Source organism: Erythrolamprus reginae, unplaced genomic scaffold, assembly GCF_031021105.1.
Source record: "Erythrolamprus reginae isolate rEryReg1 unplaced genomic scaffold, rEryReg1.hap1 scaffold_145, whole genome shotgun sequence".
Lineage (NCBI taxonomy): Eukaryota > Metazoa > Chordata > Lepidosauria > Squamata > Dipsadidae > Erythrolamprus > Erythrolamprus reginae.
The window spans coordinates 25-72,113 of NW_027248550.1; the positions used below are offsets into that span (position 1 = coordinate 25).

General features: G+C 43.2%; 2 protein-coding genes and 2 pseudogenes across 3 annotated transcripts in view; 2 read left to right on the forward strand and 2 right to left on the reverse strand.

Annotated features, from left to right (window-relative positions):
- The first annotated feature begins 1,114 nt into the window (after positions 1 to 1,114).
- Positions 1,115 to 12,238, forward strand: LOC139155931 (zinc finger protein 397 pseudogene; annotated as a pseudogene).
- An 8,550-nt stretch (positions 12,239 to 20,788) lies between these two features.
- Positions 20,789 to 38,678, reverse strand: LOC139155937 (zinc finger protein 585A-like; annotated as a pseudogene).
- A 4,292-nt stretch (positions 38,679 to 42,970) lies between these two features.
- Positions 42,971 to 61,085, reverse strand: LOC139155936 (zinc finger and SCAN domain-containing protein 16-like). The gene is made up of 4 exons (XM_070731316.1): positions 60,992 to 61,085; positions 53,691 to 54,595; positions 50,244 to 50,358; positions 42,971 to 45,405 (listed from the first exon to the last, which is right to left on the reverse strand). The coding sequence occupies exons 2-4, from the start codon at positions 54,453 to 54,455 to the stop codon at positions 44,870 to 44,872; spliced, it is 1,416 nt and encodes a 471-aa protein (XP_070587417.1). The 5' UTR covers positions 54,456 to 54,595; positions 60,992 to 61,085; the 3' UTR covers positions 42,971 to 44,869.
- Positions 61,086 to 67,257: 6,172 nt separating this feature from the next.
- Positions 67,258 to 72,089, forward strand: part of LOC139155935 (zinc finger and SCAN domain-containing protein 31-like) — a 10,293-nt gene continuing 5,461 nt past the window's right edge. For both annotated transcript variants that reach the window (XM_070731315.1, XM_070731314.1), the window contains exons 1-3: positions 67,258 to 67,395; positions 68,509 to 69,341; positions 70,069 to 70,147. In XM_070731315.1, coding sequence (XP_070587416.1) covers positions 68,637 to 69,341; positions 70,069 to 70,147 — 784 coding nt within the window. In that variant the 5' untranslated portion in view covers positions 67,258 to 67,395; positions 68,509 to 68,636. The remainder of the gene's footprint in view (positions 67,396 to 68,508; positions 69,342 to 70,068; positions 70,148 to 72,089) is intronic.

Below are 72,089 nucleotides of genomic sequence, written 5' to 3' on the forward strand. Positions count from 1 at the left end.
ATTATATATATATATATATATATATATATATATTATATATATATATATATAGTATATATATATATATATATATATATATAGTATATATATATATATACTATATATATATATTATATATATTATATATATATATATATATATATATACTATATATATATATATATATATATACTATATTATATATATATATATATATGTGTGTTGTGTGTTGTCTTGTGTGTGTTTGTATCACATGTTTTGCTGAATATTTAATATTAATGGATACTAGGATATTGCTATATCGCTTGTTTTTATCCAACATATAAAACATACATATATATATATATACTATATATGACTATATTAATATATATATATTATATATTATATATCTATTTTATATACTCATAGCACTATCCTAGTCTCCCTTAATTTAAATATTCAGCAAAAACATGTATACCCACACACACACACACAGACACTCACACACTCACACACATATATATATATATATATATATATATATTATAAAGAAATTCGACACTAAATAGAAAGAAATATATATATAATATATATACTATATATATATAATATATATATAATACAGGTATATCTTTCTTTATATATGTGTGTGTATCACATGTTTTTTTGCTGAATTTGAAAATTAAGTGAGACTAGGATAGATCTATTTCAGCCTTATTTTGGCCTCATCAGCTAGCCATACCCTCACTGGTACTTGAACCTGCAACCTTTGCCTTGTAAGGCAGAGAATTAACCTCTAGGCTACAGTATCCAATCCCTTCAAGCTCTGCACCAGGGAAGGGTTACATATTTTTGTGTCGAATCACCCTGGTGTATTGAAGGAACATCACAGCTCCTTTTTTGCCTCTCATACATAACATAAATACATACATACATACATACATACATACATACATACACCCAAAACAAATTCCTTCTGTGTCTAATCACCCTTAGCCAATAAAATTCTATCCTATTCCGTCATTTCCTTCTCTTTCTAACTTCTATTTCTCCCTCCCTCTTCCCTCTTTTCAGAAAGGAGGCTCTTGGCATCGGGGCCGTGCCCTTTCCTCTCATTGCTTGTCACCTTGCAAATTTCCTGTAACCCCGAAAGGCAAACTGTGAAGGTAAGGCTGATGGTTGGCCATTGACTTTGTGCAGGCCATGGCGATGGAAGAGGGGAGTCCTATTGGATTTGGGCCCCGCAATCCAGGCCAGGCCAAAGCCAGAGGTGACTTTGGATGAAGAAGTGGAGGAGCAAGAAGAAGTGCCAGCTGTGGAGGAGATGGCGGGATGGGAGGAGGAGGAGGTGGAGACTACAGTTGCCATTGCAGAAACGAAGGGGAGGGAACGTTCTGGAAGGACCCGGGCTTTTCTAACAAGCTCCCCAAGAGACTTATGTAAAGACCTGGCGTTCCCATCTCTGAGGAGAGCCGGTGGAAATACCTCCTTAAGGCAGTGGAGGCTCCCGGACTCGGCTGCTCAAGCTTACAAGAACTGAGCTCCTCTCTCCACAAGGCTCCCGTGATACTTCCAGGCTCTGCCAAGGTGAAGGCCGAAGGCGCCCAGTGCACGGAGGAAAGGGAGACACAAACCCAGCCCGATTTCGGTGGGGAATCCCAAGCGGCCCACCCGGAACCCGAAACCCTCCGAGCGCGCCGAAAGAAGAGCTTCCGGAGGCGGACACTGTCGTTTTCGGAGATTCAGCGCCAGCACTTCCGCCAATTCGGCTACCGGGAGGCCGCAGGTCCCCGCGAGGCCTGCAGCCGCCTCTGGTTCCTCTGCTGCCGTTGCCTGAAGCCGGAGCGGCACACCAAGGAGCAGATCCTGGAGCTGCTGATCTTGGAGCAGTTCCTGGCCATCCTGCCCCCCGAACTCCAGAGGTGGGTGGTGGAGGGTTGCCCCCAAACCTGTGCCCAGGCAGTGGCTCTGGCCGAGAGCTTCCGGCAGAAGGAACGGGGACCGGAGACGTTGGATGAGCAGGTGAGAAGGGCTACATGCAGCCCGAAGCCGAGTCCTGGTCCCACAGTGAATTCCTCTCCAGCAAAGTCTTCCCTCTCCCCAAAGTAGTTCACAATTACTGACCTTGATCAGGCTTGGAGAGCGGCCAGGACGCTATCTTTCAGATACCGCAGATACTTGGCAAGAATGCAGGAATTAACTAATGGTCTCCTGCAAACAATTCGCTCCTCCAAGTAGGATGCTTAGCTGCATAGCTAGAGGTATAACAAGCAGGAAGAGGGAGATTGTGATCCCGCTATATAGAGCGCTGGTGAGACCACATTTGGAATAATACTGTGTTCAGTTCTGGAGGACCTCACCTACAAAAAGATATTGATAAAATTGAACGGGTCCAAAGACGGGCTACAAGAATGGTGGAAGGTCTTAAGCATAAAACGTATCAGGAAAGACTTAATGAACTCAATCTGTATAGTCTGGAGGACAGAAGGAAAAGGGGGGGACATGATCGAAACATTTAAATATGTCAAAGGGTTAAATAAGGTTCAGGACGGAAGTGTTTTTAATAGGAAAGTGAATACAAGAACAAGGGGACACAATCTGAAGCTAGTTGGGGGAAAGATCAAAAGCAACATGAGAAAATATTATTTTACTGAAAGAGTAGTAGATCCATGGAACAAACTTCCAGCAGACGTGATTGATAAATCCACAGTACAGTAACTGAATTTAAACATGCCTGGGATAAACATATATCCATCCTAAGATAAAATACAGAAAATATGTTTGTGAGTGACATAGGGGAAGGTTTGGTAGGGAAGGTTTTGCCTATTTGCCGATGACTCTAAAGTGTGCAATAGGGTTGATATTCCTGGAGGGGTCTGTAATATGGTAAATGATTTAGCTTTACTAGATAAATGGTCAAAGCAATGGAAACTGCAGTTTAATGTTTCCAAATGTGAAATAATGCACTTGGGGGAAAAGGAATCCTCAATCTGAGTATTGCATTCAGGGCCGCCGATAGACGGGTACTACTGGGAGCGCCGTACCGGGCCCGGGCAAATTGGGGGCCCCGCAGTCAGAGGCTCCTTGCACATGCCCAGTCTGCACCCCTCCCTCTTTTGCCGGCTGCCTGCCTTTACCAGCAGCAGAGAGAGAAAGAGAGAGGTAGAGATCGGGGCGCGTTACTGGGGTGGTGGAGGCGGTGTGGGGGCCAGATGCTGGGTGCTGGGGACGCGGGGGCGAGGGCGAAGGGGTGGACGTGGCTGCTGCTTCTCAGCTGCAGAGCCGAACGGGGGCGGAGATCAATGGCGGAGTCCGGCGCTGGGGCCATGCGGGACCGCTTATCCAGGGCGGGCGTGGACCGGCAAGCCGCCTTCCGCTCTCTCTCTTTCTCTCTCTGTTGCTGGCGTGGTGTATGAGAGAGAAAGAGGAGAGAGCGACGGGCGACGAAGAGCTCGCTGAACACTTCGCCCCTCCGCCCGCACCGCCCGCCCGCCCACGAAGACGGGCTGCCAGCGGACTTCAGCAAACTTTTCCGCCGTCTGACGTTGGGCTGCGCCAACCTTCTTCGCGCCCCTCTGCGAAGGAGGCGGAACTGCTTTGCTTGTCATCCGGCTTCACCTTGGCCTCCACCCATTTGTCTCGCTCGCTTGCAGCGCGTTTCTCTCGCTCCCTCTTTGGGGCGAGGGGTTTCCATCTTTTCCTCAAAACTCCCCCCCCTTCCCCATCTTCACACACACACACATGGCCCCACACCGCCTCCACCACCTGGTAACGCGCCCGATCTCTACTCTCTCTTTCTCTGCTGCTGGTGTGGTGCATGAGAGAGAAAGAGAGAGAGAAAAAAAAATAAGGGAGAGAGAAAGAGAGAGAAAGGAAGAGGAGAGATAGAAAGGGGGAGAGAGAAAGAGGGAGAGATAGAGAAGGAGAGAGAGAAAGAGAGAGATACAAAGAGAGTGAGTGAGAGAAGGAGAGATAAGAGAGAGAGAGAAAGAGAGGGGCAGAGAGAAAGAAAGAGGGACAGAGAAAGAAAGAGGGACAGAGAGAAAGAAAGAGAAGAACAGAGAGAAAGAAAGAGAGGGACAGAGAAAGGGAGAGAGAGAGAAAGAAAGAAAGGTAGAGAGAAAGAGGGAGAGATAGAAAGAGTGAGTGAGAGAAAGAGAAGACAGAGAGAGAAAGAGAGAGGGGGAGAGAAAGAGGGAAAGATAGAGAGGGAGAGAGAAAGGAAGAAGAGAGATAGAAAGGGAGAGAGAGAGAGAAAGGAGGAGACAGAGAGGGAGAGAGAAAGAGGGAGAGATAGAAAGAGAGTGAGTGAGAGAAAGAGAGAAGAGAGAGAAAGAAAGAAAGAGAAAGAGGACAGAGAGAAAGAGAGAGAGAATTAGAAAGACAGAAGGACAGAGAGAAAGGGAGAGAGAGAGAAAGAGGAAGAATAAATATTAAATATTGTATTTGTTCCCATTTTGTTTTTACTTTAAATAAGGTATGTGCAGTGTGCATAGGGATTTGTTCACACGTTTTTTTTAATAGTCCGGCCCTCAACAGTCTGAGGGACAGGTGAACTGGCCCCCTGTGTAAAAAGTTTGGGGACCCCCTGATCTACACTGTTCAAAAAAATAAAGGAAACAAACAACACAGTATAGCTCCAAGTAAATCAAACTTCTGTGAAATCAAACTGTCCACTTAGGAAGCAACGCTGATTGACAACTTGGGAGTTTATATTGTGTTGTTTAAGTGTTCCCTTCACTTTTTTTTGAGCAGTGTACTTTGAAATTAACTTGGATACCACGGGCTTGTTCAGACCTGCGTTCACCGATGGGCGTAAAAACTAGATCGAAAAGGATATTGAGATGTGAAGCAATATGAAATTGTATTTGGTTTTTTTTTTAACAGCTCCTATTTTAATACCACTGATAACTACACAACCCCCTGGATAATTAGAATAGAATAACAGTGGGAAGGCACCCTTGGAGGTCTTCTAGTCCAACCCCCTGCTTAGACAGGAATCCTACACTACTTCAGACAGATGATTTTTTTAAAAAAAGTAGTTATTATGTAAACATTAAAAAAATAAGATAGTACATAATCTATCATTTTACAATATACTTATTTGTTTGTTTAAATTTTGTATTTGCATTTTATAAGGACAAGCAACAAAACAACACACCATAACAAACACCACCCCCGTCCCTTTTGAACTGTTATCCTCACAGTTCCTTCTTTATATAGTTATACGGCCTGTAACATCAGCGTTATTATATGATTATTCTATAGTTCCAGTAAAACTAAGGTCAAGTTGTTGCTATCATAATCTTATGAATAAAGTTAATTCTGGGAACATCGGGTTTTATTTACAGCTATTTTCAGATGATTATCTAACATCTTCTTAAAAACTTTAAAAAGTAGTTTTTAAAATGGCGGGGGGGGGGGGGCAGACACTTAGGCTGTATGGGGCCCCAAAATTCCTGATGGCGGCCCTGATTGCATTGGCAGTTCTGTATTAGCAAAAACCTCAGAAGAGAAGGATTTAGGGGTAGTGATTTCTGACAGTCTCAAAATGGGTGAGCAGTGTGGCCGGGGCAGTAGGAAAAGCAAGTAGAATGCTTGGCTGCATAGCTAGAGGTATAACAAACAAACTTTTTTACTGAAAGAGTAGTAGATCCTTGGAACAAACTTCCAGCAGACGTGGTTGGTCAATCTACAGTAATTGTATTTAAACATGCTGGGATAAACATAGATCCATCCTAAAATAAAAATACAGGAAATAGTATAAGTGCAGACTAGATGGACCATGAGGTCTTTTTCTGCCGTCAATCTTCTATATTTCTATGTTTCTTTTTATTCTCTCTGGGAAGCCTCCTGAAGCCCCGGAGTGCAAAAAAGAACACAACAGGCAAACCGGAAGTCCGTTTTTCCAAACTTCCGGTTTATCCATTGTGCTGTTTTTTCGCACTCCGGGGCTGTAGGGCAAAATGGCCTTCCCCATGGCTGAAAATCAGTTGGCTGACACAGGGCAACGCCTTGTGGCACACGTACCATAAGTTCACCAGCACTGAGATAGTGAAAGGTCTGCTCTTTGGATTTTGGAAAAAAGGGATGTGAATACACACGGTCCTCAACTTACAACAATTTGTTTGGGGACTGAAATTAACTCTCACCCTTAGGAAATTTCTCCCTAGTTCTAGGTTGCTTCTCAACTTGGTTAGTTTCCATCCATTTTTTTCTGTCTTGCCTTTTGATGCTTTGGAAAATAGTTGGATCAAATCTGCTTATTGCAGGCTCTGTGATGGTGGAGGAGGGGGCTCCCCACCCGACAAGGTCTCTCTGCTTCTATGGTCTTAGCACTTTCTGTTCTGTTTCAGGTGTCTGGGAAAGAGCCAGCCCTGGATTTTTCTGGGGTCTGAGCAGGAGTCCTCGGATTGTCAACAGAGAGATGACAACGGACTTTCCACCATCCATGGTAATTTATTTGATGGGAAGTTTCATCTTTTTCAATGGCAAACTGGGTGGATTTGATTTGATTGATTTGATTGATTTAATTTTATTTTATTTATTAGAGTTGGAAGGGACCTGGTAGGTTGATAGGGTGAACATATCTATTCTTTTTTTTTAAAAAGTAGTTTTTATTCGGTTTTAGGAACAAAAAAAGAAGCATAGTGCAACAAAGACATCAAACTTAAGGACATATTTACAATTACATTTCTGTTTCTTTAGTTTTCTCCAGGTTATTTTTTTTACAATTATCCCTATTCTCTTCTTTCCATCAATCCAATTATAGAATTTACCCCAAACGGTATAGTATTCTTTTTTCTGTTCGTTCTGTTACTCTAGTGTAAGTTTGCTCCATTTTTCACATGCTAATATTTTCCAAATTATCACGTTGTCAGTTGGTTTCTTTTTCCAATTTTAATAATAATAATAATAATTTTTTAAAAAATAATTTATTAGATTTGTATGCCGCCCCTCTCCGAAGACTTGGGGCGACTCACAACAATGATAAAAACAATATTATAGTGGCACAAATCTAATATTAAAAGAAATAACTAAAACCCTATCATATTAAAACCAGTCAACACATACATACCAAACATAAATTATAAGAGCCTGGGGGAAAGATGTTTCAACTCCCCCATGCCTGGCGGTATTGGTGGGTCTTGAGTATTTTACGGAAGACGAGGGTGGGAGCAGTTCTAATCTCCGGAGGGAGTTGATTCCAGAGGGGCCGGGGCTGCCACAGAGAAGGCTGTTCCCCCTGGGCTCGCCAGATGACATTGTTTAGTCAACGGGACCCCGGAGAAGGCCAACTCTGTGGGACCTTATCGGTTGCTGGGATTCGTCCGGTAGCAGGCGGTTCCAGAGGTGCTCTGGTCCAATGCCATGTAGGGCTTTAAAGGTCATAACCAACACTTTGAATTGTGACCGGAAACTGATCGGCAGCCAATGCAGGCAACGGAGTGTTGCAGATATGTGGGCGAATCTGGGAAGCCCACGATGGGCTCTCGCGGCCGCGTTCTGCACGATCTGGAGTTTCCGAACACTTTCAAAGGTAGCCCCATGTAGAGAGCGCTGCAGTAATCAAGCCTCGAGGTGAGCAATGACTCCCTGTCCAAATAGGGCCGCAACTGGTGCACCAGGCGAACCTGGGCAATTTTGAGGAAAAAACCAATCGTGCCACAGTTAATATGTGAGTTATTAAATAATAGTTGGCCTTCTCATGTTGTCCTGGGTGAACATATCTATTTCCATTGGGGGGAGAGGGGCGGAAAACATTGTTTCACCTCCTCTATAAAGGTGCTCAAATATGGGCTCAGATCCCTGTTTAGGCTTATTTACCAGTTTATTTCTTGGAAAAAGACTTTTTTTCTTTTTAGTCCTTGCAAGGTTCCATCATAAAATTGGCTGAAGCATTCCTCAGATGAAAAACCCACCATCTTGGGCCCAAAGAAAACATATCACACAGGCCAGGGCTCTCCAAACGCGGCAACTTTAAAGACTTGTGGAATTCAACGCCCAGAATTCAACTTGTGGCCTTCAAACTCCCACAGCTGACTGGGGAATTCTGGGAGTTGAAGTTCACAAGACTTAAAGTTGCCAAGTTTGGAGACTCTTGATATAAGTCAGGGGGTGTCAAACTCAAGGCTCACAGGCCGGATTCAGTCCGCGGTGCCTACCTGGAAACAGCAAATGACCGGCCCGTGGGGCCTCTGCCAGTGAAAACGAAATCCTGGCAGAGGGTTGCAAGAAGCTGTTGCAGCCAAAAATGGAGCTCAGGAGCCTCTTTTCGCTGGCAGAGCGTCCCGACCCGAGTGATGTCAAGCTGGCTATGCCCACCCTGACTATGCCCCAAACTATCCTGATGCAGCCCTCAATGAAATCTATTTGACACCCCTGATATTTATTTATTTTATTTTATTTATTTATTGGATTTGTATGCCGCCCCCTCCGCAGACTTGGGGCGGCTAACAACGATAAAAAACAACATGTAACAATCCAATTAATAAAACAACTGAAAACCCTTATTATAAAAACCAAACATATACACAAACATACCATACATAACTTGTAATGGCCTAGGGGAAGGAATATCCTAACTCCCCCATGCCTGGCGACAAAGGTGGGGTCTTGAGTAATTTGCGAAAGACAAGGAGGGGTGGGGGGCCATTCTAATCTCTGGGGGGAGTTGATTCCAGAGGGCCGGGGCCGCCACAGAGAAGACTCTTCCCCTGGGGCCCGCCAAACGGCATTGCTTGGTTGACGTGACCCAGAGAAGGCCAACTTTGTGGACCTTATTGGCCTCTGGGATTCGTGCGGTAGATATAGGTGAAGAAGCCTAGAATTCCCCAACATTGAAATATATAGCCAAAAGTGAACATCTGATTTCTGGAAAGTGTCTATCCTGGGATTTTCAGATTGAAACAAACCCCACGATTTAAGCTTTGAGTTGCAATCTTGATGTGAAAAAGTAACATTTACAAGTAGGATTCAGTCTTTGAAAATTCACGGAATAGATTTCACTGCTGCAAAGTTATCAGATAAACCTCCAGGAAAGGTGCCAGCGTCAGGGCTAATTGCATTCCAGCAAGATAAAACAAGCAGATGAGTCATAGGGTATACAGTTCAGCTCACCACATTCTGACAGGCAGGCAACTTTTAGCAGATGACTTTTGCAAAGCAGAAATCAGGTATTTTCGGGGAGCATTTTCTAGAACCCCAGATCTAACACAGCGTCCATGACAGCAATATGAAACTCCGTCCAGAATTACCCAGAATCCTTCCCCTTTTATACCTGCTGGGGGGAGTAGTCAGCAAACTCCTAGAGGTAAAAACTACAACCTACTTCTTTTTATCGTACAAGTGTTGTTGTCTGCTTTGTAATCTCCTGAATCGAGCATCTAAGAATGGCTCATCCACTGTAATGTCCCCTTTTGTCCTCTGATACTTGGACCAATCCCTCATTGACATATCTGCCACCTCTGGTGGTTCCTCGGGTTCATCCAGGTCTATTTCTCCCGTCACTCTCACTCTGTGATTCAGGTGGAAACACCACTGGCACAGGGTACCCAGATGGGCCTGGCTCATCCTCTAGATCAGTGTTTTTCAACCGGTGTGATGGAGTGTGTGGTGGTCAGGTGTGCCGTGAAGCTCAGCTTCCGAGACCGGAAGCTGAGCTTTATTCTTCGTGCCCAGCTGGAGCTTTCCTGGCGGGGGGCGGCAACAAATGTCCTTTGGGAGCCCGGCGGGAGGGCACTGGCAGCGGGGAATGGGAGGCTGCCGGCTGCAGCGGCCCCGGGCAGTCGCCGGGGGATGGCGGCAGCAAGCAAGAGCTCCAGGGTGGAGGCACCGACAGTGGTGGACGTGCTGCTTGACGCCGTACATGCTGGCGCTGCAGGGCTGGCACTGGCTCGCTGGCTGGGCTGGAGGTGCCAGCCCCACAGCGCCAGCAGGGTAGGGCGTCCAGCAGCACGTCCAACCGCCACCGTCGGTGCCTCCACCTTGGAAGCTCCCTCTCAACCGCTGCCATCCCCCGGCGAGCTGCCCAGGGCTGCTGCAGCTGGCAGCCTCCCGTTCCCACTGCCATTGCCCTCCCACCGGGCCCCAAAGGACAAGCAGCACGTCCAGCTGCCGCTGTCAGGGCTCCTGCTCGCAGTCAACCGGCTCCTGCTGCCACCCCTCGGCTACTGCCCGATGCCACTGTTGCCGACGTGGTGTAACGAGAGAGAAAGAGAGAGAGAGAAAGAAAAAGAGATAGCAAGAGAGAGAGAGAGAAGGAGAAAGAGAGAGAGAAAGGAGGAAAGAGAGAGAGAGAAAGAGAGATAGCAAGCGAGAGAGAGAGAGAAAGAGAGAGAAAGAGAGAAAGAAAGAGAGGGGGAAGGAGGGAAGAGAGAAAGACATAGAGGGAGGGAAGGAGGGAGAAAGAGAGGAAGGAAGGAAGAGAGAAAGAAAGAGAGATAGAGAAACAAAGGAAGGAAGAAAGAAAGAGGGAGGGGAGCGAAAGGGAGGAAGAGAGATTTTTTTTGTCCAAACTTTTTTTAGCCCCCACCCGCCGCTCAAGGTTTTCCAGGATTTTGAAAATATGAAAAAATGTGCCGCGGCTCAAAAAAGGTTGGGAACACTGCTCTAGATATCTTATAGGTGGACGAGGAACACTCACAACAAAAAGGGAGTTTAAAGTTCTGGTGAATAGTTTGGAAGCGTGAAGCCAAATGTAAATGCCAGATTTCCCCCTTTCGTCTCTTATTCCTTCTCCAGGTGAATCTTTGAGGAGTGCTGATAAAGCCACCGATCTGCCAGAAGTCTCGGGAGAAAGCACCAACGAGGTAGTGACGGGGAACTCAGAGCTGAAGGATTCCCAAAACGGCGAGCTGCAAGAGGTTCCCAGAATTTGGCAGGGATCTGAAGGGGAACGTCCTCCAGAGAAGAACACCGGGAAGGCCGTTCTTTGCGAAGGCATTGAGCCCATCGGAGAAAGCCCAGATCCGAAGAGGGTCCGTCGGGGGGTGAACAGCGAGGCTGCCGGAGAAGCCGACGATAACGTAGATATCATCGAATTCCAGGTGACCCACACAGGGAACAAGCCTTATAAATGTCCGGATTGTGGGAAGAGTTTTAATTACAGCACCAGTCTGGTGAGACACCAGAGGATCCATACCGGAGAAAAACCGTACAAATGTTTGGATTGCGGCAAATGTTTCTGCCAGAGCTCGGGCCTCACCATCCACCAGAGGATCCACGCCGGGGAGAAGGCCTACCATTGCTTGGATTGCGGGAAGAACTTCCGCGTGAAGTCGCACTGATCCGGCATTCCATCATCCACAAAGGGGAGAAACCACACAAGTGTCCGGAGTGCGCCGTCAGCTTCTGCGAACGATCGGAGCTTCGGATCCACCAGCGGATCCACACGGGAGAAAAACCATACCATTGTGCTGACTGCGGGAAAAACTTTTGCCGGAAGGCGGATCTGACCCTCCACCAGAGGATCCACACCGGGGAAATGCCTTACATGTGCTTGGAATGCGGGAAAGGTTTTCGCTGGAGCTCCAACCTCATCACGCACCAGAAAACCCACAGCCGGCGTGAAGCCCTTCGAATGCGCCGAGTGTGGGAAGAGTTACTACTCCAACATGAGCCTCGTCCGACACCAGCGGGTCCATACGGAGGCACCCCATATATCTGTTCGGACTGCGGGGAAAAGTTTTCTGCGACAGCACCAGCCTCACCCGGCACCAGAAGATCCACACGGGGGGAAAAACCGTACGCCTGCCTCGAGTGCGGAAAAGCTTCAACCGTAACTCGAACCTCATTTCCCACCAGAGGACTCACACGGGGGCCAAGCCGTTCCTGTGTACTGACTGCGGGAAGAACTTCCGGTCGAAATCGGAACTTCGCCGGCATTACACCATTCACGCAGGAGGGGGAAATGTAAAGATTTTGGCAGGGGAGGGTCCGGAGGGTCCTGCTCAGGAGGAAACAACCAACGAACTGGGAATTACGAATGGATAGAGGCAGGAGGGCAGGAGAGTGTGGCAAAGGAAAAATGGGCCATCCAGAACAAGCTTGAGATTTTCAATAACTCTTGGGAATCATCCAGTTTGGGCGATAAAGCATTTGGTGGTGCCATCCAGCCCTTTTTGTAAAACTGTCAATCTTCCCTACAACTGATTTTCTTCCTTGTTTTTTTCCCTCTAAAACAGGGGTCTCCACCTGAGCGACTTTAAGACTTGTGGACTTCAACTCATAGAAACATAGAAGTCTGACAGCAGAAAAAGACCTCATGGTCCATCTAGTCTGCCCTTTATACTATTTTCTGTATTTTATCTTAGGATGGATATATGTTTTATCCCAGGCATGTTTAAATTCAGTTACTGTGGATTTACCAACCACGTCTGCTGGAAGTTTGTTCCAAGGATCTACTACTCTTTCAGTTTCCTGGACCTTATTTAACCCTTTGACATATTTAAATGTTTCAATCATGTCCCCCCTCTTCCCTTCTGTCCTCCACACTATACAGATTGAGTTCATTAAGTCTTTCCTGATACGTTTTATGCTTAAGACCTTCCACCATTCTTTGCTGGCTGAGGAACTCTGGGAGTTGTCCACAAGTCTTAAAAGTCGCCCAGGTTGGAGACCCCCTACTCTAAAACAGGGGCCTTCGAACTTGGCAACTTTACAACTTTATAGATGTTCAATTCCCAGAATTCCCCCAGCCAGCTGCGGGCACTGAAGCCCACTAGTTGAATTCTAGGTGTTGAAGTCCCACAAGTTGATTTGTGGGAATTGGAAGTCCTGAAGCCGCCTTTGCTGGCTGGAGGAATGCTGGGGTTTTAAATCACAAGTCTTAAAGTTGGCAAGTTTGGAGATTCCCTGCTCTACAATTTCTTTTATGGACTATGTTTAAAAAAAAACATGCACATTTGTTTGGGAAAACAATCTAATGTTGTACATTAATATTTGCTCCTTCTATATGGAATTATGAATATGATTGTGCTTATTTTTATATGGTATTTTCATGGAAAGAGTTATTTTTGTCTAAGCACTTGTGTCGTTGCATAGAGACTCACATAGAGGCTGACCCTTGTTAGATTTCTTCTCTATCAAGGAGACCTTGAAGAGATTTCAGATTTTTCTTACAAAGGAAGTGGGGAATATCGCTCTTAAATCGTTGGACTAAATATTCTTTTTGTTCTGTCGGGCTCTCTGGTAGACTTCTCCCAAAAATTCACAGCTACAAATTTCAGACACATACACACGTTTGAACATTCAAAACAATGTTCTTTATAATGAAAATTCACTTAACCTAAGCCCTCTTTTGGATATAGCAAAGAGCACTGGTCTCCAAACAAACTGGTAATTGGTACAAGTCCCTTATCAGTTCTGTGTATACTTAGCTTGCAGCTGTGAGGCAATTCACAGTCCTTCTTTCACAAAGTGAAACACACTTTGCTCTGGTTTAGTTTCAAAGCGGGGAAAAATCAGCACACGAAAGGTCAAAGTCAGCAAGGCAGGCATGAAACACAATGATCAGATAATCCTCCACAATGGCCAAACCCACAGCTGCTCTTTATAGCAGCCTCACTAATTACCACAGACCCCACCCAACCACAGGTGCCTCATTTTCTTTCATAATAATCTCTCAGTTGTTGTTGCCTATGTATCGCTCTCCGCATGCGTGGCTGTATCATTAACTCTTGTTCCGAATCCAAGGAGGAGCTAGATAATTGATTTCCTTCTGAGCTGTCTGCCACACTCTCCTCCTCCCTGTCACTCATGTCTTCTTGGTCAGAGGAGCCTTTGTCATCAGATTCCAGAGGGGGGGGCAAAACAGGTCTGCAGCATGTGGATGTCTCCCCCACATCCACAGTCCTTGGGGCAGGAGCTGGGCCAGAGCTAACCACAACACTTTTAATTGTCCTACATTGGCTAGGGGCTTATGTGGGATACAGTACCAGGTAATCTTTCCAGGATCTGTAAATCTGGTTAATAATCCTTCTTGAAGGTCAAGCAGGAAATACTGCATTTTCTTGCTTGGCTCTTCCTAGAGCAATATTTTTCAACTTTGATAGTTTTAAAGTGTGTGGACTTCAACTCCCAAAATTCAACTGGCCAACTGTGCTATCTGGGGAATTCTAGGAATTGAAGTCCACACACAAACTGTTTGAGAAATATTGCTCTAGGACCATTTATGTGATAAATCTTAAAGAGATTTGTTCTGTACATCCACAGTTTATGGGACTGATAGCCCTGGCTTCTACTTTATCCACATGTGACTTTTTTTCCCCTGGAAGTACTTAATTAAGTTATTTAGGAAAACCCAAAGAAGGCATTTAAAACATATGTTTCATTTAAAACAAAGCATTTGTGGGTTTCTGTTCTGTTCTGGTGGTTTCCCAACCATCTTCTGTAGCTTTCTTCTGAATACCTTTTAGAAAAAGATGTTCCTTTAGTTCATTATGCTTTGCATGGTATTTTCTCTGTTGTCACTTGCTTTTTTTCTCCCTTTTATAATTACATGTTTCTAATAATTGAGTAAAACTGATTAAAGAGCTGTTTCTGACACTGGTACTGTTATTTAAATCACATTTTCCCCATCTGAACAAGAGCAGCAACAGAAGATAGCAATAGCACTCAGATTTACGAGGGTCGCCCAGAAAGTAATGCACAACGTTTTTTTTCTCAGCATACAGTAATGATACAAATGTGAAACTTTAGAGATATATTATTTGAATTGTCAGGAGTGTGTGTGTAAATTTTGTGTTTATTCAGAAAGATAGCGTAGTTGCAGCACTGTTTCGAAATGGCGTCTGTATGTGATGTACGTTACAAGCAGCGTGTCATCATTGAATTTCTCACTGCAGAGAAAGAAACTGTTGGGAACGTTCACAAACATTTGTGTACAGTTTATGGAGAATCTGCAGTCGACAGAAGTATGGTTAGTCGCTGGGCACAGGCGGCGAGTCCATTAGAAGATGGTTCTACGGAGGGGCGGCATACAAATAAAATAAATAAAATAAAATATATCTGAGTCAGAGGATGAGGGGGGACATTGAGAATCCAATGTTAGAGTTAGAAGAATGAGAGATAGGTACGAATATCTCTATGGATGTAAATTCAGGACATAGAATACATCTCTCTACAGTTTGTCATCACAGGCAGTATAAAAAAGGAGGCTTATGAGAAAAATATGTGGAAAAGTTCGACATTCCAATATGGATGGGAAAGACTAACAGCAGAAAAAGCTGGGATTCTGAAATCCTGGGTTTGAATGTAGCTTGTTGAGTGTTCTGCCTGGCTTCTAGCCACCCAAGAGCAAAGTAATAAATCAAACACACAACATGGGAGCAATAAAACAAAAAGGTTTCCTTTATATACAGAGGAATATGTATATGTATGCCTCTGGGAATCCACGAACAATGCTAAGTTAGTCCAGAAGGTCAGAGTTACTTACTCAAGTCCACACAATACTTTCAGGCTGTGTGCCAGAGTAATGCTGAGTTATTAGTCCAGAAGGTCAGGTCACAATTCAAAGTGTTGGTTATGACCTATAAAGCCCTACATGGCATCGGACCGGAATACCTCTGGGACTGTCTTCTGCCGCACGAATCCAGTGGCTGATTAAGTCCCACAGAGGTTGGCCTTCTCCGGGTGTCGTCGACTAAGCAATGTCGTCTGGCAGGACCCAGGGGAAGAGCCTTCTTTGTGGCAGCCCCAGCCCCTCTGGAATCAACTCCGCCCCCCCCCCCCCCCCCCGGGTTTGTAAGTAGGACAATGGGTTCTCGAGAAGAGGCAAAAAAATCTTGAACACCTGGTTCTTATCTAGAAAAGTTCATAAGTAGAGGTGTTCTTAGGTAGAGGTACCATTGTATATGTTAGTCTTTTTAAAAAACACTATTTTTCAGAGTTTAAAGGACACATTCCCTCCCCCAATAAAAGAGGCTGAAAATGTAGGGGCATCTTTTACTCCGAATGTAGCTTTTTTGAAGCTTCCCCCTCCCACTCTAACAAGGTGATAACGATCTTCCCGGCTTCCAGACTTGTTTTCATTGCTACTTCAAAGGTTTTTTTTTCCAGCCCTAAGTCTTTGCAGGCTTGTTTTCTTTGCTACTCCCTCTGAAGATTATTTTTTCAACTCTAACCAGGGGATAAAATAATGTGCTGAAGCTGACCAGACTAAGTATGCTAGCCAGATGAATACCTGGTAAGGTAGATTCCCCCCCCCCCTTATTTTCCTCCCCCAAAATTAAGGTGCGTCTTATACTGTACTCTGAAAAATACAGTACGTTTTTAATGCCATTTTTGTTGCATTTTTCTTTTGTCCACCTTTTTTAAAAAAAAATCTGTTTTAAAACTGTTCCTGTTTTAAATGTTCTGAATAAACTAAAATTTGAGAAAACCTGTCATGAAAAAAAGTCACAAAGTCAGATACAGTGCGATGCCTCAATGTATGACAATAGTGATGTACGATGTGAATTCCAGGCTCAATTCCCATAATACAGTGTTCCCTCGATTTTCGCGGGTTCGAACCTTCGCGGAAAGTCTATACCACGTTTTTTCAAAAAATATTAATTAAAAAATACTTTGCGGGTTTTTTCCCTATACCATGGTGTTTTCCCCATCCAATGACGTCATATGTCATCGCCAAATTTTCATCTGCCTTTAATATTTTTTTTAATAAACTTTAATAAATAAACATGGTGAGTAATAATCTGAATGGTTGCTAAGGGAATGGGGAAATTGCAATTTAGGGGTTTAAAGTGGTTAAGGGAAGGCTTGTGATACTGTTTCATAGCCAAAAATAGTGTATTTACTTCCGCATCTCTACTTCGCGGAAATTCGACTTTCGCGGGCGGTCTCGAACGCATCCCCTGCGAAAAGTGAGGAACACTGTACATTGAGAGCTACCAGTATAAATGTTTTTAAAAAAATGAATCAGCCTAAAATGAAAATGGACATGCTTACTAAGCAAATTTATGCCTGAATTTAGATTTCAATCCTGATTCAGTTCTCTAAAAATATTAAAACCATGGCAACAATCTTAGCAGGGGTCTGAATGGCATTTGAAAAGATCTATTTTGGGCTTCCCTGAAATAAATTTAGATTAGATTTTTTCCCCCAACCGGCTTTGTCTAGACAGGTTGCAAACATTTAACACCTGAAAAACTTTTTGTATAGATATATATTTTATTATCATTTTTCATTACTTACAAGAAATGTACGAAGAAGTTACACTTCTTTCATTTTGGCAAAGAATGAAGAGATTTTTCTTCCCTTTTCACAGGACGGGCATGGCAACGGGGAGTCTCATTTTAGTTGCACATCGTTCTTTCTTTGCTAAAAGACAAGGTGTTATAACTTGCATGGAAGTTTTTGTCCTTTTCTTGAGTACCTGTAAAAAAAACCCTGTTTCTGGGTCTCCAGAAACAGCTGCCCCCGTTTCTGTTCCATATAGCATTTTAGAAATACTTTATTCAAAGTAACGGACGCAAAACGGCCCTTCTTTTAAAGGGCGGGGTCTAACTTAAGTTCAGGAAAGGTAAAACGATTCTAAAGGAGAATCTATTAGACTCCAGTCTGAACTGCATTTCCTACATTTCCTACACTTTTATGATATTTTTTAGTATTTCTTTGAATTTTTCTTCATGGTCGCTTCCTTCCAGCGGCCATTTTGTTATTAAACAGTCACTTCCTTCCAGTGGCCATTTTGTTTTTAAACAGTCACTTCCTTCCAGTGGCCATTTTGTTTTTAAACAGTCACTTCCTTCCAGTGGCCATTTTGTTCTTAAACAGTCACTTCCTTCCAGCGTCCATGTTGTTCTTAAACAAACCTAACATTTCCATTTCAAGCATCTACTCCAAAGGCATGTCAATGTCGTGAGCACTGCCACAATTCCTACTCTTAATGTTCCCTTCCTGTTTGACCAATTCCCTCCCAATTCCCAAAATATATTCATATTTTACTGCCTATGATGACCATATTGATACATTTTTTCTCTCTTTGGTTGTTGCCTGGTGGACAGTTGAAGAGTTTTGCATTTACCAAGACATGGTCTATCTTTCCATCTCAAAATGTTTTTTTAATACCTTGGAAATACAACCCCCGCCCCCTCCAAAAAGGGTTTAGTAATGGTGCTAGTTATGTGTCCCAAATGGAAGACCTTTTTACCCATTGGTAAAGGAGGAAGGACATTTCCCTGATAAATGTCGTGTCTCAAAGTCTTCTATGTCGACTCTAATACATCGGGACTGAAACCATTAGATCTCATGGCACCTGAAAATCCACCGAGAGTCGTCAACCATGTATATTTGTGGTGCTTCTCCTGGCCTGATCCTACCACCTCTATGTTTCCCTAGTCCTTGGAGAGGGGCGGCATGTAAATCTAATAAATTATTATTATTAATATTATTATTATTATTATTATTATTATTATTATTAATAGAAACGGAGGGAAGTCCCATGTTTAGACAATCTTTCCATTTTTAAAGTTTGTGAAAAACTAATCCCCTCATAGCTTGGGACAAGAATGTCTCCGTGAAGATGACCCAAACGGAATCCCTATTTTTAAAAATAACAAAAGAAAGCAGGTAAAGTGACCAGAAAGACTTGGTCAACCTAACATCTAGACCAGGGGTGTCAAACTGAAGGCTCATGGGCTGATTTGGCCAGTGGGGCCACCCTGGAAACAGCAAAAGACCATCCCGTGGTGCCTCTGCCGGCTAAAACGCTATTTGGGAGGGCTGTACTCCCAAGCTCCATTTTCATTGGTGGAGGGCTATTGTAAGGCCACTAGGGGGCTGCTCCAAGAGAAAGCCCATGATTGGCTGATCCAGGTGGCTGTCAAACGGTGACAGCTTGAGTTTAGTCAGACCATGTAGTTCGCAATTGTTCAGAGCCGTATTGAGTTGCTACTGGTAGTGAAAGTTGCCCTGTGCGCGCAGTTTCTGTTCCTGTGGGCGCATGCGCACATCCCAGTGTGTTTTTGCTTCTGTGCATGCACAGGAAGCAAAATCTTGTGAGGGTAGGTACACACATGCAAGTTTTTGTCAATGCGCATGCACAGAAGCAAAAAATATTGCAGAAATCTCTCTCACGCCGCGCATCCCCTCACCAGATTTTTCTTTCTGTTCATGTGCAAAAGCAAAAACATACTGGGACGTTCATGCCGCACACAGGACAACAGAAGCTGCGCGCGCAGCACGCGGGTAGCGGCGGTAATGAGAATCCGCCCCTGCTTCAGAGTTACTGAGTTATTAAAGTTGTGTTGGAACAGCCTTGGAGTCTCCTCAGTAATTACACCCATCGACCACCCTGTATCACAGCTGTCAAAAGAGACTAAAAACAAAACAAAAGGAGAAATGTTTGGATTTTAACATGAAAGAAATTCAAAGTATTGGTTATGACCTATAAAGCCCTTCATGGCACTGGACCACATTACCTCAGGGACCGCCTTCTGCTGCACGAATCCCAGCGACCAGTTAGGTCCCACAGAGTGGGTCTTCTCCGGGTCCCGTCAACCAAACAATGTCGCTTGGCGAGACCCAGGGGAAGATCCTTCTCTGTGGCGGCCCCAGCCCTCTGGAGCCAACTCCCCCCAGAGATTAGAATTGCCCCCACCCTCCTTGCCTTTCGTAAGCTGCTTAAAACCCACCTCTGCCGCCAGGAATGGGGGGGACTGAGATACACTTTCCCCCTAGGCCTTTAAAATTTTATGCATGGTATGTCTGTATGTAGGATTGGTTTTTATATAATGGGTTTTAACTGTTTTTAGTATTGGATTATACTATTTTGTTACTGTTGTTAGCCGCCCTGAGTCTGCGGAGAGGGGCGGCATACAAATCCAATTTAAAAAAAAACAATAATAAAAAGAAGGGGCAGGAAAGGAGACAGAGAAAGAGGGAAAACAATAAGAAAAATGGGAAACGAGCAAGGAAGAAAAAAATAAGGAAAGGGGGGAATGAAGAAGAAAGGATGAAGAGGGAAAGAAAAAAAGTGAAGTGAGGGAGGGAAGGAGGAAGGGAGGAAAAAATTAGAGGGAGGGAGGGTCTGAAGAAAATGAGTGATTCAAACTGGCCCCCTGCCCACTCAGAGGTCAAACACAACTCTGATGTGGCCCTCAATGAAATCGAGCTTGACACCCCTGGTCTAGAGCAGTGTTTCCCAACCTTGGCAACTTGAAGATATCTGGACTTCAACTCCCAGAATTCCCCAGGCTGGGGAATTCTGGGAGTTGAAGTCCAAATATCTTCAAGTTGCCAAGGTTGGGAAACACTGATTTAGAGAGCGATGCTGGTCAGAAGGAATCAAGGCTAGGCGCCAACCCCCACCCCATCTTTGACATGCTTTCAACTACCACCCACAATCTTTGTACATATGGAGACAGCAATCCATATGGAGAGAACACTGGGTTGCCTTTCCAAACACACATTAATTAACATTTCTAGCTAGCAGAAGAGGTTCCGAGATTAGTCTGGCGTGGTGCTCATGGAGCAGAGCAGGATGATCGAGATCCAGCTTCAGGACGATAGAGACCCCTATATAGACTTGGAAGGCCCTTCAGGGCCTGGACGGTCTCCTGGCAGAGTCCTCATTTGTGCAGCTCTAACATAAAAAGAGATCCCTTTGTAGGCCTGAAGAAAAAATGGGAGAATTAGTCCTAATTAAAAGAAACTCGTCTGCAAGTGAGTACTTAACGGATATGAACTGGAAGCCTTTGCCAAGAACCGCTTGGCTGGTGGTCCTTAAGAATCCCTCTGAAGCTGGCTGATGGATGCAGAATTACGTCCTCTAAACCTTCTTAGCTCCTCAGTTTAGAAATAGTTCAAATTTCTGAGTAAAGGCTTCCAAATACACGGATAAACCCCCTCCCCTACCCCAGGAAGCTTTCTCCTTTTCTCTACATGATACATCTCGATGCTTCCCGTGAGCAGCAAAGTGTCCTCTTGTGACATCAAAACAGTATTTTTTTGTCGTAGCATCTTCCTGGTAGACCTTGGGCTCATGATCCATGATACTGTTTCTCCAATTTGATGACTTTAAAGATGCATGGACATCAACTCCCAGAATTCTTAAAGCTGCACTGGGGAATTCTGGGAATTGAAGCCCACGTATCTTGAAGTCCCTAAGGTTGAGAAACACCGATAACCTCTTTTATCAACAACTCATTCAGGATTTTAGGTGTGGATCCTCTGATGTTTAATTAGGTTCTCGTGCGAACAGAAGCTTTTCCCACAGTCCAAACATTTGTAGGGGGTTCTCTCCTGAGTGAATCCGCTGATGCCGGATAAGGTTGGAGCTCTGGCTGAACCCTTTCCCCGCAGTCCAAGCACTTGTACGGCCTCTCGCCCGTGTGGCTTCTCTGGTGGATGATGAGTTGTGATTTGGTGACAAACGATTTCCCGCAATCCAGGCACTGGAAGGGGTTCCCTTTCATGTGGATCCTCTGGTGCTTCAACAGCTTCATGTGGGAGTTGAAGCTCTCCTCGCACTCGGAGCAGGGGAACATCTTCATCCCGGCGGTGGGTCTTCTGATGGACCGTCAGGTGTGAGCTCTGGCTGAAGCATTTCCCGCACGACCAGGCATTTGTAGGGCCTCTCGCCGGTGTGGATCCTCTGGTGGATGATCAGGTAGGACTTGGAGATAAAGGTCTTCCCGCAATCCAGGCATTGATTTGCTGTTGCCGTTGTTGTTACTGCTATTGGTGTTGCTGTTGGTCGTCGGGTCAGCGAACACCTTCTTGGCCATGTGAATGGTTTTGTGGGCCAGGAGCTGGGAACTCACGCGGAAGGCTTTTCCCGCACTCGGAGCACTGGTAGGGCTTCTTCCCCAAGTGGGTCCTCTTGTGGACGTTGAGGTGGGAGCTCTGGCTAAAGCTTTTCCCCGCAGGCCAGGCACTTGAACGGCCGCTCGCCCGTGTGCATCCGCTCGTGGATGATCAGGTAGGACTTGAAGACGAAGGACTTGTTGCAGAAGGAGCACTTGTGCGGCTTCTTCGTCTCGTGGATCTTCTTGTGGGCGAGCAGGTGCGAGCTCACCTTGAAGCTCTTCCCGCAGTCCGAGCACTGGAACGGATTCTTGCCCGTGTGGGTCCCGCTCGTGCACCGTCAGGTTGGAGCTTCTGCGCGAAGCTCTTGCCACAAGCCAAGCACTTGTAGGGTCTCTCCCCCGTGTGGATCCTCTGGTGGAATGATGAGGTAGGACTTGGCGAAGAACGACTTCCCGCAATCGGAGCACTTGTGGGGCTTCTGGGCCGCGTGCATCCGCTTGTGGGCAATCAGGTGGGAATGCACCTTGAAGCTTTTCCCGCAGTCCCGAGCAGATGTAGAGGTTTTCTCCCGTGTGGATTCTCTGGTGCTTCAGCAGGTTGGTGCTGGAGCTGAAACTCTGCCCGCACTGGGAACACGGGAAGGGCTTCACCCCGGTGTGGGTGCGCTTGTGGACGTTCAGGTGGGAGCTTTGGCTGAAACACTTCCCCGCACGTCAAGCACTTGAACGGCCTCTCCCCGGTGTGGATCCTCTGGTGGATGATGAAGTAGGATTTCGTGAAGAAAGCTTTTCCCCGCAGTAGGTGCACTTGTGCGGCTTCTTGGCGGCGTGGTTCCGCTTGTGCGCCATCAGGTGGGAGTTGAGGCGGAAGGACTTCTCGCATTCGGTGCACTTGTAAGGGTTCTGGCGGAGTGGAGGGTTTGGTGCTGGCTGAGGTTGAGCCTGGAGTGGAAGCTTTCGCCGCAGTCGGCGCACTTAAACTGCTTGCCCTTTTTGTGGATCTTCTGGTGCACTTTGAGGTGAGCGTTCTGGTTAAAGGTTTTCCCCGCACTCTAAAGCATTTGTAGGGTTTCTCCCCCGGTGTGAATTCGCTGGTGGATGACCAGATGCAAGGCGGCGAGGAAAGATTTCCCGCAGTCCGGACAGGAGTGAAGCTTCCGCCTGGTGTGGATCCTTTTGTGGGCAATGAAGTGGGCGTGGACCGTGAAGCTTTTCCCCGCAGGTCAAGCATTTGTACGGGGCCCCTTTCACGTGGACACTCTGGTGCTTGCTGAGGTTGGTGCTGGAGCAGAAGCTTTTCCCGCAGTCCGCGCCACTGGAAGGGCTTCACGCCCGTGTGGATGCGCTGATGGACGGTGAGGTTCGAGCGCTGGGTGAAGGTCTTCCCGCAGGACAGGCATTGAAAGGGCCTCTCTCCGGTGTGGATGCGCTGGTGGATGATCAGGTGGGCCTTGGCAATAAAGGACTTGCCACACTCGGGGCACTGATGGGGCTTCTTCTCGTCGTCGTTCTCGTTGCCGGAAAGGGACGGGGAAATAGCTTTGAAGCTCCTCCCGTCGTCGGAGTATTTGTAAAAATTGTTCTTCTCCTGTTTGATCAGGTCGGCTCTCGGCCTGAAGTTCCACCCGCCCGCCAGGTAGGCGTCTTTCCCTTCGTGGAATTGCTCGCCATCCCTGGGGCCGTCCAGCAATTCCTCGCTCTCCCACGGGAGGGAGCCAGATTCCTCCTGCCTTGCAGGCCACTTGCTTTCTTCCTCTCGGCTCGGTACCACTCCTGCAGAACGTCCTCCTCCTCCTCCCCAAAGAGGGGGATTCTGTTCTCCGGGTCTCCCCCGCTTCTGGGTCCTGTTGAAAAACTTGGTCAAAACTTTCGGCATGGGCCATCTTCTCATTCATGCATGGCCATCCTGCACCCACAAAAACCAAGGGGAAATATTAAATAAGGCAATCACATAAAATAAAAATAGGAACAGCATTAGGCGAAACCAGGCCATCTAGCATGGCTCCCCTCTCTGTCTGTTTCTCTATCTATCTGTCCATCCCTCTTCATCTATCTGCCTGCCTGCTTGCCTGTCTGTCCGTCCTTCCTTCTCTATCTATCTATCTATCTATCTATCTATCTATCTATCTATCTATCTATCTATCTATCTACCTACCTACCTACCTACCTACCTACCTACCTACCTACTACCTATCATCTCTCTATCTCTCTGTCTATCCATAATTTCTGAAGCACAGCCCAAGCTGCATTGGTTGCCCATTGGTCTCCTGATTGCAATTCAAAGTATTGATTATGACCTATAAGGCCCTACGTGGCATGGGACCAGATTACCTACGGGACCATCTTGTGCCTTATCCCGGTGATTAGGTCCCACAGAGTCGGCCTTCTCCAGGTCCTGTCAGTCACTCAGTGCTGCCTGGCAGGGCCTAGGGAAAGAGCCTTCTCTGTGGCGACCCTGGCCCTCTGGAATCAGCCCCCCCCAGAGAGTCATATTGCCCCCGCCCCTCCCAGTCTTTTGCAAAGCTTTGAACACACACCTCTGTTGACAGGTTGGCGGCACTAAGAACTCTTGATATCTCTGGCCCATGAATGAAGAATAATGAAGATCAAAGTGGATTTCTGTTTGTAAATGTGTAGGGGTTTTTAGAATTAATGTAAATTAGATGTTTATGTTTTTAGTAGGGTGTTGTGGTTGGCTCTGGGCAAGCTCCTGCAGCAGGGAATTTGGATGTTGATTTAAGGGAATTCTCGGGTGACCAGAGACCTGTTTTATTGCCAGCAGAATCAGGCAGTGAAGTTGACTCAACACCAGGGACAGATGGTGGGGGAGAGGAATCAAACGGGGAGATGGGTGCAGCCAGCCCACCAGTCAGTGCTCCAATTAGTGAATCATCAGAATCAGAGGAGGTCCCACTTGTGGATGCCCGTGTGCGCAGGCTTATGGCAAGAAGGGAGCAGTTGCGCAGGCGTTTCAGAAGATAAGTGAGCACACCTGTTCAAGGGGTAATTATGTTAATGTGTTTTGTGATAAATTACAGACATTGGGAAATGTAGGCTGTGGGTGTTTATCCTTTTCAGAAAGAGACTCCTGAAAGAACATTGCTACAGCTTGTATTATTCAAGGAATTTTACTGAACTTTGGACACTCCATAGTTAAAGAACTCTTGAGGATTTTTTGGCGTGGGTGGCTGTGGAGATTTACAGCCTTCTTATCTGCTCTTTTGTTTTGGCACCCTGCTGCATTCAAGGACTTTTTTTCCCAGGTGAGAGTAATTTGACTCCTTTCCGAATTTGTGTTTTCAAGATTGTTTGAAAAACTTGCTTTAATTTCTTTGGGACTCTGTGTGTTTGAAATTCATTCCAAACTCACTGGGGGCTAATTGCCAAGGGCACGGTATAACAATAGTGAGATTTTTAGTACTTTTAAATATTTAAATGTTAGATTTCTTCATGTATTGCATTCTTTGTTGTGAGCCACCCTGAGTCCCAGAAGAAGGGCGGCATAGAAATCTAATTAATACATTAATAAACAGAGCCAGTAAGAGAAGGGAGGTGCAAGCTAGGATCTGGGAGAGCGGTGTCTGCGAGGCTGTTCCACATGAGTGGCTAGTGCATTTGGGGTGCATGGGGAATGTCCCCCCCTCGCTTTCCTCCTTCTCTAGCTTCGCCTTCTCATGTTGTGTTGTTTGTGTGGCATTTGCGCATGCGTCTAAGTATTTTGGGGGGAGGGGTTATTTTCAAAGGGAGGGCTTATTCTACCACATGTGCTCGAAAGCCCAATTGGGCTTATTATCCAGATATGTCCTAGTTTTGTCATCTGGCGGGACCCAGGGGAAAAGCCTTCTCTGTGGTGGCCCCGACCCTCTGGAACCAACTCCCCCCAGAGATCAGAATTGCCCCCACCCTCCTCGCCTTTCATAAGCTCCTTAAGACCCACCTCTGTCGTCAGGCATAGGGGAATTGAGATATGCCTTCCCCCCCCAGGCATATACAATTTATGCATGGTATGTTTGTGTGTGTATGTTTGGTTTTTAATAAGGGTTTTTTAGCTATTTTAAATATTAGATTTGTCATACGCTGTTTTATTATTGTTGTTAGCTGACTGTTTTTAATGTATTAATTGGATTGCTATTATTCTTGTTTTTCTGTATATGCTGTGAGCTGCCCTGAATCCTCGGAGAGGGGCGGTATGCAAATCCAATTAAATAAATAAATAAAAATAAATTTTGGAAATGGATTTATAATGCTTGCACATAATCTGGAGTGGCGCAGTGGTTAAGAGCGCAGTACTGCAGGCTACTTCAGCTAACTGCTAGCTGTAGTTCAGCAGTTCAAATCTCACCATTGGCTCAAGGTTGACTCAGCCTTCCATCCTTCCGAGGTGGGTAAAATGAGGACCCAGATTGTTGGGAGCAATAGGCTGATCCTATAAACCGCTTAGAGGGGGCTGTAAAGCACTATGAAGCGGTATATAAGTTTAAATGCTATTGCTATCCCTTTTGCGACCCTCTGAGAAGCAAAGTGAGTGGGGAAGAAACATAGAAGACTGACGGCAGAAAAAGACCTTATGATCCATCTAGTCTGCCCTTATACTATTTCCTGTATTTTTATCTTAGGATGGATATATGTTTATGCCAGGCATGTTTAAATTCAGTGACTGTGGATTTGATTGGATTGGATTGGATTTGTATGCCGCCCCTCTCCGTAGACTCGGGGCGGCTAACAACAGTAGTAAAACAGCATATGACAATCCAATATTAAAACAGTTAAAAACCATTATTGTAAAACCAAACATACATACAGACATACCATGCATAAAATTGTAAAGGCCTAGGGGGAAAGAGTATCTCAGTTCCCCCATGCCTGGCGGCAGAGGTGGATTTTAAGAAGCTTACGAAAGGCAAGGAGGGTGGGAGCAATTCTAATCTCTGAGGGGAGTTGGTTCCAGAGGGCCCAACTCCCCCCAGAGATTTACCAACCACCAGCCAGATTCACTTGACAACTGTGGCAAGACAGGTCATAGAATAGGGCAAAATTCATTTAGCAGTTGTCTTGCTTAACAACAGAATTCTTGGGTTCAATTGTGGTCGTAAGTCATAGACTACTGTATATTATGAATTACGTAATGACCTGCTTAACAAACGGCCCATCTTATAATCGTAATTCCGGGCTCCATTATGGTCATGTCCCTGCAAATCCCTTATGGAATATTACAGGGGTAAAGTTAGTTTATTTCTCACCCAGGGAATCAAAATCTCTCTCCTGAACATCCCCGTCAGCCTCGTTCGATGGTGAGTCTTCTCCCTCGGAGAAGTCCAGCGAAATCTCTTCAATGGGTCCCAGCTCCTGGAAGGAAAAGGGAGACGTCACTTCAAGGAAAGATCTGGAAGGATTGGCACTGAGGGGAATAGAAGGAAATATTCATTAAAAAAGATTCATAAAAATATTAAAATAAAGTATTTAAAAGTTAAATTTATTAGATGGAATATACTTTATAGTGATATTTGATAGACAAGTTTATATCTTTAAATTGACTTTAATCATTTTGATTTTAATTATAATTATATAATTGCTGGAAAGTATTGAAAAGCTAAGATTTTTTGTATTAATATTGATTATATAGAGATATTTCATTGATTAGTTTACTTTTCTGTACTGATCTAAACTAGAATTAGTTTTTTTTTCTGTATTAAGAAGACTGAGTGAGGATCAGAATACCTTACTCCTAGTCCAGACCCTTCCCCACTACCCCATAGTGGCTCTCAGATTTAGGTATTTTGATCTTGAAAACACTCAAGATCAGGGCGCCTCTAGGTATCTGCCTCTACCTAGGATTGAACTCACAGCCTGCCCTTTGTGAGGCAAGAGTGCCACCTCTAGGCCACCGCCACCACTCAATTTCTTCCCAACCCATAACCCCCCCAAATCCATTCATTTTTCCTGGATAAGGCCGGGTGTGTGTATGTGTCACAACAGAAGTGGGTTCTAAAACCCTTTCCTACCAGTTCACTTAGAAACATAGAAACATAGAAGATTGATGGCAGAAAAAGACCTCCTGGTCCATCTAGTCTGCCCTTATACTATTTCCTGTATTTTATCTTAAAATGGATATACAGTATGTTTATCCCAGGCATGTTTAAATTCAGTTACTGTGGATTTACCAACCACGTCTGCTGGAGGTTTGTTCCAAGCATCTACTACTCTTTCAGTAAAATAATATTTTCTCATGTTATTTCTAATCTTTCCCCCAACCAACCTCAGATTGTGTCTCCTTGTTCTTGTGTTCACTTTCCTATTAAAAACACTTTTCTCCTGAACCTTATTTAACCCTTTAACATATTTAAATGTTTCGATCATGTCCCCCCTTTTCCTTCTGTCCTCCAGACTATACAGATTGAGTTCATTGTCTTTCCTGATACGTTTTATGCTTAAGACCTTCCACCATTCTTGTAGCCCGTCTTTGGACCCCTTCAATTTTGTCAATATCTTTTTGTAGGTGAGGTCTCCAGAACTGAATACAGTATTCCAAATGAGGTCTCACCAGCGCTCTATATAAGGGGATCACAATCTCCCTCTTCCTGCTTGTTATACCTCTAGCTATGCAGCCAAGCATCCTACTTGCTTTTCCTACCGCCCGACCACACTGCTCACCCATTTTGAGACTGTCAGAAATCACTACCCCTAAATCCTTCTCTTCTGCTAACACAGAACTGCCAATACAATACTCAGACTGAGGATTCCTTTCCCCCAAGTGCATTATTTTACATTTGGAAACATTAAACTGCAGTTTCCATTGCTTTGACCATTTATCTAGTAAAGCTAAATCATTTGCCATATTACATATACCTCCAGGAATATCAACCCTATTGCATACTTTAGAGTCATCGGCAAATAGGCAAACCTTCCCTACCAAACCTTCCTATCTTGCTGCAAAGAAGGCCCGAAAGCTCACCTCTTCTTCCCAACCTGCCTCGGCGGGCTGCCTTTGCAGGAAATCCTCAGCCAGAGAAACCGCCTGGGAGCAAGTCTCCGGGCCGTGTTCCCGCACCCAACACTGCATGTCTGCGGGCAGGATGGCCAGGAACTGCTCCAGGATCAACAGCTCCAAAATCTGCTCCTTGGAGTGTCTCTCCACCCTCAGCCACTGATAGCAAAGTTTCTGGAGCTGGCTGTAGACGCCCCTCGGGCCTTCAGCCTCCTGGTAGCAGAACCGGCGGAAGTTCTGCCGCTGGCGCTCCCTGGCAATGGCGTCCCCCCTCAAGATGGCCGCTTTCACCTTGTCATAGTCCACCCGGTCCCTAGTGTCCAGGTTGCTGAAGATCTGCTCCGCTTCCCCGCTCAGGGCAGGCAAGAGGCGGGCCATCCAGTCTTCTCTGGGCCACTGGCAGGCCTGGGCCACTTGTTCGAAAGACGTCAGGAAGGTCTTGGCGTTATCCCAGGGGGTGGGCTCTTCCAGCAACTGGGGCGCCTCCCATTCTGAGTGGGGGTATTCCAGTTTCTGCAGAAACTCCTGCCACTGGGTCTCCCACTGTTGAAGGAGACCGTCTCCGGCTTCCTGGTCTCCGGGTGGCCTTTGCCAGAACTCACGGAAGCTTCCGGGCTGTAGGAGGTGAGGAGTTTCCTCCAAGCCTTCTCCAGACGTGGAGCCCGACGGCTCTTCTTCCTCCGTCTTAATCCGCTGATGCATTCCTTGCTCCAGCTCGGCATGAAACCGGAGGCCGAAGCTTGACTGGGTCCCCTCCTTGGCAGCCATTTTGTCCCAAGTCTGGATGGGCCTCATCCGTGGTCAGCCGGCCCCTTTCCTTAGGAGACTGCCCAGTCCTCAGCTGGATCAAACATCTGTCTGAGTGCAGCGGTCAATTCCTGAACAGGTTCTCGTGTAAAGTTGTTTGGTCAGTGGCGGGCACTCTGGTTACGCCATTAACTCTTAAGTTTAGTCAGATAGGCCGTCTCTGCAGGGGAGATGGAAAAAGGCTAAGGAAAGAAGCAGGAATGAATGGTTAAAAAAAAAAAAAAGAACCTCGATATTAAACCAACTTTTACAGAACTCCTAATTGCATTCCGCAAGCAGACTAAAAAATAAAATAAAATTACAGACTGTCCAAGTCTTATAACATAGAAACATAGAAATCTGACGGCAGGAAAAGTCCTCATGGTCCATCTAGTCTGCCCTTATACTATTTTCTGTATTTTATCTTAGGATGGATATATGTTTATCTCAGGCATATTTAAATTCAGTCACTGTGGATTTATCTACCATGTCTGCTGGAAGTTTGTTCCAAGGATCTACTACTCTTTCAGTAAAATAATTATTTTCTCATGTTGCTTTTGATCTTTCTCCCAACTAACTTCAGATTGTGTCCCCTTGTTCTTGTGTTCACTTTCCTATTAAAAACGCTTCCCTCCTGGACCTTATTTAACACTTTGACATATTTAAATGTTTCGATCATGTCCCCCCTTTTCCTTCTGTCCTCCAGACTATACAGATTGAGTTCATTAAGTCTTTCCTGATACGTTTTATGCTTAAGACCTTCCACCATTCTTGTAGCCCGTCTTTGGACCCGTTCAATTTTGTCAATATCTTTCTGTAGGTGAGGTCTCCAGAACTGAACACAGTATTCCAAATGTGGTCTCACCAGCGCTCCAGATAGCGGGAACACAATCTCCCTCTTCCTGCTTGTTATACCTCTAGCTATGCAACCAAGCATCCTACTTGCTTTCCCTACCGCCTGATTGCACTGTTCACCCATTTTGAGATTATCATTGTGTTGTTCATGATTCTTGATAAATGTATCTTTTCTTTTATGTACACTGAGAGCATATTCAATTCAATTCAATTTATTAGATTTGTATGACGCCCCTCTCCGCAGACTTGGGGCGGCTCACAACAATAATAACACAATATAAAACAAATCTAATAATTATAAGTCCATTAAAAAAATCCTTATTAAAAAGAAAACACACACAAGCATACCATGCATAAACTGTATAGGCCCGGGGGAGATGTCCCAGTTCCCCCATGCCTGGCGGCAGAGGTGGGTTTCTGCAACACTCCGTGGCCTGCATTGGCTGCCGATCAGTTTCCAGTCACAATTCAAAGTGTTGGTTATGACCTTTAAAGCCCTGCATGGCATTGGACCAGAATACCTCCGGAACCGCCTGCTACCGCACAAATCCCAGCAACCGATAAAGTCCCGCAGAGTTGGCCTTCTCCAGGTCCTGTCGACCAAACATTGTCGTTTGGTGGGCGCCAGGGGAAGAGCCTTCTCTGTGGCAGCCCCGGCCCTCTGGAATCAACTCCCCCCGAAGATTAGAACGGCCCCCACCCTCCTTGTCTTTCGCAAGTTACTCAAGACCCATCTATACCGCCAGGCATGGGGGAGTTGAGACACCTTTCCCCCAGGCTTTTTTTTAATATTTATGTTTGGGTATGTATATGTTGTTTGCTTTTTAAAATATGATAGGGTTTTATGTGCTTTTTAATATTAGATTTGTTTTCGCTGGAATATTGTTTTTATTATTGTTGTGAGCCGCCCCGAGTCTTCGGAGAGGGGCGGCATACAAATCTAATAAATTGAATTGAATTAAGAAGTTTACGAAAGACAAGGAGGGTGGGTGCAATTCTGCACCAAATATGGACCAAAGACATATTCCTTGTGTGTCCAATCACACTTGGCCAATAAAGAATTCTTATTTATTATTCTGTTGCAGTAACCTCATGGTCATGTGATCGAAATCCAGACACTTGGCAACTGGGTTATATTATACGACGGTTGCAGTGTCCGGAGCAGGGGGTGGGAGTCATGTTTTGTGATCCCCTGGAGACTTTCCGACGAGGAAAATCAATGGGGAAACCAGATTCACGTAACAACCGTGTTATTAACAACTGCAGTATTGCAGAAATAAAAGGGGACAAGTATCAGATTTAGCAATGGAAATTTTGGGCTCAATTCTGGGTCATAAGTCAAGGATTGCCTGTAATTGCTATGAAAACTGTATTTTTTAGAATATAAGACACACCTTAGTTTTTGGGGAGGAAAATAGGGAAAAGAATCTGCTTACCAGGTATTCATCTAACTAGCATCCTTAGTCTGGTCAGCTTCACACATTCTGGGCCTAGAAAGTTTAGAACTAAGACGCCTTAAACAAGATCTAAGTATTGCCCACAAGATCATATGCTGCAACGTCCTGCCTGTCGGCGACTACTTCAGCTTCAACTACAACAACACAAGAGCACACAACAGATTTAAACTTAATATTAACCGCTCCAAACTTGACTGTAAAAAATATGACTTCAATAACCGAGTTGTCGAAGCGTGGAACTCATTACCGGACTCCGTAGTGTCATCCCCAAACCCTAAACACTTTACCCTTAGATTATCTACGGTTGACCTATCCAGATTATTTTATCCCCTGATTAATGGCTTAAAAAAAATTTACTCTGAGAGAATAACAACAACAACAACAATAATAATAATTTATTAGATTTGTATGCCGCCCCTCTCCGAGGACTCGGAGCAGCTCACAACAATAAAACATCATATACAAATCCAATGTTAAAACAGTCTTTTTAAAAACCCTATTAAAAACAGCCATACAGGCCAAACACACCATCCATAAAATCAAAGGCAGCTAAGGATATATCAATTCCTCCATGCCTGGCGACATAGATGAGTTTTCAAAAGTTTGCGAAAGGCAAGGAGGATGGGGGCAGTCCTAATCTCTGGGGGGAGCTGATTCCAGAGGTCTGGGGCCACCACAGAGAAGGCTCTTCCCTTGGGTCCCGCCAGACGGCATTGTTTCATCGACGGGACCCGGAGAAGGCCAACTCTGTGGGACCTAATCGGTTGCTGGGATTCGTGCGGCAGCAGGCGGTCCCGGAGGTATTCTGGTCCAAAGCCATGTAGGGCTTTAAAGGTCATAGCCAACACTTTGAATTGTGACCGGAAACTGATCGGCAGCCAGTGCAGGCTGCGGAGTGATGACAAAACATGGGCATATCTGGGAATGCCCACCGTGGCTCTTGCAGCGGCATTCTGCACGATCTGAAGTTTCCGAATACTTTTCAAAGGTAGCCCCATGTAGAGAGCATTGCAGTAGTCGAACCTCGAGGTGATGAGGGCAGGAGTGACTGTGAGCAATGACTCCCGGTCCAAATAGGGCGGCAACTGGTGCAGCAGGCGAACCTGGGCGAACGCCCCCCTCGCCACAGCTGAAAGATGGTTCTCTAATGTGAGCTGTGGATCGAGGAGGACGCCCAAGTTGCGGACCCTCTCCGAGGGGGTCAGTAATTTCCCCCCAAGAGTGATGGATGGACAGATGGAATTGTCCTTGGGAGGCAAAACCCACAGTGAAAGAGCTTGCAAGCCAGTAAGAGCTGGGAACATCATTAGCAGCTGGAAAGAAACGGTCTGAACAAATAGAGTTGGAAAAAAACCTGCAAAGACTTAGGCTTGGAAAACATTCTTCTTTGCAGAAAGTAACAATGAAAGAGCTTGCAAGCAGGTAAGCCTGGAAAGGAACATTTGAAGCAAGTTAGACCAATGGGGGGGAAATCCTGCAAAGACTTAGGTCCTGGAAAACTTTCTTCTTCGCAGAAAGTAACAATGAAAGAGCTTGGGTACTCACTCCTCCACTTGAAATGGAATGCCCTACGAAAACAGACTATCAATCCTAGGCCTAGAAAGCCTAGAACTAAGACGCCTAAAACATGATCTAAGTACTGCCCACAAAATCATATGCTGCAAGGTCCTGCCTGTCAATGACTACTTCAGCTTCAACCACAACAACACAAGAGCACGCAACAAATTCAAACTTAATATTAATCGCTCCAAGCTTGAATGTAAAAAATATGACTTTAGCAATTGAGTTGTCGAAGCATGGAACTCATTCCCGGACTCAGTAGTGTCAACCCCTAACCTCCAACATTTCTCCTTTAGACTATCCATGACTGACCTATCCAGATTCCTAAGAGGTCAGTAAGGGGCGAGGACAAGTGCACTAGAGTGCCTTCCATCCCCTGTCCCATTGCTCTCCTATATCTCCTATACCTTTGTACTATTCCTATATCTATTCTTCTATTCTTTCATTGACATGTTCTATTACTATATCTTCTTTTCTATTCTTTCATAGATATATTTTACTATGAGTATCTCCTCCATAACCTTCATCATGTATTTTACTATGTGTGTGTGTGTGTGTGTATATATATATATATATATGTCACATGTTTAAGCTGAATTTGAAAATTAAGGGAGACTATATATATACAGTATATATATATATATATATATATATTTATATATATATATATATATATTTACAACAAAGCAAGGATTGGAACTCCAGCCTGAAGATGGTGAATGTGATTTCACCGAAACGTCGCATAGACATGCAAAACATTACACAGGGCAAAACCCGAACTCAGAACAATCTACATATATATATATATATATATATATATATATATATATATATATATATATATATATATATATATATATACTCACTAAAACTCTCATTGTGTATTGGACAAAATAAAATAAATAAATAAATAAATAAATAAATAAATAATAAAAAAGTCAGCTGAGGGCCAGACAAAGAATAATGGATGGAAACTGATCATGGAGAGATTTAATCTAGAAATAAGGAGGAACTTGAGACCTACCTATAGATTAACAACAACAACAACATCTGTTTTAAAACTTCCAGTGTTGGGGCATTTACAACTTCTGGAGGCAAGCTGTTCCACCGATTAACTATTCTGACTGTCAGGAAATTTCTCCTTAGTTCTAAGTTGCTTCTCTCCTTGTTTAGTTTCCACCCATTGCTTCTTGTTCTACCCTCAGGTGCTTTGGAGAACAAGTTGACTCCCTCTTCTTTGTGGCAACCCCTGAGATATTGGAACACTGCTATCATGTCTCCCCTGGTCCTTCTTTTCATTAAACTAACCATGTCCAGTTCCTGCAACTGTTCTTCATATGTTTTAGCCTACAGTCCCTTAATCATCTTTGTTGCTCTAGATTAGATTATCAAGGGAACCCGCCACCTCTGTCGGGAATACAGTACCCAAATTAATTAGGAGTTATTAAGGGGCTATTGGGAGCTCTGAAACAGATTGCTAGGTTGTAAGTGGGAATAATGATTGAAAATAGGCTAGCAACCTTGTCTAATACTGAAATAACTAACAGGTGGTGGATCCTGTTAGCAGTTAACACTTCCAATGTTGGAGCATTCACAATTTCTGGAGGCAAGTTGTTCTTGTTCCAACTGTCAGGAAATTTCTCCTTAGTTCTAAGTTGCTTCTTTCCTTCATTAGTTTCCACCCATTGCTTCTTGTTCTATCCCCAGGTGCTTTGGAGAATAGCTTGACTCTCTCTTCGTTGTGGCAGCCCCTGAGATATTGTAAGATTGCTATCAGGTCACCCCCTAGTCCTTCTTTTTCATTAAATTTTTAGGATGTTGCTTCAAAAAGGTCTCAAACATCATTCTTTGAACCTTTACTACACATTGATTGTTTATAATTTGGAATCTCACTTTGAATTTTGGGAATCAGGTCTGAGATTAAGTTGTTGACGCCAGCTAATTGTATGGTTTTAAACCAGCTTAATTACACTCTGATCCAACACAGGCCATCAACCAATTGCTAAAACAATAAACTGAAAGCCTTAATATTTGTACAAATTGATGGCAAAATAAGAACTAAGGAAATTGAAGAAGATAACTTAATAGGGACACTAACACATTTGCATAGCAATGTTAATAAGTACAGTGTTCCCTCGCTTTTCGCGGGGGGTGCATTCCGAGACCGCCCGCGAAAGTTGAATTTCCGCGAAGTAGAGATGCGGAAGTAAATACACTATTTTTGGCTATGAATAGTATCACAAGCCATCCCTTAATACTTTAAACCCTTAAATTGCAATTTTCCATTCCCTTAGCAACCATTCAGATTATTACTCACCATGTTTATTTATTAAAGTTTATTAAAAAAAATATTTATTAAAGGCAGACAAAAGTTTGGCGATGACATATGACGTCATCGGGTGGGAAAAACCGTGGTATAGGGAAAACCCCCGCAAAGTATTTTTTAATTAATATTTTTGAAAAACCGTGGTATAAATTTTCCGCGATGTTCGAACCCGCGAAAATCGAGGGAACACTGTATTAATATTCAAAACTCTATGATCGGTCAACTTGAGCCACTTTGCTAGGGAATTTTTGAGATTGAAGCCCAGATGTCTTAAAGTGGCCAAGGTGAAAGTGCTCCATGGTGGGGATCTCCAAATTTGACAATTTTAAGACTTGCGGACTCATGCCGAATAGGGAATTCTGGGAGTTGCAGTCCACAAGTCTTAAAGTTGCTTAGTTTGGAGACCTCTGATCCCGATGATAATTTTAAATGTACTATTGTTATTTTAGATTCTAATTATTAGATTTGTCATTATGTATTGTTTTTATCACTGTTGTTAGCCGCCCCGAGTCTACGGAGAGGGGCGGCATACAAATCTAATTATTATTATTATTATTATTATTATTATTATTATTATTAATAATAATAATAATAATAATCCTGGTGGGATCATAAGCCCGAAAAAGTGGTCGAAAATGAGCAAGCAAAACTACTGTGGGACTTCCGACTTCAGACTGACCGAATTCTGAAGCATAACACACCAGACATTGTGATTGTGGAGAAAAAGAAAGTATGGATTATCGACGTCGCAATCCCAGGAGACAGCAGAATTGAGGAGAAGCAGCTAGAGAAATTAGTGAAATACGAAGATCTAAAAATCGGGCTGCAACGTCTCTGGCATAAGCCAGTGAAAGTGGTCCCAGTGGTACTTGGCACGCTGGGCGCAGTACCAAAGGATCTCAACGGACATTTGAAAACCATCGGAATTGACAAAATCTCCATCTGTCAATTGCAAAAGGCTGTTTTATTGGAATCGGCAAACATAATTCGCCACTACATCACGCAGTCCTAGGTGCTTGGGAAGCGCCCGACTGGTGATGAAATACGAAATCTAGCATAGTGATCTCGTTTGCTGTGTTGTACTGAAATAATAATAATAATAATAATAATAATAATAATAATAATAATAATAATAATAATAAATTACTAGAGTTGAAAGGGGTCTTGTAGGTCATCTAGTCCAACCCCCCACTCAAGCAGGAGTCCCTACTCCATTTTGGACAAATGGCAGTCCAATCTATTCTTGAAAGTCTCAAGTGTTGGAGTTCCCACAATCCCCGCAGGCAACTTCTGTTCCACTGGCTGATCACTCTCATTGTCAGAAAGTTCCTCCTTATTTCCAGGTTGAATCTCTCCTTGGTCACTTACATCTGTTATTCCTTGTCTGGCCTTCCCGTGGCTCCCTCCTCTCTGTGGCAGCCCCTCAAGTATTGGAACACTGCTATCATGTCCTTCTGGTCCTTCTATTTGCCAGATTAGCCATGCCCAGTTCCTGCAACCTCTCTTCATATGTTATAGTTTCCAGTTCTCCTATCATACTGCTTGCTCGCTTCTGCACTTTCCCTAGAGTTACAATGTCTTTTTTGTAGGGTGGCGACCAAAACTGGATGCTGGTTGGTAAATCCACAGTAACTGAATTTAAACATGCCTGGGATAAACATATATCCATTGTAAGATAAAATACAGGAAATAGTATAAGGGCAGACTAGATGGACCATGAGGTCTTTTTCTGCCGTCAGTCTTCTATGTTTTCTATGTTTCTATTACTCTAAGTGTGGCCTAACTAAGGCTTTATACAGTGATATTAGTACCTCCCTAGTCTAAGTCTAAGTGCTATACCTCCGGGACTGCCTTCTGCCGCACGAATCCCAGCGGCCAATCAGGTCCCACAGAGTCGGCCTTCTCCGGGTCCTGTCGACTAAACAATGCCGTTTGGCGAGACCCAGGGGAAGAGCCTTCTCTGTGGTGGCCCCGGCCCTCTGGAATCAACTCCCCCTGGAGATTCGAATTGCCCCTACTCTTCCCGCCTTCCGCAAGATGTTGAAGACCTATCTATGTCGCCAGGCATGGGGGGGAATAACTATCTTGTCCCCCCAGCACCACCTTTTTTCTGACAGTAATATATGAGAATGGTATGATTGTACAGTAATGATCATTTTTAAATATTTATGGGTTTTAAATTGTTTTTAACTTATATTGGATTTGTACTTTGTATATTGTATTGCTGTTTGTTGTGAGCCACCCCGAGTCTTCGGAGAGGGGCGGCATACAAATCTAATAAAATTAAAACTAAACTAAACTATTCCTATTTTGGCCATAAGAAATCTAATGCATAAAAATATAAATAATAAACGATAAAAAGCATGAAGTCAACTCATGGCGTTCTCTCTTTCTCTCTCTCTCTCTCACACACACACACAGAGGACAAAAACCTCAGGACCAGCGTGAGCTGTGAAATGTCCCACCATGCTCCCAAAATGCATCAACCCCCCCCTCACCTGTTTCTTTAGGATAGACTGCCCTGGAATACAGCATCTCTATGCAGTTGGAATCCTGCAAAATACACACAAACACACTTTCTCTTTGGGGCTCTTTCCCTTCATCCTTGTTATTAAAGTGAGGTCTAGCAACCTGCTTTGTGATTTTTAGGGCATCTTTGTGTGTCCGCCTGCCCCCCCCCCCCCCACCTCTATTGGCTTGTCTCGTTTCCTTTTCTTTTTTTCTACAAAAAAAAAAAGAGAGAAAAGGCAAGGGAGAAATGCTGCAGAGAGGGTTCTCCCCATCACCCCCACCCCACCCCCCCTATTGCCTGGAAGGCTGGGAAAGCGTTGTCCTGTTGGTTTTCTGCCTGCCCTGCATCTCTTGTGCAGAGGGAAGGCGGCCTGCTCCCCCTTTTCCTTCCTCCCCCCCTTTCTTCCATCCAGCCCTCTGCCGCGCTTACCCCAGTCCCTCTGCGGGCTCTTAGCAGCAGCAGCACCTTCTCCCATCTTCCATTCAGCAGCTTCTGCAGGAAATTAAAACAGGAAGGAACTTTTATCCTTTTTTTTTTTTAGGATTTTTTTTTTTTTTGTTAAATGCCTCTAAACTCCCAGCCCCTTTCATCTTCCGGAGCCCCTCTAGGAATTGCCCCTTCTTTCCCTTTAACCCGTGGAGTGCCGGAGGAAAACCGGGAGCGGAGGGTTTTCTTCCCTTGCGAGCGGGTGGATTTCCCCCCCCCCCCCCAACCGGTTCCCTTTCAATTCTCCGCGTGGAGGATTCACAGATGAGTTGGAAGGCGCCGAGATCAAGGGAGGTACTAGCACCACTTAAGGCCTTGGTAAGGCCGCACCTAGAGTACTTTGACAAAACAAACAAATAAAATAAATACTGCATCCAGTTTTGGTCACGCACACTAATTAAAAAAGATGCTGAGACTTTAGAGGAGAGCAACAAAGAAGATTAGGGGACTGGGGGCTGACACATATAATGGATGGCTGCAGGAACTCTATTTGTTTATTTATTTCTAACTGCATAGGCAGTTCTGTGTTAGCAAAAACTTCAGAAGAGAAGGATTTAGGGGTAGTGATTTCTGACAGTCTCAAAATGGGTGAGCAGTGTGGTCGGGTGGTAGGAAAGGCAAGTAGGATGCTTGGCTGCATAGCTAGAGGTATAACAAGCAGGAAGAGGGAGATTGTGATCCCCTTATATAGAGCGCTGGTGAGACCACATTTGGAGTACTGTGTTCAGTTCTGGAGACCTCACCTACAAAAAGATATTGACAAAATTGAACGGGTCCAAAGACGGGCTACAAGAATGGTGGAAGGTCTTAAGTATAAAACGTATCAGGAAAGACTTAATGAACTCAATCTGTATAGTCTGGAAGACAGAAGGAAAAGGAGGGACATGATCGAAACATTTAAATATGTTAAAGGGTTAAATAGGGTTCAGGAGGGAAGTGTTTTTAACAGGAAAGTGAACACAAGAACAAGGGGACACAATCTGAAGTTAGTTGGGGGAAAGATCAAAGGCAACATGAGAAAATATTATTTTACTGAAAGAGTAGTAGATCCTTGGAACAAACTTCCAGCAGACGTGGTTGGTAAATCCACAGTAACCGAATTTAAACATGCCTGGGATAAACATATATCCATTATAAGATAAAATACAGGAAATAGTATAAGGGCAGACTAGATGGACCATGAGGTCTTTTTCTGCCGTCAGTCTTCTATGTTTCTATGTTTTATTTTGTCCAATACACAATGAAGGTTATAGAGGATATACTCATAGTAAAATATATCAGAAAGAATAGAAGATATAGGAATAAAATTATCAATGAAAGAATAGAGAAAGGATATATAATAATAATAATAATAATAATTATTATTATTATTTATTAGATTTGTATGCCGCCCCTCTCCGAGTCGGAGCGGCTCACAACAACAGTAGATAAAATAAAATACAATATTTTGGGGATAGAGGAGAAGATATAGGAGATATAGGAGAGAGAATAAGACAGGGCGGTGGAAGGCACTTTAGTGCGCTTGTGCACGCCCCTTACTGACCTCTTAGGAATCGGGAGAGGTCAACCGTGGAAAGTTTAAGGGTAAAATGTTGGGGGTTAGGGGATGAACACTACGGAGTCCGGTAATGAGTTCCACGCTTCAACAACTCAATTACTAAAGTCGTATTTTTTACAGTCAAGTCTGGAGCGGTTAATATTGAGCTTGAATCTATTGTGTGCTCTTGTGTTGTGGTTGAAGCTGAATTAGTCGTTGGCAGGCAGGATGTTGCAGCATATGATATTGTGGGCAGTATTTAGATCGTGTTTAAAGCGTCATAGTTCTAAGCTTTCTAGAGCCAGGATTGCAAATCTAGTCTTGTAGGGTATTCTGTTTCGAGTGGAGGAGTGAAGGGCTCTTCTGGTGAAGTATCCTTTTTTAAAATAATTTTTATTGGTTTTTCTTTGAGACAAACAAGACAGACAACATTTAACATTTAAAGGAGCTACCATTGCTCCACTAAGCATAGAGGTCTTGCTAATACAAAAAAAAATGGCTAATTATAATTCAGATCAGTACAGAAAGATAATTCTTGATATACTTCTATAATCTAACATCTACTTCAGTATTTCCATTTTAACATTATAATTAAAATCAATTAATAAATCTGAAAACTTATCCATAACATTTCTTAATATACTATTATAATATAGTATCTACTTCAACATTTATGTTATAATATTGTAATTGAAATAATTGAAATCAATTAATAAGATTAAAAACTTATCCATAAAATTTCAATATGTCATTTATTCAATTTAATAAATTTAAATTTTCTAAAAATTTTCAAGGGTGTTAATGTCCAAGATGCGGTATGGGTTCCAAACAGATGAGCTGTATTTGAGAATGGGTCTGGCAAAAGTTTTGTAAGCTCTGGGAAGAGAAGGACCAGGGGAGACATGATAGGAGTCTTCCAATATCTCAGGGGCTGCCACAAAGAAGAGGGAGCGAAGCTATTCTCCAAGGGTTGAACAAGAAGCAATGAGCTGGAAGTAATCAAGGAGAGAAGCAAACTGGAACTAAGGAGGAATCTCCTGACCATAGTTCCCTCTAAGCTGAGCAGTGAGCAATCGCTCACTTAAAAATCATCATCAACTCAGAGTTTTCCAAACCTGCCCAGAAGCTGAGAGGGAAAGAGTGAGAGGGAAGGAGAGAGAGAGGAAGAGAGAGAAACAGATAGAAAAAAGAGAGGAAGGAAAAGAGAAAGAAAAAGAATGGGAGTAAGGAAGAGAGAAAGAAAATCAAAATGTAGTTTGAAACTAGCTCAACTATTTAAGTGGCATTTTGATATTGATAGAGTTGCCCTATTATGAGCTCACTGTTATAGACACACAGTACAGTATTTTATTTTGAAATTCTCTGAGGCAAAGCAGGGTGGGTTTTTTGTTTGTTTCTTCCTTTCTTTATTATTTCTGTGCCGCCCAGTCCCGAAGGGACTGTCGCTCAGACACTATACTTTTCCACCCCCCACCCCCAAAAAATTAGAGGGAACACTGCTCCTGACAGTGAGAAAAATTACCGAGAGCCTTGGTGGGTGCAGTGATTAGAGTGCAGTGTTGCAAGCTATTTCTGCTGATCACCAGCTGCCAGCAGTTTGGTAGATTTAATCTCAAGGTTGAGATTCAAGGCCAAAGTAGACTCAGCCTTCCCTCCAGTAAAGGGCTGCTGCCCCCACAGTAGGGGAATGGGAGGGGACACACAACACAGTGTGGGTAGTAAGTTTATGCACTATTTATTGTTCTGTCGGGCTCTCTGGTAGAATCCTCCCAAAAATTCACAGGTACAAATTTCAGACACACACACGTTTGAAAATTCAAAACAATGTTCTTTATAATGAAAATTCACTTAAACCAAGCCCTCTTTTGGTATAGAAAAGAGCACTGGTCTCCAAACAAACTGGTAATTTGTACAAGTCCCTTATCAGTTCTGTGATACTTAGCTTGCAGATGTGAGGCAATTCACAGTCCTTCTTTCACAAAGTGAAACACACTTTGCTCTGGTTTAGTTTCAAAGTGGGGAAAAATCAGCACACAAAAAGTCAAAGTCAGTAAAGCAGTCACGAACCACAAGGATCACATAATCCTCCACAATGGCCAAACCCACAGGCTGCTATTTATAGCAGCCTCACTAATTACCACAGCCCCACCCAACCACAGGTGGCCTCATTTTCTTTGATAATAATCTCTCAGCTGTTGCTGCCTATGCATCTCCCTCCTCATGCGTGCCTGTATCATTAACTCTTGTTCTGAATCCAAGGAGGAGCTACATAATTGTTCTCCTTCTAAGCTGTCTGCCACACTCTCCTCCTCCCTGTCACTCATGTCTTCTTGGTCAGAGGAGCCTTCATCAGCAAATTCCACCGGGGGCAAAACAGGCCTGCAGCATGTGGATGTCTCCCCCACATCCACAGTCCTTGGGGCAGGAGCTGGGCCAGAGCTAATCACAACAGACAGGGAATAAACCTCTACCAGCGCTCAGAGAAAAGCTCCCTTCGCTCTGGGCAGCCGAGGAGTCACCACAGCAAAGGCCCCATCTACAAAGCGAGCGAGCAAGAGAGGTTAGCCCTTCAGCATGGGAAGGAAGAGGCAGCACGTAGCAGCAGCAGCAGCCAGTATATGGGAGGCAATCTCACGCATTCACTGGCTGGGGAATTCTGGGAGTTGAAGTCCAAATATCTTCAAGTTGCCAAGGTTGGGAGACACTGGACTAGGCAAACAGAAACTTAGTAAAATAAAATAATTTGCCCACACGTCTTCTGGAAAGTAGTTTTAATTTTTAATTTTAACTTTAGGATAACAAATCCATCTCTCTCTGTAACATGGTGAAATTATCAGTCGATACTCTAGCTGTTGAAAAAAAAAAGTACCAACTAGCATGAAAGTTAATTAAGAAATTCAAAACAGACTACATCGTCCTAGAGAAGAGACAGCATACATAGCATTTTAACACAGTTGACTGAATGAAAGCCAGAAACATTTAATTAGCACTGATGATAATTACTTTCAGATTGAAAACAGCATTATTACAGAACAGACACCCTGTGATAAGCTTACAAAACAGGAGAGAAAATAATAACGATTTTGTCTAATGCTAACAAGTGCAAATTCTGGGAACAGAAGCCCTTTCCATTCACATACATTGCAAATTTTCTTGTTAAGAGCTGAGCAGGACATCTTTGTGAACTGGATTGTTACCATACTGTACGTTTTCTTCCTTCCTTTGGGGACGTCTGCAACATCTCCAAATGGCTATCAAATTTATGAAAAAACTGGGACCACAGAGAATGAGAACACTGTTCTAAAAGACAAAACAACAACCTGTGTTGTGCCATTCGTTTATTGAGATTTTAATGCCTCTAAAGAGCTTCCCACCTTTTATAAAGTTCTGGTCTGCTGCCTTTTAACCTATCCTGGGCCTTGAGCCCGTAGGCTTCCATTCCCCAAATCCCATAAGCCAGGCGAAGTAGCCATTCGGGGAGCGAAAACTTAACATGTACGAGGGAACAAAAGGCTGGAGACTTAAACTGCAAATCCTATTAAAAGGATTCCTTTGATTGGTTATTAAGCAGTCTTTTTTTTCAATCAGTAAATTGCAAATAGCTTGGTCTCCCTTTAAGATCAACTACCTGTGAAACCAAGTACCGTATTTTTGGACTAGAAGGCACACCTGGATTTACAGGAGGAAAACAAGAAAAAAAACCTAGTTTTGGGTCTCTGCACATTGCATTTTTGCCCTCCCCAGCCCCCAGAAGCATTCTGCAGTGCTCCGCACGTCCAATTTTCACCAAAAACATGCCCATTTCTGGCCTGCAGAGTGTTTGTTGGAGCCAGGAAGGGTGAAAACGTGATGTGTAGAGGATTTGAGAGCCCCAAAACAGGTCCATATATTCGATCTAGAAGGTGCGTCGAAATTTTCACCCACTTTTTGTTTTGATGGGAGGGGGGATTAGTGCCTCTTATATCTTATACTTCAAAAAATACATTACTTATACAAGCAGCATGTGGAAAACATCCTTTGGGAAATCCAGGAGAGAACAGAATATAAACATAAGTCCTCCTTTTAAGATTAGTCTCCAGCTGCTTAATGACCGACACAATCTACAACTGTGATTCTGGTCATAAATCAAGGACTAACTGTATGTTTCTAATTAAACTGCAAAAAAGAGACCCCAAGCTTTTCTCAATCTTGTGGCACTTGGGAAGCATAATTTGTTATCGGTAAAGCAATGAACAGAAAAGCAATTGGGAAATTTTGTTTGCTCTTCATTGCTTTTTCATTTTTCTTTTTAAATAAAAAGCTGACTGAATAAAAAGCATTGGGGGGGGGGGGGGAACCCCAAGACAGCCAACTTTGTATGGGAATTAAAAAAAAATTCACACCAGGAATCTGCAATCACATGTGACAGGTATTGGAGCTCTATGGCCTCCGGGTTTCTCTCCTGTTGTAGGAAAATAGACAGCTGAAATCTCGGGACATTCTCCCAAGTCAGAGGGAGATGATCAAAATCTCAGAAGAGTGGGTGATTATCTCTTACACCATTGTATTAAACCTCAGAGAACCCGAATGCTGAAAACCAGACAAGACCCTATTGGATTCCTGTTTTGAATTCAAAGCTGCATTTTCCCCCCCCTGGTTGTTGTTGCCATTGTTGGTCAGAGATTCATCTTGTTTTGCAGGTGGGTCTGTTGATGGTTGATGCGCACCCACTTGCGATCAAAGCCTTTCCCGCAGTAGGAGCACTCGTGCGGCTTCTTCCCGGTGTGTTGACATTCGTGGCGGACCAGGTCTGACTGCCAGCAGAAGCCCCTCTCGCAAAAACAGCACTCGTAGCGTTTCTGCCCCGTGTGCTGTATACTGTGCCGGGAGAAACTCGCCATTCCGTTGAAGTCTTTGCCACATTCCTCGCAGTGCTTGATCTGGTCCTTGAGGATCCGCGAAGATGCAGGAGGCGGCGGCTTTTTCTGCTTAGGTTTCACCTTGCGGGGAGTGGAAGAGAGCATTTCCACCTCGACGGGCAGGTAGCTCTGCCGCAACCTTTCGGAATGACGGCGTGGCTGGGCACCGGCGCCTTTTTCTTGCTTCCAATGGCAAGAATTGGCTCTTCCTGGAAATACTGCTTGGAGTTTCACTTCTTCGAAATGTTCCCCCTGGAGTATTTTCCTCTTTCTCACACTGGTCTGCTTGTAACCTGCTGAAAGGAAGAGTAGATCAGCAAATACCAGGATCTTTTTATCATATGTGATATCCTACGAAAATAGACTAACAATCCTGGGCCTTGAAAGCCTAGAACTACGGCGCCTAAAACACGATTTGAGTATTACCCACAAGATCATATGCTGCAACGTCCTACCAATGACTACTTCAGCTTCAACCGCAATAACACAAGAGCACGCAACAGATTCAAACTTAATACGAACCGCGCCAAACTTGACTGTAAAAAATATGATTTCAACAATCGAGTTATCGAAGCGTGGAACTCATTACCGGACTCAATTGTGTCAACCACTAACCCCCAACACTTCTCCCTTAGACTCTCCACGATTGACTTCTCCAGGTTCCTAAGAGGCCAGTAAGGGGCATACATAAGTGCACTGGTGTGCCTTTCGTCCCCTGTCCAATTGTCTTTCCTTTTTTTCACCTATCTTATATATTCTCTCCCTTTCATATATCCTGTCCTCTAAGTTCGCTTTCACCCTCTTTTATATTATCACATGTCTATTTTCTTCCTATGTATTTGTATATTGGATGAATGAATGAATGAATGAATGAATAAATAAATAAATAAATAAATTATAGAGATGTGCAGAGGCCAAAGAATATTGGAGTCAGATTCAAATATGGATAGAAAAAAATGGTGAAACAAATGTATAGAAGACAACTAGACACAAGAACAGGTTTTTCTCGAACACCATCACTCTGCTAAACAAATAAACCCCTTAACAATGTCAGACTATTTACTAAGTCTGCACTACTATTTACTAAGTCTGCACTACTTCATGGCACCGGACCAGATTATCTCCGGGACCGCCATCTGCCGCACGAATCCCAGCGACCAGTTAGGTCCCACAGAGTTGGCCTTCTCCGGGTCCCGCCGACTAAACAATGTCGTTTGGCGGGACCCAGGGGAAAAGCCTTCTCTGTGGCGGCCCCAGCCCTCTGGAACCAGCTCCCCCCAGAGATCAGAATTGCCCCCACCCTCCTCGCCTTTCGTAAGCTCCTTAAAGCCCACCTCTGTCGTCAGGCATGGGGGAACTGAGATATTGAGAGACTGAGCTAACTGAGAGAGCCGGGGTGGCGCAGCAGGTAGAGTACTGCTGTACTGCAGGCCACTGAAGCTGACTGTGGATCTGAAGGTCAGCGGTTCAAATCTCATCACCAGCTCAAGGTTGACTCAGCCTTCCATCCTTCCGAGGTGGGTAAAATGAGGACCCGGATTGTGAGGGCAATATGCTGGCTCTATTAAAAAGTGCTATTGCTAACATTTTGTAAGCCGCCCTGAGTCTAAAGAGAAGTGCGGCATAAAAATTGAATAAATAAAATAAATATTCTTTCCCCCTAGGCCTCTACAATTTATGCATGGTATGTTTGTATGTATGTTTAGTTTTATAAATAAGGGATTTTTAGTATTGGATTGTTACATGCTGTTTTTATCACTGTTGTTAGCCGCCCCGAGTCCACGGAGAGGGGCGGCATACAAATCCAATAAATAAATAAATAAATAAATAAAATTAGTACTAGTTTTTTCTCATCATTCTTATCACCCATCTTCTCCCACTTATGACTGCATGACTGTAACTTGTTGCTTGTATCCTTAAGATTTTTATTAATATTGATTGTTTCCTCTATTTTTTATTTGATCCCTATAACAATCATTAAGTGCTGCACCTCGTGATTCTTTAAAAAAAAAAAAAGATTGTATAAACATTAAAATAAGACAGTACATAATCCAACTTTTCAATATACAGTACTTATTTGTTTAAATATTGTACTTAAATCTTATCAGACAGACATCACAACATAACACAACGTATCCCCCCCCCCGCAGACTGAACTGTTGTCAAAATAGTTCTTTCTTTATGCAATTCTACGGTCTGTGACATCAGCGGTTATTCTACAGTTGTTCTATGGTTTTATATATAACCAAAGTCAAATGATTGCTATATATATCATATAATTTTGTAAATATATTTCATTCTGGGAACATAAGGTTTTTATTTACAGCCATCATCCCTTCTTATCCACCCAGATGTAAAGTTTTCCCCAAATTTCATAATAACGTGATTTCTCTTTATTTTTAAGCTCTTGTGTTAATTTATCCATCTCTGTGCAGGGGAAGAGCCTTCTCTATGGCGGGCCCAGTCCTCTGGAACCAACTCCCTCCAGAGATTAGAACAGCCCCCACCCTCCTTGTCTTTCGCAAATTACTTAAGACCCACCTTTGTCGCCAGGCATGGGGGAGTTAAGTTATCCTTTCCCCCTAGGCTATTACAAGTTATGCATGGTATGTTTGTGTGTATGTTTGGTTTTTTATAATAAGGGTTTTTTAGTTGTTTTTATTAATTGGATTGTTCATGTTGTTTTACCACTGTTGTTAGCCGCCCCAAGTCTGCGGAGAGGGGCGGCATACAAATCCAATTAATAATAATAATAATAATAATAATAACAACAACAACAACAACAACAACAACAACAACAACAACAATAATAAATCTTAATTATTTCTGACAATGTACAAATGTACTGTATCTTCTTTTATGTACATGGAGAGCATCTGCACCAAAGACAAATTCCTTGTGTGTCCAATCACACCTGGTCAATAAAATAATTCTATTCTATTCTAGAATTAAAACCAGAGATATTCCTATTGAGTATTTTACCAGAAAAGTTTAACAAGAGAAATGCATATCTAATTGTCCATGTGATTACAGCAGCTAGAATTGCATTTGCACAAAAATGGAAAGCAACAAAAATTCCTTCTGAAGGAGAAGTCATAAAGAAAATCTTGGACCGTGCAGAGAGGAATAACAGTGAATATTAAAGACAAGGAAGACACAGAATATTATAATGTATGGGTGGAATTTTGTGACTTCATAGAAAATGAATACACACAGAAATTAAATGAATGACTGACCCAATTAAATGAATGTCAGAATGACTATAAAAGACAAAAATTGAGAATAAATGGTGGTCGACCAAAGTGACAAAATTGGGTTTTGAGGAGGCAGCATTAGGTTAATAGCATATACCCAAAATTTTAAGGTATATGCAATGATATATGATGTTGAGCTGGCCACGCCCACTCTGGCCTGCTGAAGTCAAACAACTCTGGTGCAGCCCTCAATGACATTGAGTTTGCCACTCTTGCTATAGAACAGGGTTCTCCAACCTTGGCGGATTTAAGACTTTGCTGGCTGAGGAATTCTGGGAGTTGAAGTTCACAAGTCTTAAAGCTGCCAAGGTTGGAGAACCCTGCTATAGAGCAATGATGGTGAACCTTTTTATGGTTTGCATGTCAGAAGGGCATGTGTTAGCATGTGTGCACATGCTCACACCCGTTCCCTCCCCCCACACATGCACACCCCCATGCTGCCCCTGCGCATACACACAACCCCCCACCACCCAGGCCTCACTAAAGCCTGGGATGGTGAAAAAACAGCCCAATGGGCAAACCGAAAGTTGGGAAAACGGATTTCCGGTTTGCCCATTGTACTGGAGCCTTGGGGGAAGCTTCCTGAAGCCCCAGAGTGCAAAAAAACAGCACAACAGGCAAACCGGAACTCCATTTTCCCGAACTTCCGGTTTTCCCATTGGGCTGTTTTTTGCACTCTGGAGCTTTAAGGAAGCTTCCCTGAAACCTCCAGAGGACGAAACAGCCTTCCCTGAGGCCGAAGGCTAGCACACACGTGTGCTGGAGCTGACACAGGGCAACAGATTTAAACTTAATATTAACCGCTCCAAACTTGACTGTAAAAAATATGACTTCAGTAACCGAGTTGTCGAAGCGTGGAACTCATTACCAGACTCCATAGTGTCATCCCCAAACCCCCAACACTTTACCCTTAGATTATCCACGGTTGACCTCTCCAGATTCCTAAGAGGTCAGTAAGGGGTGAGTACAAGTGCACTAGAGTGCCTTCCGTCCCCTGTCCTATTGCTCTCCTATATCTCCTATACCTTTCTTCTATTCCTATATCTCTTCTTCTATTCTTTCATTGATATGTTCTATTCCTATTGAGGAATCCTCAATCTGAGTATTGTATTGGCAGTTCTGTGTTAGCAAATACTTCAGAAGAAAAGGATTTAGGGGTAGTGATTTCTGACAGTCTCAAAATGGGTGAACAGTGCAGTCAGGCGGTAGGGAAAGCAAGTAGGATGCTTGGCTGCATAGCTAGAGGTATAACAAGCAGGAAGAGGGAGATTATGATCCCGCTATATAGAATGCTGGTGAGACCACATTTGGAATACTGTGTTCAGTTCTGGAGACCTCACCTACAAAAAGATATTGACAAAATTGAACGGGTCCAAAGACGGGCTACAAGAATGGTGGAAGAAGGTCTTAAGCATAAAACATATCAGGAAAGACTTCATGAACTCAATCTGTATAGTCAGGAGGACAGAAGGAAAAGGGGGGACATGATCGAAACATTTAAATATGTCAAAGGGTTAAATAAGGTTCAGGAGGGAAGTGTTTTTAATAGGAAAGTGAACACAAGAACAAGGAGACACAATCTGAAGTTAGTTGGGGGAAAGATCAAAAGCAACATGAGAAAATATTATTTTACTGAAAGAGTAGTAGATCCTTGGAACAAATTTCCAGCAGACGTGGTAGATAAATCCACAATAACTGAATTTAAACATGCCTGGGATAAACATAAATCCATCCTAAGATAAAATACAGAAAATAGTATAAGGGCAGACTAGATGGACCATGAGGTCTTTTTCTGCCGTCAGACTTCTATGTTTCTATGTTTAGACAGCAGGATAGTCACTGCTGCATTTTTAAAAAAGGAATAAAAAACTGCTTACCGGAATTAAGTTGTGGTGGTGGCGGCGGTGGGATTTGCTGCTGCTGCTGCTGCTGCTGCTGACTATCTTTGTTGGTTGGTCCCTGCGTTGGAGCCATCTCTGGTTCTTCTGGCTCCTGAAATGGGGGGAGAGGAAAAGTATCCACATTGATTCAAAAATTGTTGACCTACTGTTAGGACTCTGTCCATTAACTGTTGGCTGTAGGTATTGCAGACTGCCACAAGAGGGAGCTAGAATTTATAGCTTATTTCTCTGAGTCACCCTCTCTATTTCTCTTTGTCTGGCTACTCACTGTTAGGTTAGATCTGCAATCTCTCTGTATTGTAATTATGTATATCAGCTAAAATGTGTTTAGGTTTCATATTTTTGTTTGCTGATTAGGACAAAAATAACTGGTAAGAAAGACTATGCTCTTGGTAACATCTTCGGAGAGGGGCAGCATACAAATCTAATAAATAAGTAAATAAATAAATGAATGAATGAATTAATAAATAAATAATAATAAAATAATAATAATAATAATAATAATAATAATTTGGATTGTTATTCTGACTTATTATGTGTATGACTTGAGACTGTTTATAGGAATATGTTACTTCTCAAAGTAAACTTTTATTCAAGTTAGTGTATCTGTGTGTGGCTGAGTAATTATTCACTATTAATCTCAAAGTTTCTGTGAGTGCACAACCTTCGTAAACAAGGATTACTCTGCTCCTACATTGTTGTGGTTAGCTCTGGCCCAGCTCCTGCCCCAAGGACAGTGGATGTGGGGGAGACATCCACATGCTGCAGGACTGTTTTGCCCCCGGTGGAATCTGCTGATGAAGGCTCCTCTGACCAAGAAGACATGAGTGACAGGGAGGAGGAGAGTGTGGCAGACAGCTCAGAAGGAGATCAACTATCTAGCTCCTCCTTGGATTCAGAACAAGAGTTAATGATACAGCCACGCATGAGGAGAGCAATGCATAGGCAGCAACAACTGAGAGATTATTATCAAAGAAAATGAGGCCACCTGTGGTTGGGTGGGGCTGTGGTGATTAGTGAGGCTGCTATAAATAGCAGCCTGTGGGTTTGGCCATTGTGGAGGATTATCTGATCCTTGTGTTTCGTGACTGCTTTACTGACTTGGACCTTTTGTGTGCTGATTTTTCCCCGCTTTGAAACTAAACCAGAGCAAAGTGTGTTTCACTTTGTGAAAGAAGAAGGACTGTGAATTGCCTCACAGCTGCAAGCTAAGTATCACAGAACTGATAAGGGACTTGTACCAATTACCAGTTTGTTTGGAGACGGGTGCTCTTTGCTATCCCAAAAGAGGGCTTGGTTTAAGTGAAGTTTCATGATAAAGAACATTGTTTTGAATTTTCAAACGTGTGTGTGTGTCTGAAATTTGTACCTGTGAATTTTTGGGAGGATTCTACCAGAGAGCCTGACAGAACATACATTAACATTTATAACACATCCTTTTGTTCAAATAAAAGTTGCAAAGAGACAAAACAGAAGATTTTCGGAAGCATAAGGAGCTGTTAGTGGCACAGAGTGCAGCATTGCTGAGTTAACTCTGCCCACTGCCAGGAGTTCAATCTTAACCAAGGTTGACTCAACCTTTCCATCCTTCCGAGGTGGGTAAAATGAGGACCCAGATTGTGGGGGCAATATGCTGGCTCTATTAAAAAGTGCTATTGCTAACATGTTGTAAGCCACCCTGAGTCTAAAGAGAAGGGTGGCATAAAAATCGAATAAATAAAGTAAATAAATAAAATAAATATTCTTTCCCCCTAGGCCTCTACAATTTATGCATGGTATGTTTGTATGTTTGGTTGGTTTTTTGGTTGTTTTAGTATTGGATTGTTACATGCTGTTTTTATCACTGTTGTTAGCCGCCCCAAGTCCACGGATAAATAAATAAATAAATAAATAGTTAGTTAAATAAATAGCTAGTTTTTTCTCATCATTCTTATCACCCATCTTCTCCCACTTATGACTGCATGACTGTAACTTGTTGCTTGTATCCTTAACATTTTTATTAATATTGATTCTTTCCTATTTTTTATTTGACCCCTATAACAATCATTAAGTGCTTGCACCTCGTGATTCTTTGGAACAAGAGGCTGACTCTGTAAAATCGCTTGTTAGAGGGGGCTGCAAAGCACTGTGAAGCTATGTATACGTCTAAATGCTATGGCTATGGAGTGGTAGATAAATCTTAAAACGGTATTGCTATATGAGAACACAATGATGAGAATTCACAAAAAATCCACACTGGGAAGTTTGCTTATATATAGTAAGAAATCTCACTTCACAGCAAGGGCAGAAATGAGGTCCAAAACCCATCAAGGTCTTGTGATAGCACTAGCACTTAAGACTTATATGGTGCTTTACAGCCCTCTCTAAGTGTTCTGCCTGACTGGGCTCAGGCAATGCGTAACAGTCCAAGGAAAAGAAATCAAACACACACGTGCTCTTCTAATCAGCAAACATGTATTAAACAAACAAAAAAGGGTTACTCAAAACAGTCCTTAGTGTCAGGAAACAATGATAGTGCAAGGCTTACTTCAGCCGCATACAAAAACACAGGAAAAAGCAAACAAAGACAACCTGGAATGAGCAAAGACGTTTCAGGAGTCCTTTTGAATCTTTGGAGCAAACAGCAAGTCCCAGAGTTTTCACCTCCCACTTGTCTGAAAAAGCTGGGTTGAAAACTCCAAAGGCACGGAACAGAAACTTCAGAGCAGGAACCACAAAATAACGCAGATAAACAGACACAGTTTGCCTTGTGCCTCTGCTCCCTTTTATACCTTTAGCCCTCATTAAGGGAACCACACCCAGCCCTCAGTATAAGAACCACACCCAACCCAGGTGCTACTCTGATGACTTGTAATAATCCTTCAATTGATCCCTCCTTTGCATCGCTCTTCTGCTACGCATGTTTATGAATTGTTCTGCAGAGGAATCCAAGGACGAAAGACTGTCTGAGGGACTGCATGCCAAATCCCCTGGGCTGTCTGCTGAGTCCTGCGAACCAGTGGCCTCATCCTCCTGGCTGTCTGCCACATCTTCCGGGCTGTCAGCCAGGCTTTCGCACTCACTTTGTGCCGCATCTCTCCCATCTGTGGAAGCAACGGCTGGCCCAGGCCCAAACACAACACTAAGTGGTTTACAAAGTCAGCATATTTCCCCCAATCATCTGGGTCCTCATTTGACCCACCTCGGAAGGATGGGAGGCTGAGTCGACCTGAAGCCGGTGGTGAGATTTGAACTGCCGGCAGTCAGAAGTAGCCTACAGTACTTCACTCCAGCCACTGCGCCACCAGGGCTCACTTAACAGGGTCATTAAGCGATGTCTCGCTCAGTGACCCTGTGGCTTAGCCACCGGGTTACAGGTCCCAATTGTCATTAAGTGAGTACAGCATTCCCACAACCAACCAAGGCAAAGAGGGCTTTCCTCACCTGCTCTCCCCTCCTTTCCGCTGTTTGAAGCCGTCTCAGAAACTCCTCGGCCAGACCAACAGCTTCCAGGCAGGTATCCGGAGTACGTTCCTTGACCCAGTTTTGCATTTCTTGCGGCAAGATGTTGAGGAACTGTTCCAGAAGCAGGACTTCCAGAATCTGCTCCTTGCTGCTCCTCTCGACCCGCAGCCATTGGCAAAAGAGCTCCTGGAGGCGGGCGAGGACTTGCTGCGGGCCCTCGGCTTCTTGAAAGCAGAACCGGCGGAATTTTTGACGTTGCTTCTCCCGGATGGCCGCCTCCCGGTGCAGGACCGCCAACTTCACCTTCCAGTAGTCTTCCCGATCCTCGGCGGAAAGGGCGATGAAAGCCCTCTCGGCCTCCTCGCTGAGAGCCGGCAGCAGCCGCGTCACCCACTCTTTTCTCGGCCAGCGGCAAGCCACGGCGACTTTCTCGAAGGAGGCCAGGAAGGCCCGAGGATCCTCCCAAGGGGTCAGATCGTCCAGCAGCTGCTTCTCCAAAACAGTGTCTTTCAAGAACTCCTGGAATTGCGATTCCCACAGATTGTCCCTGCTCCAATCCTCTTGCTCCTGGGAAGTTTCCAAGAATACCCCCATCCCTCCGGTTTGGGGGGCGAGAGAGAGCCAAGGGGTCGCTCCCAAGCCCATCTCGGCTTGCAGACTTGGAGTGTCGTCCTTTAGCCGTACATTCTTGGCCAGCGCCATCTTGTTTGCCCTTTTCTCCTTCCGCAGCTTTGCTTTCCCCATTTGGCCGAAGTTAGGCCTGACCTGCACAACCCCTGCAATAAAGCTGTTTAAAATGGCGACCGCCGAAGCACCAGAAACGCTGATGCAGCAAATAACTTCTGTTCTGGCTGCCTCACAAAGTTCTGGAGGGTTTTTTGTAGCTAGGGCGGAAAAAGGAAAATACAGTTATCGCTTGCAGATTTTTGAGGGAAAAACACTCGCAAAGAAATCAGTTTGTGAAGCAAAGGACTCTCCCAAAACGGCTCAGTTTGCTGTCAAAAGAAAAAAAAGTAATAAGATTCACACGGGGATCAAAATGAAGGTGTTTCAAGGAGCTAATCGAATGGAACTCCCCAGGAAATTTGAATAAAGGTAGTCCTCGACTTACAACAGTTCATTTTGTGACCGTTCCAAGTTACAACGGCACTGAAAAAAAATGACTTATGACCGTTTTTCTCACATACTCGCTCCAAGTCTTCGGAGAGGGGCGGTATACAAATCTAATTAATAAATACAACCACATTCTAAAGAGGAATCATTGAGTCTGTCATCTTGCACCTCTATAACTGTGTGGTTTGGTTCTTCAACCCAACAAGACCAACACAGACTTCAGAGGATAATCAGAACTGCAGAAAAAAACAATTGCTGCCAACCTGCCTTCCATTGAGGACCTGTAGACTGCACGAGTCAAAAAGAGGGCAGGGAAAGTATTTACTGACCCCTCGCATCCTGGACATAAATTGTTTCAATTCCTACTCTCAAAACGTGGATACTACGTTGGGAAAAAAACTGTACTTTATAACGCCATCACTCTGCTAAACAAATAATTCCCTCAACACTGTCAAACTATTCACTAAGGCTGCATTTATTTATTTATTTATTTATTTATTAGATTTGTATGCCGCCCCTCTCCGAAGACTCGGGGCGGATCACAACAGCAATAAAAAACAATATAACAGTGGAACAAATATAATATTAAAAACATATAAAACCCTATCATTATTTAAAAACCAAACAGCAACATTCATACCAAACATAAAACAAAGTATAAAATAGCATTACTATTAGTCTTCTCATCATTTCTGCCACCCATCTCCTCCCACTTATGACTGTATGCTGTTTTATCCTTATGATTTATATTAATATTATTTCCCTATTGATTGATTGTATCTCCCCCGGACCTATACAATTTATACATGGTATGTTTGTGTGTATGTTTGCTTTTAATAATGGGGGTTTTAGCGTTTTTAAAATTACATTAGATTTGTTCTTACATTGTTCTTCTTATTGTTGTGAGCCGCCCCGAGTCTATGGAGAGGGGCGGCATACAAATCTAATTAATTAATTAATTAAATCCTGTGATAATCACTAAATGTTGTACCTCATGCTTCTTGACAAATGTATATTTTCTTTTGTGTACACTAAGAGCATATGCACCAAAGACAAATTACTTGTGTGTCCAATCACACTTGGCCAATAAAGAATTCAATTTAATTCAGTTCAATTCTGCCAAACAATAAATGCCCATTATGGATTAGTGCAATGTTTTTCAACCTTGGCAACTTTCAGATGTGTGTGAACTTCAATTCCCAGAATTCCTCAGCTGGCTTGAAGTCCACCTGCTGTGTTAACATTGTCAAGGTTAAGACACACTAGTTTAGGTTACTAAGGGGCCACTCCTTTCTCACTGCAGGAACACACCCCAAGACGGATAGTCCTCGACTTACATCCGCACTTGAGCCCAAAATTTCTGTTAAGTGAGACATTAAGCAGGTCTTGCCCCATTTTATGACATTTCTTGCCAAAGTGGCTAGGTGAATCACTGCAGTTGATGTTTGTATCACAGTTGTTGAGTGAATCCAATTTTCCAATTGATTTTTGCTTATTAAAAAGTGATCACATGACCATGGGACACAGCAACTGTAAGTATGAACCCAGTTGCCAAGTATCTGAATTTTGATCATGGGGCAGCTACTAAGGTGGTTAAATGTGAAAAACTGCCACAAGTTATTTTTTCAGTGACAATGTTAATTTCGAACCGTCACTAAATGAACTGTCATAATCTGAGGACTTCAGATCGTGCAGAATGCAGGTGCGAGAGCTTTCCCAAAAATGCCCATGTAACACCAACACTCCGCAGTCTGCATTGGTTCCCGATCAATTTCCGGTCACAATTCAAAGTGTTGGTCTTGACCTATAAAGCCCTTCATGGCATCGGACCAGAATATCTCCGGGACCGCCTTCTGCCGCACGAATCCCAGCGACCGATTAGGTCCCACAGAATTGGCCTTCTCCAGGTCCCGTTGACTAAACAATGTCGTTGGCTGGTCCCAGGGGAAGAGGCTTCTCTGTGGTGGCCCCGACCCTCTGGAACCAGCTCCCCCCTGAGATTAGAACTGCCCCCACCATCCTTGCCTTCCGCAAACTCCTTAAAACCCACCTCTGCCGTCAGGCATGGGTGAACTGAAATATCTTCCCCAGGCCTATACTGTTTATGTATGGTATGTTGTGTGCATGTTTTTTTAAAAAAATTATGGGTTTTTAGCTTTTTAATTATTGAATTTGTATTATATATTGTTTTCTGTTGCTGTTGTGAGCCGCCCCGAGTCTGCAAAGAGGGGCGGCATACAAATTTAATAAATAAATAAATAAATAAATAAACTGTCATAACCTGAGGACTATCCACAATTGTTTTAATTTATTAAAATGTGCTGAATTTAATTCTTAACTTTCATTTTTATGCAGCTTCTCTAAACCGTGAGCCAGATATGCAATCTCACTCCTCAATCTGATCCTCCAGATAAAAGGAATTTCAATAGAAGCCAGAATCAAAAAAAAAATTTTTTTTAAATGTCCAACTTATTTGAGGTGGTTTCCTCCTTTTTTTTTTAAAGGACAAGGATAATTTTTTTCAGGTTCAAGGAAAGGGGTTGACTGTGAGCATTTATCCTGCCTTGAATCCAATCAGTCTCAGGAGTAGCATTTCAACTATTTCCCTGAAGCGCCATTACCACCAGGTGCAGCTAATCCATTTGTAAATTATTTGTATTCCTTGAAGGCCCAAGAAACCAAGATACTGTAATGAAAATGGGAACCGTTTTGCAAGACAAAAGGGCGGCTTCCCCCTTTTAAATAGGTTTAGATTGGCAAGAGGTCAGCCAGGGGACAGGGTGTGTTATCAGAATACTGTAACAGAACAGAAATATAAATATTTATATATTTTTATTTATTTGACTTCTATCCCAATGGGACTCAGAGCAGCTTACAACACTACCTACCTATATATTGACTAAATTACTATGAACAAACTCTATGTAGTGAAAACGCTTTAAATCGTTCCTTTAGTACCCTTTTTATGATGTTTACCATTTACATTAAACTTTGGAAATTGCATTTTTTTCTTTGTTTGTATTGTTATTGTTGTTCTGTTTTGTTTGATTTTTCTTTATTATATATGCTCTTTTCTTTTTTTCTAGTCTTTTAAAATATATATTCAATAAAGACTATTTAAAAAAAATAAATGTTAAAAAAAACAATTATACAGTAAACCCTATTTAATTTAGGGAATATCTTTTATTGGGTCATCTGAACTTAATACTTGGCTCTAAATCTTTCAAATCCACCTCCCACCACCCTGAATTTAAAACTGGAAGGGTATAATATATATATTTATATTTATTTATTTGACTTCTATCCCAATGGGACTCAGGGCAGCTTACAACAGTACCTACTTATATATTGACTAAATTACTATGAACAAACTCTTATGATGTTTACCATTTACATTACACTATGGAAATTGCATTTTTTTTCTTTGTGTTGTTATTGTTTTGCTGTTTGATTTTTCTTTATTCTATATGCTCTTTTCTTTTTTTCTAGTCTTTTAAAATATATATTCAATAAAGACTATTTTTTAAAAAATAAATGTAAAAAAACAACCCAATTATAAACCCTATTTAAATTATAGGCTTCCCAATCTAGACCAACTTGGGGAAATTGATATACCCCTCGGCTGTTCCACTTTATGCTTGATTTGTTTGGATTGCATGATTGTTTCTTAATAAGGGTTTTAAATAGTTTTTTAAAAAAATATTGGATTTGTATTTTGTATTGTCTGTTGTGAGCCGCTCCGAGTCCTCGGAGAGGGGCAGCATACAAATCTAATTAATAATAATAATAATAATAATAATAATAATATTAATAATTATTATTATTAATATTATTATTATTATTATTATTAACTTGCTGCTCAAGGCAGGTACCCTATACCATTCATATCCTTGAGGAGACACACACAATTTAGGGAATATCTTTTATTGGGTCATCTTAAAACGTAATACTTGGCTCTAAATCTTTCAAATCCACCCCCCCACACTGAATTTAAAAGCAGAGGGTATTTTAAACACAGAAATTACTTGCTATCCATTAGTTGGATTTTATAGCACACCCAAATCTCAGGTTTCCAACATAATTAGTTTAAGACAATCAACTTCAGACGATCAAATCATGGTTTAAACACTAATTGGTGTGATAACATTAAGCTACATAATCACCTTTGTCTGTTTTAACAAAAAACACTACCTCCGGCCTGGCTAACCCGACTTTACAGCCCGGGAGATGGAGTTCATGAAGTACACAGTATAAAGAACACGTAAACTCAGCCGCCGCCAAGTCGGTATTAAACGGGCAGCGGCCAACGGAACTCCTTGCCGCGTGACCTTGGGAACGAGCCATATGAAAGGGGGGAGGGGGTTGTCGGTCCGGATAGGAGAAAGAGATCTTTCTTTATGACTCAGTGTTTCCAAACCTCGGCAACTTGAAGATATCTGGACTTCAACTTCCAGAATTCCCCAGCCAGCATTCGCTGGCTGGGGAATTCTGGGAGTTGAAGTCCAAATATCTTCAAGTTGGCAAGGTTGGGAAACACTGCTTTATGTATTGAGGCCTGGATGTAAAGGGAGACCGGATACGAAGGGCCCTAATCCAAATCACAGCTGGGGGAGGGAGACACAACAGTTTTAATGCATTTCAGCCTTATTTCTTGCAAATAATTTCTTAGGCATTTCACAGGGCCGTTATTTCAATCTTAGGTCGATTTATTCAATGCGTGTGCCGCCCGCCTCGCGAATTCAAAGCCACGTTGCTCAACCTTTTTTCTAACACAGTTTTTCACGCGTGAAACCCCAGATTTCGCGGGAATTTTATTTTTTTTAAAGAAAAGTCCTTTTAAAGATAGACTGCCACTGCAACGACAGAAGAGATTTTTTTTTTTAATTGCCGTGCTACTTCTTTGCCGGGATGTTGGGTATATAAACGGAAAAGAACTGCAAAAACCAGCAGGGAATAAAACGCCTCCAAAGAAGGCAGTGGCGGTGAGTCCCGCAAGCTTTTTTACTCCCGCGCCCTCCCAAGCCCGTCATCAATCATACAAATCCAAATAGATAGATAGATAGATAGATAGATAGATAGATAGATAGAAGATAGATAGAAGATAGATAGATAGAAGATAGATATAGAGAAGATAGAGAGAAGATAGACAGAGAGAGAGAGAGAAGATAGACAGATAGATAGAAGATAGATGATTGATAGATAGACAGACAGATAGATAGATAGAAGATAGATATAGAAGATAGATAGATGATAGAAGATAGATAGATAGATGATTGATAGATAGATAGAAGACATAGATTGATAGATAGAAGACAGATAGATAAATGATTGATAGATAGACAGACAGATAGATAGAAGATAGATAGAGAGAAGATAGAGAGAAGATAGATAGATAGATGATTGATATAGATAGAAGACAGACAGATAGATAGATAGATAGATAGATAGAAGATAGATGATTGATAGATAGATAGACAGATAGATAGATAGAAGATAGATATAGAAGATAGATGATAGATAGAAGATAGATAGATAGAAGATAGATAGATGATTGATAGATAGATAGAAGACATAGATAGATAGATAGATAGATAGATAGATAGAAGATTGATGATTGATAGATAGACAGACAGATAGATAGAAGATAGATAGATAGATGATAGATAGAAGATAGATAGATAGAAGATAGACAGACAGATAGATAGAAGATAGATAGATAGATAGATAGATAGAAGATAGATAGATAGAAGATAGATAGATAGAAGATAGATAGATAGAGAGACAGATAGAGATAGAAGATAGATAGATAGATAGATAGATAGATAGATAGAAGATAGATAGATTTATTTATTTATTTATTTATTTATTAGATTTGTATGCCGCCCCTTTCCGTAGACTCGGGCGGCTCACAACAATAACAAGAACAATGTAAGAACAAATCTAATAATTTAAAAAACGCTAAAAAACCCATTATTAAAAGCAAACATACACACAAACATACCATGTATAAACGGTTCCAGAGGTATTCTGGCCCGATGCCATGAAGGGCTTTATAGGTCATAAATAGATAGATAGAAGACAGACAGACAGACAGACAGAAGATAAAGAGAGAGAGAGAGAGATAAGCAAGCAAGCAAGCTGCAAACCACGTTGCTCCCCAAACTCACCTCGGATCCGGCCTCGTGGGAAGGAAAACTGGGCTGGAAAGGCTGCAGCCGGCGTGCTCTCTTTTTTTTCCCTGCACGTGCCGAATCTAAGTGAGAATCGAGCCCTGCCCATTTTAAACTTTTGCAAGACTCCTCCCTCACCCGATAGGAGCTTTAATTAAGAGAGGTGGGACGTGGGAGAACCTACATTTAAATATCTACATCCTTAAAAAGAGGCTGGGGAGACGCCATTCATATGTTAATGGAGAAAAGGGAGGAGAAAATATTTGGGTAAATAAGTTTGAGACATTGCCCGGGGCAGGGCCGGTTCAATACTCCTCTGCAAGGCATGTCCCATTTTAGAAACATAGAAGACTGACGGCAGAAAAAGACCTCATGATCCATCTAGTCTGCCCTTATACTATTTTTTTGTATTTTATCTTAGGATGGATATATCCCAGGGATGTTTAAATTCAGTTACTGTGGATTTACCAACCCCGTTTGCTGGAAGTTTGTTCCAAGGATCTACTACTCTTTCAGTAAAATAATATTTTCTCATGTTGCTTTTGATCTTTCCCCCAACTAACTTCAGATTGTGTCCCCTTGTTCTTGTGTTCACTTTCCTATTAAAAACACTTCCCTCCTGGACCTTATTTAACCCTTTGACATATTTAAATGTTTCGATCATGTCCCCCCTTTTCCTTCTGTCCTCCAGATTATACAGATTGAGTTCATTAAGTCTTTCCTTATTTTACATTTGGAAACATTAAAGTAATGCACTTGGGGAAAAGGAATCCTCAATTTGAGTATTGCATTGGTAGTTCTGTGTTACTTCAGAAGACATTTTATTCATTCTTATAGAATAGAATAGAATTTTATTGGCCAAGAGTGATTGGACACACAAGGAATTTGTCTTTGGTGCAGATGCTCTCAGTGTACATAAAAGAAAAAGATACATGTGGTACAACACTTAATGATTGTCATAGGGGTCAAATAAGCAATGAAGAAACAATATTAATAAAAATCTTAGGATACAAGCAAGGAGTTAAAGTCATACAGTCTTAAGTGGGAGAAAAAGGATGATGGGAATGATGAGAAAAACTAGTAGAATAGAAGTGCAGACTTAAAGAGTCTGACAGTTCATTCATTCAGACTTCTATGCCACCCAATCCCAAAGGACTCGGGGCGGCTTTGATTGGTTGGTTGATTGGTTGGTTGGGGCTCCATTTTTCCTCCGCCAGGTCTAGAAACTAGGTAGGTTTGGTAGAAAGAAGGTGGCCACTCAAAGTCCTTTCTCCATGCTATTATTTCTCAGGGTCAAGAACCCATTTTTCCCAGGAATAGATTAGATTAGATTATTGGATTTGGAAGCATAGTTCCCTCTAAGCTGAGCAGTGAGCAATCGCTCACTTAAAAATCATCATCAACTCAGAGTTTTCCAAACCTGCCCAGAAGCCGAGAGGGAAAGAGTGAGAGGCAAGGAGAGAGAGAGGAAGAGAGGAAGAGAGAGAAACAGATAGAAAAAAGAGAGGAAGGAAAAGAGAAAGAAAAAGAATGGGAGTAAGGAAGAGAGAAAGAAAATCAAAATCTAGTTTGAAACTAGCTCAACTATTTAAGTGGCATTTTGATATCGATAGAGTTGCCCTATTATGAGCTCACTGTTATAGACACACAGTACAGTATTTTATTTTGAAATTGTCTGAGGCAAAACAGGGTGGGTTTTTTATTTGTTTGTTTGTTTGTTTGTTTGTTTATTTATTGTTTCTGTGCCGCCCAGTCCCGAAGGGACTGCCGCTCAGACACTATACTTTTCCGCCCCCCCCCCCCCCCAAAAAAAAAATTAGAGGGAATACTGTTTGGAAGGGTTACTGGAATAGGGAAAGGGCCTACATATGTATGTAAATAAATAAAACCAGTATAGAGGGAACAAGGAAGGAAGGATAAAGAAAAAGGAAGGAAAGAAAGAAAGAAAAGAAAGGAAGGAAGAGAGAGAGAAAGAAACAGAATGAAAGAAAGTAAGTCTATGGAGAGGGGCGGCATACAAATCTAATAAATAATAATAATAATAATAATAATAATAATAATAATAATAATAGGAAGGAAGAAAATAAGAAAGGAAGGAAGGAAAGAAAAATGAAAGAGAGATGGAAAATGTAGGAAGAAAACGAAAGAGAGCGGTAAATGAAGTATGACTAGACATATTCAAGAGGAGATTGGACAAAAGTGTACATAAAATGAAAAAAAGAAAAGAAAAATACATTCATCAAGAATCATAAGATACAACACTTTGTGCTAGTCATAGGTTACTTCTGTAATAAGCAATCAAGTCATACTATGTAACAAACAGAACAATATAAATCTTAAAAATACAAACAGCATGGTTATCGTCATAAGTGGGATGGGTGATAGGAAGGATCAGAAGTTGGGAATGCTCCAACACTGGAAGTTTTTAAGAAGTTGTTGGAGAACCATTTGTCTAAAGTGGTGTAAGGTTTCCTGCCTTAGCAGGGGGTTGGACTAGAAGACCTCCAAGGTCCCATCCAACTCTGTTGTTGTTATAGAATAATGATAATATTCTTAGTACTGTATATTATCTTAGTCTCAGTAAATAGATTGACAGTGTTGTGGGAATTAGTTGTTTAGCAACTAATTTGGGGGGGAAACTCCTTGTGTCTAGTTGTTCTGTTGTGTAGTGCTGTATAGCACTGTAGAGCTGTATAGCACTGTAGAGCAGTGGTTAGAGTGCAGTGCTGCAAACTACTTATTGCTGATCACTGGCTGCCAGCAGTTTGGCAGATCGAATCTCAGTAGGCTCAAGATTAACTCAGCCTCCTATCCTTCCAAGGTCGGTATAATGAGTACCCAGATTGTTGGGGGCAATATGCTTACTTTCTGTAAACAGCTTAGAGAGGGCTGAGAAGTGGAATACAGTATAAGTCTAAATGCTATTGCTATTGTTATTTTGAGAGTAGAAGTTGAAACAATTTATATCCAGGGTGTGAGGAGACCTGTGGAAATAACACAAGCCAGGTCTTTGGGTGGATTTTGAGCCAAACCTCTCTAGAGGAAAAAAGGAGCCCCAATCAATCAAACCAGCTGGCTGGGGAATTCTGGGAAATGAAGTCCACACATCTTAAATTTTTTGATCCCCAGAAGCACTGCTCCCAGCATCGATGGGCATGGTCACTGTTTGTAAACCATGATTTTAGGATGTACTATGTTTTTTAGCAAGTCACCCCAATGTGATCATGGTTAACCAGTTATTAACTGCTTAATTGCACTCACAACTTCTGGAGGCAAGTCATTCCACTGCTTAATTGTCCTCACTGTCAATAAATTTCTCCTTAATTCCAGGTTGCTTCTCCCTTGATTAGTTTCCATCCATTACTTATTGCCCTTGCCTTCTGGTGCTTTGGGGAAATAGTATGGTCTCCTCCTCTTTGTGGTAGCCACTCAAAAGTATTAGAACATTGCAAGAGAAGATGACCAGCAGCGAAAAGAACAGATTCCCTTACATAACTGATGAGGGGATACCAATTATTAAAAATGTAAATGATAAAATCTGCAAACCTTAAAGATGCCTCAAGACTTTTATTTTTAGGGTGACACTTGTCTTGCAAACTGGCTGACTGACTAGGTGCCATCAGGCTGGTGTTGACTCCTAGCAACTACACAGAAAATTTTCCCCCATGAATCCCAGCGACCGATAAGTGTTGTGGTTAGCTCTGGCCCAGCTCCTGCCCCAAGGAATGTGCAGGTGGATGTGGGGGAAACATCCACATGCCCCAGGCCTGTTTTGCTCCCGATGGAATCTGCCGACGAAGCCTCCTCTTACCAAGGAAGCGTGAATGACAGAGAAGAGGGGAGTTTGGCAGACAGCCCAGGAGGAGATGAATCATCTGTATCATCCCTGGATTCTGAACAAGAATTAATGACACATCCACGCATGCGTAGAGTGATGCATAGGAGACAACAACTGAAGGATTATTACAAGAGAAAATGAGGCCACCTGTGGTTGGGTGGGGCTGCCGTAATTAGTGCTACAGATAAAAGTGCAGCTTGGTGTTTTAGCCTCATGGCAGTTTATCTGATTCATTATTTCCTCAAGTTCGTAGTTTTCGTGCTGTTCAAGATTGTGTGTGGACTCTCTGGACTTTAGAATTGGACTCAATTTCCTAGTTATTGGGTGAGCAATTGGATTGCATTTAACCTGTGCCTTGTGTGTACCAGAAAATCCCTTTGACATTTAAAAAAGGGAGCTGTTTCTATTTTTCTGTTTATAAAAACTTTTGGGTTTTCCTTTTATCGTGTGGTGTGTGTCTTCCTGGACTAATTACCCTGTAATTACGAGCGGTTGAAACACTCTGGCAGAACAATAAGGTCCCACAGAGTTGGCCTTTTCTGGGTCCCGTCGACTAAAAAATGTCGTCTGGTGGGCCCCAGGGGAAGAACCTTCTCTGTGGCGCCCCCGGCCCTCTGGAATCAACTCTCCCCAGAGATCAGAACTGCCCCCACCCTCCTTGCCTTTCGTAAATTGCGTAAGACCCACCTATATAGCCAGGCATGGGGGAATTGAGACTTCGCACCCAGGCTTAGTTTTATGTATGGTGTGCTTGTGTTGTATAGCTTTTAAATGATGGGTTTTTAGATGCTTTCTCTTAAATATTAGATTTGTTACACTGTCACATTGTTATTATTATTACTGTGAGCCGCCCTAAGTATGCGCAGAGGGGCGGCATACAAATCTAATAAATAATAATAATAATAATAATAATAATAATAATAATAATTATTATTATTATTATTATTAGACACACAAGGAATCTTTGGACCAATTTTGTCAATATCTTTTTGTAGGTGAGGTCTCCAGAACTGAACACAGTATCCCAAATGTGGTCTCACCAGCGGTCTATATAGCGCAGTGATTTTCAACCTTTTTTGAGCCGCGGCACATTTTTTACATTTACAAAATCCTGGGGCACACCACCAACCAAAATGACACAAAATGACACCCTAAGACACTCTCCTCTCTTTTTCCACCCCTGTCTCCTCCCCCCTTGTGTGTGTGTATATATATATACACACTCTTGAACCATTTCCAAAAACAGGTGAGGGCTGGGGGGGTTTTCTCTCTTATTCTTTGGGTGCTTTTTATCATATGCTTTAAATCAAGAGTCACTTCTCTCTCTCTTTTGTTTCTCTCTCTTTCCTCTCATTCTCTGTCTCAATCATTTTCTCATTTCTCTTTTTTCCTCCCCTTTTTGCTCATTTCTCTCTCTCTCTCCCTTCCTCTCCTTTTCTCTCTTTCTTGCTTTCTTTCTCCCTCTTTCTTGCTTTCTTTCTCTCTCACTCTTGCCTTCTCTTTCTCGTTTCTTTCTCTCTCTTGCTTTCTTTCTCTCTCTCTCTCTCACTCTCTCTTTCTCTCTCAGCAAAAAGTTGCGAGACTGGAACCTGAGCTTCCTTCTTCGCAGCACACCTGACCATGTCGCGCGGCACACTAGTGTGCCACGGCACACTGGTTGAAAAACACTGATATAGCGGGATCACAATCTCCCTCTTCCTGCTTGTTATACCTCTAGCTATGCAGCCAAATATCCTACTTGCTTTTCCTACCTCCCGACCACACTGCTCACCCATTTTGAGACTGTCAGAAATCACTACCCCTAAATCCTTCTCTTCTGAAGTTTTGCTAGCACAGAACTGCCAATACAATACTCCGATTGAAGATTCCTTTTCCCCAAGTGCATTATTTTACATTTGGAAACATTAAAATAATGCACTTGGGGAAAAGGAATCCTCAATCTGAGTATTGTATTGGCAGTTCTGTGTTAGCAAAAACTTCAGAAGAGATTTTATTCATTCTTATAGAATAGAATAGAATTTTATTGCCCAAGTGTGATTGGACACACAAGGAATCTGGTGCAGATGCTCTCAGTGTACATAAAAGGAAAAGATACATTTGTCAAGAATCATGAGGTACAACACTTAATGATGGTCATGAATTTTTATTTATTTATTTGGATTTCAGATTGAGCTGAAGAGTGTTACACCTCTATGGATGATTCTCAAGACACCCGGGTCTGCCCACTGGGTCTCCCCTCCTTTTCGTTCAGCCCCTTCCCAGCAACACCCCCCACCCGGCGTTGTTAGAGGCAAATCCTCCCCCCCAAGCCCCTGGAGGGCTTGCATCACTGAGGGGACCCAGCCGAAGGGTTAATCCGATAGAGTGGCCGGCTGCTAGAGCGGCCATCTCTGCTCTTGGCGGGTGTGTTTGGAGGTGGTGGGGGTCCCTGGTAATGAGCATCTCCCTCCCTCCCTTTCCCGCCTTCACCCTCCATTCCTGCAGCTCTTTTGCAGAGAAGCCTTCTTGGGGATCTCGCCCTTGCAATTGCATCGAGAGGGGCGCAAGAGGACCCGCTGCCCAAGTGAGTGGAAACCTCCTTCCCCAACCTCGTAAAAGCCCAGAAATCCGGGTGCAAGGTTGCTCCGTGTCGATCAGAAGCCCCTTTTTCGGGGAGGGAGGGGGGAGGTCTCGCTGCAAAGCGTCTCCCCCCCCAGTAACAAGTCGGACAAGCTCGCCCCCCTCCACCCGCTGGAGAAACAGCTGGCCTGGTTCCAACCGATCTTCGGGGGAAGGTTGGGTCGTGATCCCATGGTGCTCAGCCGGCTGGGGAGGATGGGGTTTGGAATTCCCATCCCTCTGGAAGCCCCCTGCTTTGGGGGAGGGTTGTGCTAAAGGGGTGGGGGGGAGGTGTTTGGAGGGGCTCCAATATTTTGGAGGTGCTCCGACCGGAAAAAAACTGGGTATGTTTCAAGCTTATCTGCTCTGCTCTGCTCTGCTCTGCTCTGCTCTGCTCTGCTCTGCTCTGCTCTGGCCTGCCTGTCTTGTCTGTCTGTCTGTCTGTCTGTCTGTCTGTCTGTCTATCCCTCCCTCTCATCTATCTATCTATCTATCTATCTATCTATCTATCTATCTATCTATCTATCTATCTACCTATCTATCTATCTATCTATCTTTCTATCTATCCTCTATCTATCTATCTTCTATCTATCCCTCCCTCTCATCTATCTATCTATCTATCCCTCCCTCTCATCTATCTATCCATCTATCTCTCTATCTCTCTCTCTCTCTATCTATCTATCTATCTATCTATCTATCTCTAATAGATAGTTAAATGAATTATTATTATTATTATTATTATTATTATTATTATTATTATTATTATTAATTAGATTTTTATGCCGCCCCTCTCCGAGGACTCGGAGCGGCTCACCACAAATATAACATCATATACAAATCCAATGTTAAAAACAGTTTTAAAAGACCCCTATTAACAAATTTAAAACTATACTTTGTTGATCCATTGTTTCTCAACCTTGGCCACTTGGAAGACTGGTGGACTTCAAATCCCAGAGTTCCTCAGCCACAGCCCTGCTGACTGGGGAATTCTGGGAGTTGAACTCCAGAAGTCTTCCAAGTGGACAAGGTTGAGAAAGGATGATTTAGACTATTTATTCTCTTGTTTTCTTTGACCTAGGGGACAGGACTGCCACCCCATTGGCAGCATCGGGTGTAAGTCTTGGGAAAGTTTGCCAAAAGGTCTCCCTGGTGGACATCAAGGAAGGAACCCCAGTTTGGGCCTGAGATGGGATAAGAATCCCTCTCATGGCTTCCAGCAAAGCGATCCGGAAAGAGAGGGGGGCTCCCTCGTCCCTGCGCCTCGCAATCCAACCTGCTCAAGGAAAGAGAGTCAAAATGGAGGAGAAGGAAATGGCCTGCGTCAGGCCGGCCGAGCGAGTCCAGAAGGAATCCTGCTTGGTCCAGGCCGGGGCCCCACCTGAAATACTGAGACGGGGGTCCCCACTGCAGATCAAGCAGGAGCCGGACGAAAGCCTGGCCCAGCGCTGGGAAGCCCAGTGGCAGAATTTCTTGAAGATGGTGCAGGTCCCTCACCCTGGTTGGGGTTCCCCTCCGTTGCCAGAGCTGGTGGCCTTTAGCGACTCCGAACGGGCCCAACCCACCGTCGGGATGACTCCGCAGGTCTTTGGCTGGAAAGTGAAGGAGGAAGGTCGCGATGAAGAGATGGGCGGGAACGCGGAGGCCCAGAGGCAGCGGTTCCGGCATTTTTGCTACCAGGATGCCGAAGGACCCCGCGAAGTCTGCAACCACCTCCGAGAGCTTTGCCACCGGTGGTTGAAGCCGGAGAGGCACACCAAGGAGGAGATCCTGGAGACTCTGGTGCTGGAGCAGTTCCTGGCCATTCTGCCCTCGGAGATCCAAGGTTGCGTCAGGGACCGGGGACCGGAGAGTTGTGCCCAGGCGGTGGCCCTTGCTGAGGGCTTCCTCCTAAGACAGAGGGAGGTCCAGTTGGTGAGCGTTGGTCTTGTCTCCTGATTGATTGATTGATTGATTGATTGATTGGATTTATATGCCGCCCTTCTCTGAGGACTCGGGGCGGCTTACAACATATAAAAGAAACAGTAGAATACAATAAGCTAAATTATTTTTTTGTGTTGACCAGTATTATTTAACTAATTAATAATAATAATAATAATAATAATAATAATAATAATAATTTATTAGATTTGTATGCCGCCCCTCTCCGAAAACTCGGGGCGGCTCACAACACGATAAAAACAGTATTATACAGGCACAAATCTAATATTAAAAAAAACCAACCCTAAAAACCCTATCATAATTAAATAATTAAATTTAATTAAATTGTTATTTCAGCAAAATCCCTAAAGATGAACTTCCTTTATCTTTTTTCTCTTCTAACTAGTTATAAAATTTATCCCATATTTTTTAGTAAATCAGAGTCCTTCCCTTTTAACTTCCTTGTTTGTCCCTCCCCTCAAATTTCCTATCTAGATATTTCCTTGTGGTCTCCCATTCAAAGCCTAACATGGCCGGACTCCCTTAGCTTTGCAAGTTCAGTTTAGCTTGGATCGATGGCTGCGCCTGCTGCGATTCAATTTACTCTCCCAGGGTTAATAAAAACAGGATTGTCAAGTTGTCCTTTTTGTTGATTTGTTTGTTTCAGTATCACGGGTATCTTTGAACTGATGGGCTGGTCCTTTGTGGTTTGCTCTTTCAGGGTCAAGATTGCTTGGAGGAAATGACGGAGAACCTTCCCAGGATCCATCAAGTCTGCCTCGGGGCTTCTCGAAAGCTAGGTAATGTAAAAAGTGGGGTTCCCCTCTCCCCCTGCCCCCCCCCCAGCGTCATAATCTATTGGTAAAGCGGCCTGATCCACCTTACAGGGTTCTTGTTTTACGGGAAATAGGAAGTAGGAATAAAGATGCGCTAAAAATCAAATAAATAAACTAAATTGGGTGCGCCATAATAATAACATCATCAACAACAACAACAATAATAATAATAATTTATTGGATTTGTATGCCGCCCCTCTCCGAAGACTCGGAGCGGAAGAGAGATCAGGCAACCATTGGTCTGGATAGCAGAGTGTCTCCTGCTTGAGTGGTGGGGAGGTGGTGGGGTTGGACTAGAAGACCTCCAAGGTCCCTTCCCACTGTGATATTCTTTTAAAAAAAAAGTTTATTAAATTTTTTCCAATTTTAAAAACAATACATAATCTTATTTACAGGTGTATCAGCCTTTTGTATGTACATTTTTATATACAGTATATTGTCTTTAATTATCTTTATATATCTTGATGTTTTATTCCAGCGTTTGAGTTCCTTTTTTTAGTCCATAAATACCATATTGTCCAGATTGCATAGTAGTCCAAATCTTCGGAGAGGGGCAGCATACAAATCTAATTAATAATAATAATAATAATAATAATAATTATTATTATTATTATTATTATTATTATTATTATTATTATTATTTTGGTTGTTTAGTCTGTCCATCTCCGCACACTCATATATTTTCTTGATGATCTCTTTGTCCTCCGGTAGCTGTTGATTCTTCCATTTCTGTGCAAATACGATCCTTGCCGCTGTTATTATATGCAGGATTAAATATTTAACATTTTTGGCAAAGGACACTCTCCTAATACTCTGATATTCTATTGGAGGAGATATGTGCAAGCAAATGGAACAGGAGATGTGGAGCGGAAAAGAGACCAATTAGATAGATCTATTGATTGATTCTGTGCCCATGAAGTCACTGTGGACTCTTTAGCCCAGTGTTTCCCAACCTTGGCAACTTGGAGATATCTGGACTTCAACTCCCAGAATTCCCCAGCCAGCATTTGCTGGCTGGGGAATTCTGGGAATTGAGGTCCAAATATCTTCAAGTTGCCAAGGTTGGGAAACACTGCTTTAGCCACCGCACAGACAAATTTTCTAAGCTTACAAATAAACTGGGACATTTTACATCATTCATTTATTGATTTATGTGGTTGCTGAGAGTCAATGCCAAGTTGACGGCTCACATCAGTCAATCAATATGTTGGTCAGATTATAGATGATGAAAAAAACATTCTAGTGCAGTGATGGTGAACCTTTTTTTTCCTCAGGTGCCAAAAGTGTGTGTGCGCGCTATATTGCTCATGCTTGAGTGCCCACATCCATTATTCAATGCCTGGGGAGGGTGAAAACAGCTCGCCCTGCCCCCCGGTGGCCTCTGGAGGCTGGAAACAGCGTGTTTCCTAACTTCTGGTGGGCCCAATAGGTTCGTGTTTCACCGTCTCCAGTCTCCAAAGACTTCCCTGGAACCAGAGGAGGATATAAATGCCCCCCCCAAACCCCAGAGGGTCTCTGGAAGCCAAAAACGCCCTCCCAGAGTCTCTGTGAGCCAAAAATCAGTCGGGTGGTACACACATGCACGTTGGAGTTGAGCTAGAGCAACGACTCGCGTGCCAGCAGGTATGGCTCCGCATGCCACCTGTGGCACCCATACCATAGGTACGCCATCATTTCCGGTAGGCCCATCGGGCCTGTTTTTTGCCATCCACAGGCCTGTTTTTCGCCATCCACAGGCCCGTTTTTACCTTTCAGAGGCCTGTTTTTCACCATCCACAGGCTTGTTTTTTGCCATCCACAGGCCTGTTTTTTGCCATCCACAGGCCTGTTTTTCGCCATCCACAGGCCTGTTTTTCGCCATCCACAGGCCCGTTTTTACCTTTCAGAGGCCTGTTTTTCGCCATCC

Coding starts and splice junctions, on each gene's coding strand:
- LOC139155936 (XM_070731316.1), bottom strand. CDS start 54,455: ATGGGGAAAGCAAAGCTGCGGAAGGAGAAAAGGGCAAACAAGATGGCG. Junction 50,359..53,690: donor CGGAAAGGAGGGGAGAGCAG/GTGAGGAAAGCC, acceptor CCCCCATTTCAG/GAGCCAGAAGAACCAGAGAT. Junction 45,406..50,243: donor ACCACCACAACTTAATTCCG/GTAAGCAGTTTT, acceptor TCCTTTCAGCAG/GTTACAAGCAGACCAGTGTG.